A 70,920-nucleotide genomic window follows, 5' to 3' on the forward strand; every position below is an offset into this window, starting at 1 on the left:
GAAAATGTATTACACATGTTTTGAGAGCCTCCCCCGAAGATCAGCTCAAACAGATAATTTTTAGGAGTCACTCAAGATTTGAACACTATTTACAAAATCGTGCAAAATTGAATTTTTTTCGTTTTTTTTCTCAATTTTCCATTGCATTCTATGTGAAAAACGATAAAGATACCACAAGCATCCAGCAGATACTTTGATTTCTAAAAGTCACTTCAAATTTTTTATCTTCCAAATTGAAGTACTCAAGATGTTTTCGAGCGACCTTTAAATCTAAATAATAACGAACTTTCAACTTTTGAGCTTGATATATGAAAGAATAGAAAGATAGATATATATCTATGATGAAAGTGAAGATCAAGCGTTCGAAAATTTCCCAGAATTTTTCAACTGAATCAGGTTCGATATATCTATGGTATTATCATGTGTTATTGAATTTTCCTTTCATGATTCTGCAACTATTGTTCCACACATTTTCCAAAAGGATCCTCAGGTTTTACAGGTGACCTGTATCATAGCCTGCATCTAACGTTAAAAATTCATGGATACCGTGTATAACATGGCTAATTTCGCTCGGTCACATATCTGTCGGTCAAGTTGAACAGTTACGTTGAATTATTATATCGATCGGTATGAAAATAAAATAATTTGCGAAATCGCGTGACTCATATAGTATTAGGTCGTTCTGTGAGTAAAACAGCGTCCTGAAGCGAAATCCTTAAAAATAAGATTTTCGCCGAGCGCGCCGACTACATTCATCTGGCGACACTACAATTTGCCAGCGTCTTGTCCGATCTCGTTCAATATATCTATAATACAACGATACGAAGGACTAATGAAGGCGACATTACTAATACCTATCTCCAATTAGCTCTCCAAAACTCATAATCCTAAGCTTGAATCTAGACTATTATTTTTGATTACTTCCAATATCATTTTTCCATAAGGATACGTGTCCTTCATGACTTTCCGTTTTTTTTTCGTTTGTATCTGTATGCAATTTTAAGAAGTAATTGCATACTGATCGAACAACATTGTTTCAGGCGACATCATCACGCATTTACCCTACTTCGGATTTATCAGCAATCTTGGATGAAACTTCGTTCCTTCGCTAATTGATCGAGCAAAACTGATATCTACAATCAGAATGATGATCTACACCTACACATTTTTGGAATTGTAATACCCAAAAAGTGGAATGGATTTCGATTTACGCAATCGAGTTACTTACGAGCACATTATTACAATCTTTTCACACGTAATTTAAAAAATGATAATATACTAATTGAATGAAAATAACGATTGTTTTATGTATTCTGATTCGATTCCGAATGTGCATAAGATCGTCGGATCTGACCACAGGTGCGTAGACTTGTGACAACCATCCTGCAAAAATTCGTGCCGTTTAAAAAGTCGCGCGCCTCAATATGGTGGCTTCCGCTGTCCCATTTATGGCAACGGATTGGGGAGTTCCTCATTCATTAAACTCTTTACTATACCGGAACGCCTGCGAGCCTATGTTTTGTGTAGCGACCTACGGTGGAAGAAAGAAAGTTGTATTAATTCTAGAGGAACGAGTAGAGACGAAGCCGCGACGCAAGGGCGAGGTTGATGAGTCAGTCGAGAACCGGGAACCGCAGCCGACCACCAGCAGAGCACCAGGGGCGGCGGTCACCAGAAAAAGGGCTGCTGACATCTCACTACCATCTACCGCAGCAGCCAGGCGCGAAGCGACCACCAACTTGAGCTCCGTGCCTACAACGAAGACCCCGACAACGATGCTGGCGACAACTCTATCTTAAACGACATCCACAGCGACAGACAAAATCGTACCACGGCCCAACAACCACAGCAGTACCCGCTACAGTGGCACCCACCATGACCACCTCGGCAGCCGGGTCGGCAAGCAACGCAGAGAGGAATCCTGATCCACCGGTGAGGGGGGAAGCACACCGTTCTCCCCAGGGCACCATCAATGAAGTGCCCATAATAAAAAGCCGACGCGCAAGCAGGGTGCCGGTGGACGTCTGGCCAACCAACTTCCGGACCACCTACATCTTACAATTAGAGACAGCGATGCCAGTACCTGGCTCCACATCAGCAAGGAAGACTTTGGCACCGACGAGGAGAAGAACATTCACCGCCAATACGTCACCCACGATTGCGGTGGGCCACGCAAAAACAGGGAGACTAGTGCCGAGGTCAGAAGAGACGGCGGCCCCACCATCTTACGCCGCCGTCACGATGGGTGCCACGAGGCCGTCAAGGACCGACCGATATGCCGCAGCAGCACGCAGAGTTGGCCGGCATTACGAACGACGTCGCTTCCCCGCCGGGGATGGCGGGAGGACCCTACAGCCCTCTTACGAGGAAAAACCGGGGCCCAGCCGTCCTGTAAACCGTCAGCGAGGAGCTGAGGACCCCGATAAGCGGACTGTTCTACACCTCAACTTTGCCTGTAACTCTCACCACGACGACCGTCATAACGATGACTTGGAAGGAACCCATTTCCAGGGTCCAGGGGGGAGACAATGAGGGGAGCGCCGCATTATATCCGCCATAACCACCAGCGGCGCGAGTTCTCTCCCCTCCGGCGGTCGTCGGAGTAGCGGGGCCATCCAGGGCGGTTCCTCCACAACAACAACAACAGCAACAACAGCAACAACAACAGAACAACAATGACGGCAACAACACTGACAGCAACACGCCGTGGCAGAAGGTTAACGGGCGAGTCCGCAGACGACATCCCAGCGGGCCCGCGACATCAGCTGAAGACTCGGAAGACAAGGGGACGCCGCCGCCACCTCCACAACCACCAGCGAGGCCTCGACTGTCTTTCGGCACCGCCCGGGCGCTCCGAAGAAGCAGTAGTACGAGTAGGGAGTCTCCCACGACGTTGCGGCAAAGCTCAGGGTGATTCGCCGGAAGCCGATTTTTATTTACTGACAACTGCCTGAATGATAATAATATTGATGATAATATAAAATATAGTAGTAGTTTTATTGGTAATAATGAAAGATATAGTATTTTAACTTTAAACGGCACGCTCAACTCAGACAATGTAATTTCAGGTCCACCTGAAGCGTATTTTACGGGAAAACGACGTCGTCAATCAACGACTGGGGGAAACAAGAGTAATTCAAGGGCGGGCTCTTTCAACTTGCGGAAGAAAGGAAACAAAGGAGAAAGAGAAAAACGACATGGCGAAGCTTGAAGAGCTGTGGGAAGGGGGAGTCTTGACACCACCGAGCGGGTGACCCAACCCGTAAGTAGTCACGGATCGTCTTCCGTCCTCCGCTGGAGGTGGAGAGCGTAGGGGTCGTGGAGCTGGACCCAGGTGTGGTTCAAGGAATCGCCCCGATCGCCAGCAGCAACATTCAAAGCAACAACATCAGCCCAAACAAGAGGGACCGGAGAGGACTCTTCTGGATATACGGGATCGCGTGGCGGAAGCCGCAAGATTGCAGAAACTCTACAGAGGGAACCGCCGGCGTGCAGTCCAGGAGGTGCTTCAGGGTCCGTGCCAGCACTGTGAAGTGGCGAAGGGGCGGATCATGGAGCACTTCGTGGCAATGTACCGTCCGGCGGGGAACCCGGGAACCCCACAAAATTGTGACGTTATTAACAAGCATAAAAATATTCACAAAATAATTGAAAAAAGCAATTTCCGAAATCGGGCGGCGCTATGCCGCCCGGTGCGAGTGAGCCTTCGGGAGATTTTCTAACTGCGCTGTTGCCAAATGTCGTTACCGCCACTATTTCAGTCTGTTTCACCGCATGTGAGATCCAAAAATAACATTATGGTTAAGGTTAGTTTTTATTGTTGACATCATAGCTTATATGATTTTTTTAAAATAATGTAATAATAACACTCGTGTTATATAAAAATAATAATAAAAATATGATCGGTAAGTAAATTATAATTATTCTATAATACATCATACTAAAATTAACAGATGTCTGGCTTCCAAATATCAATAATTATTTGAATAGAAAAAAAAAAAAATTCAGATGAACAAATTGAAAAAAAAAAACAATGAATGCCAATCTTTCGGCTGACAATACAATCTAAAAAATGGTCAGATATCTGTTTATTCCAGAATTATGACGATCAATTCCTCTCATAATAATAAAATGTAACTGTACGATAAACAAGATTATTCAGTTTTAATGATATATTTTTTTATTTTAGTAAATATGTTGACACGAAATCGAGCAAAATGGTTAGCTGCAAGTGAACCTGAGAATCGTGAATCACTTGGCGATTCTGATGACAGTAGTTATCCAGACCAAGAACCAGAAATAAGTGTCAATGATGACAATAGTGACAAATATGACGACGAAAATAGTATTGATGATCATAATGACGAGGATGTTGATGAGGAAAGTACTGAAGACAATAACAATAAGGGAAAAAAATGTTCAACAATTTCCTCTACAAAATCTTGTTATTTAGGTAAAAATCAAGAAACCAAATGGATTACTGAACCTCCCTAGGTAGGGAAAAGTAGATCAAAAAATATCATCACTGAAAAATCTGGAGTAAAAGGGGGTGGTAAAGAAGTGAATACACCTTTATCAGCATGGAAACTGTTTTTTGATGACAATATTTCAGAGAAAATAGTTCTATATACAAATCAAAAGTTAAATAAGATTCAAGGAAAGTACCAGCACTCAAGAGATTGGCCTATGACCAATATCGAAGAAATACAGTCACTGTTTGGATTGTTGTACTTGGCTGGAACTTTGAAGTTATCACATGAAAAAACAACTGATTTATGGGCACGTGATGGCACTTCTCCATATTTTAAGGCTGTTATGTCTGAAGCTAGATTTCGTCAACTCTTACGGGCACTAAGATTCGACGATCTTGATACGAGAAAAGAAAGATCACAAAACGATAAACTAGCACCAATAAGAGAGATTGTTGATCATATGAACGAAAAATTTTTAAGTTTGTACTCTGTACATGAAAATGTGACAATTGATGAGATGATGTTTTCATTTAAAGGAAGGTGCAGTTTTCGTCAATATTTCCCGATGAAACATTCATATGGCATAAAAACATTTGCTTTCATTGATTCGTTGAATTATTATACATCTTTCACAGAAATTTATACGGGAAAGCAGCCTCCAGGACCATTTTTTGTCGATAATACATCCAAAGTTGTAGTGCAACGCATTGCAAAATCAATTTTGGGAACTGGTCAAAACATAACTATGGATAACTGGTTCAGCTCAATCCCCCTTATTGATGAACTACAAACATCGCACAAAACTACAGTAGTGGCGACTCGAAAAAAAAATAAAAAAGAGATTCCTCCAGAATTTTTAGCCACCAAAACTCGTCCGATTTTCTCATCACTAATTGGATACAGTGATGGAAAAGTATTAAGTTCATATGTTCCTGAAAAAAATAAATGTGTCCTTGTAATTTCATCCATGCATGAAGAATGTAAAATCGACGAAAGCACAGGTTCAAAACAGAAACCCGAAATTATTATGTATTACAACTAAACGAAAGGAGACGTAGATACTGTAGATCAACTTCGCGGGAATTACAAAGTTGCTCGGTATTCTTGTCGATGGCCACTCACATTTTTTTTTCTCATTAATGGATCTCGTCGGGATTGATTCCCAAATTATTTATTCTGAGAATACAGGCACAGAATTATCTCGAAAGTTGAATTATCTTAAAAGTTTTTTAACTGAGATTGATAAAGACTTAACTAAGCCTTTCATGATCAAACGTGTAACTATACCTCAAATTTAAACACCTTTACGCATGACGCTTAAGCAAATCCTCAACATCTCTGACGAAGAAGTATCTGTTATTGTACAAGATAAATCTAAGCAACTATGTGCATATTGCCCGAGAAAGAAGAATCGTGAGACGACTATCACTTGTTACTCCTGTGAAAATTATATATGCAAAGAACATACTCGTAAAATGTGCGAGAGATGTTATATGTATACTAGCGGACCCGACAGACGTTGTCCTGTACACACGTCTTTAATTTCATACTTTTTTTAATGAGCTGAAACAATCTGGACCGCTTTGATGAAAATTATTATTGAAAAGTTATTACTTTGTTAAATAAATAACAGCATCGTAAATGAAAACTTTAACTCATTTTAATGAAAGGTGAAAAAGCTTGCACTCAAAACATTTTATAACATATATATTTATTTATTTTTAATTTACAAAAACTTAATTTAGCGTAATGCCATTGGATGTACAATATTTTTAGTTAGTCCATGAGGAGTATAAACAAACAAACTCGATGGTTTTCCAACTCTGGAACACGCAACGTACAATTGGCCGTGAGAAAAACACGGATTTTCTAAATCTAAGCCACAAAATGTCATCGTTTGACCTTGTGACTTATTAATAGTCATAGCATATGCCAAACGGATCAGAAATTGTAAGCGTTTAAATGGTATAGGTGAATCTGAAGTAATTTATGAAAAATATACTCACTTCGATTCCGCACTAAATTTACAAAATGTATAAGTTATTTATATACACTTCTGAACTCTTCGAAAACTAATTACATTAAATATTTTAATTAGCAACTTCACTTGAATAACACAATTATAACACAAAATAACGAAATACTTTTTCAAATTGATCGTAGCACTATCTGTCGGGACAAACTAAAATTAAAATAGAATAATATTGAATGCGATGATAGCGCCGTCCGCCGGATCTAATGTAAAACATTCCAAAATCAACAACTCCTTATAAATAATAAATTAATTGAAAAAACATTTTCCAGTAGACCAAACTGTAAATCTAAACCATTCTCGAATCTCCACGAACACACACAAAAAATTTCATCAAAATTGGTCCAGTCGTTTAGGAAGAGTTCAGTCACATACACACGCACACAAGAAATATATATATTAAGATTAAGGAATGAAAAAATTTGAGTACTTACTGGACACTCTAGTAAACAATAATCAGTTGGAAAAAAAATGTAATCATCATTTTTCAATGTACTATGCTTTTGTAAATTTAAAACTCTTTCTCAATACGCAAATAACAAAAAAACTCGGATAATTAGCAAACCGAAAGTTTCAAATTCCTTCCACTTCTTGAAGCTATGGAGAAAAATTAAGAATATTAAAAAAGGAGTGACATTTTTTTTTTAAGAAAACATTTTCTTGTTTAAATCATAATTTCAATTGTTATTTGACATTCTAAGGGAAAAAAATTTTTCAATTATTTTCAAATTGTTTTTCGCATATACAATTTGTTACAAACAAATGGATTTTCGAGCGAGATTTTTTTTTATTACTAAATATGATACAATAACAACTGTGTTCGGGTTTTTGAACAAAAAAAATTCTATTTTTTTTTTTAATTTAAAAAGTTTATGGAACTTGAATTTTTTCGTTCTCTTCGAGTTTCTTGCCTTTGTTACCAAAATTACTACTATCGTATTATTACTTGCCGTATCAACAGTTGATGAGTAATTCTGGTTCTAATTTTTTTCCAACTGATTATTGTTTATTAAAGTGTCCAGCAAGTACCTAAATTTTTGTATCCCTCAATATTCACATATAAACTGTTGAATAAATTTTTTTTTTGCTCATGTCTCCCGAACGAGCATCGCGCGTGGGAGCCGAATATCAGGCGTTATCGGTCATTTTTTCATAGCTCAATTAAAATCATAAATATTCGTGGTGCAGTTCAGGGAGGTTGGACTTTTTTTTTGTGTGTTTTCTGCTCTTTTTGAATCTTTTTCAGATCAAATTTCAGATAGCCGCAATAGTTTTAGAGATATCCGCAAAAAACCGAACCCTTCTTTTTTTTCATTTAATTGTTTATTACTTCAGTAATTTTTTAAACCGGGTTGTCATGCGATTTCTGGAGTTTCTCGAGGTCATTCTGGATCCAAAAATCACCTCAACATTGAATTCGGCGAAGGCCAACTCAAATTTGACCAAAAGGCACTCGTTGGCTAGACCATAGGACTAGAAGGACGAAAAAAGAACGAGGTGCAAAAGTGATAATTTGCTGGGAAGGGAATGTCGTCGCTTTGATGCGCGGCGAGCTAAAGCCTGGTTGCTGGTGCGAGTGAGGTTAGTTTGGACAGAAATCGTTTAGACAAAATTCGTTCCTACGGAGAAAATTTGCCCAGGGTTCGTTTGGATATAAGAAATTTCGACTTAGGTTCGTTTGGATACAAATGCAAACGACCCTAAGTCGGTCGGTAGAAAATAAACTAACCTAACCTAATTCGATTCGTTTGGATAGAATTCGTTTTTGCTGCATTTGTACAGAAGAATCATATTCGATCCAAACGATCCCGCCGGCTCTAGTTCTGTCCAAAGGTACCTAACAATAAGTCGAAATTTCCTCTGTCCAAGCGAACCCTGGGCAAATTTTTTCTGTAGAAACGAATTCTGTCCAAACGATTTCTGTCCAAACGAACCACTCCCGCTGGTGCTTTGCTCACACAAAATTACAGTAAGTGGAAAGATACTTATTTTTGAAGAGGAATCTTTGAATAAGCTAATTATTCATGGCAGAATTGGTGAATTCTTCGTTCCAACTAAAGATCGAGTTTTTGTAAATTATTCGATTCTTATAGCTCTTGAAAAACTGTTTACCTAGAATTGAATTCAATGAGTTCTAAAAAATTTTGATTCAGGAAGAACAAAAAAAAGAGAGAAAATGAAACGAAGAAAATGACAACACGTTAATGATAGAATTAAGTTCCAGTGAGAATAAATTGAACAATCTAATTTCTTTGGAAAACTTGTTACAAGTTTTCTTCTCACTTAGAAATCATTATTTCCCAATTGATTTTTAATTAATTCTTCTTTCCTCGGCATCTTTGGATTTTGATTTTGGTTTTTTTTTTTCTAAATTTTTTCTGTACTCGAAAATCTTTTCAACGTGACATTCTTAGCATTTTCAAAATATTCCGTGCTCCTGATACAATATTACCCACTTTTCCGAAGCGAAACTCATTTTTTTATTATATATTTTCTTCTCCATCAAAAGTCCTCATTTTACTGTAAACTTCTCATCTTGAACTGTATCTCTGGTTCAAATTTTTTTTCAATCAGACCGTCACATAGAAATATCGTTTCCTCAAATATCAAACCTTTGAAAGATACTTCGCACTGGACGATCAATTAAAAATTTGCATAACATTAACAAGTTCACAAAAAGCTAAACAACGAACAAACTTCTACTCGCAAGCCCCAACAAGAATAACAGTTATATTCAGGTATATTTTTTTTTTTTTTTTTTTACCGGTAGTTTGTGTTAGCGAACATGAAATACTACTTTTTTCCAAAGCCGTAACATTGCGAACTATACTGAAATTTTTTTCAACCGAACAAGAATAATTCTCCTTACAGAAAATATTGTATTTCAGATTTTTGTATTCAAATGTGAACAAATTATCATAATATCCATTTGCACCGAAATCATCCTAGTGATGAGAGAAGCTCATCTGCTGCACCGTAATACCGATAGTCCGGACGAGCGTGTTATATTTTTCGCGCGTCACCGTCTATAAGGATGAATTTGAAGATTGGATCTACAGATCGCTGGTGCGGTTGACCGATAATCTCTCAGAGGTCGATGAAGGGTCTGTTTTACCATGAAACGCAGAGGGCGCTCTGGGCTGGCGCTCTCATTTTGCGACTCAATACCCTATGACTCTGACTTTTCGCAACTTGTCCGATCTAGTTCAATATATCTATGGTAGTAGTCACTAGGATGATAAAAAATTCACTCACGATACTAACATGCATCAAGATGAAGAAAGCTGATTTCGTTTAGTGATTCGCGTAAGAATGACGGAGAAGCTAGGTGACTCACGAGCGGCGTGAGTGCGACGAAGTCAGACGGTAGTGCTCAACTGTCACTTTCAGCGACAGCGGGAGTTAGCGAATACTAGAAGTACAGTCGGTAATGTTTGCGTGCGGTACTGGTTACCGACGCCGGTAATTCATCACGGCCGCGTTGCCGCAGCTATTCTGCGTCGTGCCCAATCTACCATGCAGTTACATTGAGCCTTCGATCATATCCGAACAGAAAAAAATACAGCCTCAATCGACGAAAGTCATACTTAAATATGGCTGGCCAAACTCGCAGATAGGAAGAAATCATGAAAACAAGCGTACAGGAATAATATGCGATAACAAATACAAACGATACAATGCGAGATCTCATAAGCGGCAAGATAATATAACATATAAGGCGTACCAAAATAATAATCAGCGAGAGAAGAATAGCAATTAAATCATAAAAATCTAGTAAAGCAGGAGAAACAAATGCCAAACGTATTGGTGACAACCAATAATCTCAAAATGACATTATATCCTGTTCAATAAATCATTCCGGGTTAAATCTCAATTACAATTTCTTAATACACCAAGTAACCTACAAACTGTCTCTACGGGTTTTGTTTTCAACGATAACGGCCGCTCGCAAGGCTCAATTTTCGCGAAAGGTATCAATTATGGTGAAAGGCCAAATTCAAAGTTGTACCGCGTAGTTTTCCAGTCACGAGGTCGCTACTGATTTTATAGAATCACCAAACAAAGCAACTATCTTGAATATAATAAATTCGGTGAGCCCGGCCGTTTGAAAGCCGAATTTCGGCCTTCACACCACCAAAACAAAACTCATAACTAAATATAGAATGCAATACTCGTGGTGACTTCGTGACTTTACAAAGATAGTCAACAACCTTACCTCAATGCGGCGGCTAATCCAGCGGCACTTACACTCAGAAAAACTCCTCACAAGAGAATGAATTAAGATAGAAATCTCCCGAAAAATTCAAGGAAACGCTACACGATACTATAAAAAAGCAGACTTTTCAGCGAAAAAGAAAGTTGCAACGGTAGCAGGTACGAACTGTACACGATGGCACTCAGACGCAGAATAGGAAGAGACCAGGGGTGCGTTCGTTTATTCATCTAGTTCGCAGTAACTGCGTTAAAAGCGTTTTTTTATTCACTTACTGCGCAGACGCTACATTCGATGTTGGGTTCTTTTATTCAGTCCCTGCCGAAGTATCCTGAGTACTGCAGCAGGTACGCGAAGGGTACCTTCCGTGCCCGTTGCATCTGCAGATGTATGATGGCGCCATCCATGATTCGACCATAACCTCCGTTCTGTCAATACTCTCGGTTCAAACCGCAACTTGACTCAACTTCAAATTTGTGGTAAGTAGAAGTAAAACCATTTAAGATACGTAGATAGCTTGGCGTAACTATGTATTAATGTTAAAATAATTGTTTTATTGATAATAATTGTTATACATTACAACATAGTGCTCTATCAAAGCCAACACTTATGAGATGTAACAAATTAAAATCATGATCCGTGTATCTCAGGTACAAATTTCACGAATGAATTGTTATCTTAATTGTTACTTTTTCAGAAAACAGATGGAGGACGGAATCGCAGCTGCTGTGGCGCTTGTCATCGACATGCCTTTGGATCTGGATCTTGATGACTCCGAGGATTCCGACTGTGAAGATGCAATAGTACTTTTAGCGGTAGTGATAACTTTCAGCTTTCCTACAATGTGCTCTTGAACTTATGAGACTACGTTTGACAGACGAGTTACTAATTGTATTATGTCTGATCAATAAAATGATTATAACAACGATCAAAGGCTAAAATATATTTTCCCGGTATTGCATGTCGAGTCGTTAGAAAATGTTGCATATCAACACAAAGGGTCAACTGTCTGTCAGGTAAAAATGTTCGTCGATGATGTAATATTAAAACTGCAGATATTTTCCGCAGCAACTTATTCATCGAAACAAAATCGAAAAGGTCGTTAATTATATTGAAACATGCCGGCGGATGGATCGCGAAACCTTCCGATGTCATTTCCGATTGACTGTCCAAACATTTGAGGTAATTACTTTGTTTCCTTTCTTCCGCTCCTTTTTACATATATGTTTTCTTATCTTGCTTTTAAATTACAGGTCGTTTTGGACAAAGTATCTATTGCACTACGAGCAGGAGCCCGCAATGTAAATAACGGAAGAAGTTCGATACCTCCAGAAAAGAGTCTACTATTAACATTGTGGCTTTTAGCTACTCCAGACTCCTTTCGCTCTGTTGCTGATCGGTTTGGAACCACCAAGAGCGTAGCCCATCGTAACTTCTTACAGATCACAAAGATACTATCTCAACTAGCTGCGGAATATCTAAGATGGCCAACTATACCAGAACTCAGACGTGTGCGGATTCTGTTCGATAATTTGCGCCCTGATAATGGTTTTCCTGATATTATTGGCGCAGTGGATGGTACTCACATTGCCATTCGAGCTCCAATAATAGATCCAAAAAGTTATGTAAATAGGAAGAAATTTCACTCGATAATACTACAAGGTATATGTGACACAGAACTGTGTTTCATTGACGTATTTGTGGGTTGGCCAGGTTCATCACATGACAGTCGGGTATGGCGTAGAAGCCCCATTTGTCAGCAGATTGAAGAGAACGAAATCATTCCAGAAGGCACGCATCTAGTTGGGGATAGCGCATATCCTTTGCATAAATATTTGATGACACCTTACAAAGACAATGGACATCTCACTCGGAGGCAAAAAAACTACAATTATGAACTGTCCTCCAAGAGAGTTGTAATTGAACAAGCATTTGGACGCCTTAAAGGCAGATTTCGGCGGTTGAAATATTTAGATATGGCTTTAATGAATAAGATAAAAACTGTGGTGATCGCCGCCTGCGTTTTGCACAATATGTGCATCAAGTGCAATGATCCATGGGAAGAAGAAATGCCTGTGGAACCTGATAACAATGTGGATGATGGGGCCAATGATGGTGTTAATCACAACGAGGATGCCAGGACAAAACGTGACAATATAGCTAGAATGTTAGAGACACTATGAAGTCATCATCATCTGGTCTTGATGAATTCTTGGATGGTTTTATAAGTATTATATAGGCGCAGTTTTTCAGATACAGGTGAATAAGAGGTACATTTCCATTACTATAAATAAATATATTATATGAGTATTTTGTATCAAACAAAAGGGAACTTTAATTGTTATCAAAAATATTTTGTACTGGTTATAAATATAGCATTTATGAAAATGAAATTATTAGAATATTGGATAGAAATGTAACAAGAAAATAAAATGCATATGATCGATGACTAAAAACTAACTAAAATCACATTTGTTGAATGATCCTATTAATTACAAATTGTACTGAAAAAGGTAAGTATTTAGATAACTAGTTGTATCACAGACTTATTATACTGAGAACATTCCTGTATGGTGGGCAGTCCAGTTGCGCTACCGTGTCGGTACCTTAGGATGCAATCACTAAACACAAAAATTCTACGTGCGTGATCTTTGCTGGTGTAAGCAGTCAGGAGCCAGCGAAGATCACGCACGTAGAATTGTCGTGTGCCAGTAATTGTATCCTAAGTTACCGGCACGCTAGCGCAACCAGACTGGCCACTACAGGAATACTCTCGGTATACGTAATAGTTGTATTGTAACAATAGGAATATCCGACGTTGCTTTGGAATAGCTAGGTACACGTTAGGTAGGTACTAAATCGTAGGTACGTTTGGTAAAGACTTACTACTAATATCTTAGAAATTAGACGAATACGTACGCATGGGCCGATTCAACTTTCATCGTCAGAATCATTGCGTCGTTTCTTTGAACCTCTGATAGCCTCTGCCAGTGCCAGAATAGCATTTGTCCGGTTCTGTTCAATTTCTTTTTTTTCCTCCCACATCGATCGCTGTTGTGCTAGGGCCTTTTCCTTTTTTTCACCCAGCAGGTCTCTAATTTCATAAATAACGTCGCTCTTCCTCTTTCTATTTGTTTTTTTTTTTTTTTGCAAATTCCCTCTTAGAGTTGGTACAAGTTTTATTTTTAATTGTGTAGCCTCTTGTTCTTCATCATCTTTCACTGTAACGAAATATATTATTCATGGTCAAACCCCACTCAAGACTGCAGTAAAAAAATATGCCATACGTATTGCTAAAGACACACTTACCCTCGGAATCTATCGCTGTGTCTTCATCATTTTCCGAATTTTCCTTATCTGTGTTAATTATTGTGTCAGATTGGAATTGATTTTTATTGTTGTTAGATAATGATTTATTCACATTATTTATTTGGAGAGTGGAGCCCAATGTATTAGGTGGTGGCTCAACATTTCTTTTATCTCCAAGAACATCGTGCATTTTTTCAAAAAACTCCCACTCTATGGAACTTTCACCCGTTTTTGCGAGTTTGTCGACGTTTCGGTTATAGGTAACAAGCAAATTTTTCCATTTCGATTTCAACTCTTCACGGGTAACAGAATACCCATGTTGAGCAAAAATGGTTAATATCTTATCCCAATGTTTGTTGAATGATTTCTGTGTTTTCATGAACTCTGCATTTGCTTCCAGCCTCAATTCAATTAGAAGCATAGTTGTAGCATTTGACCATTTGAAATTTTGTGGTGCAGAATTGGATGACCCTTGGTCATTGCATGATGCTCGGCATGATGCCAATTGCAAACTCTCGTGGAACATACGTTGACATTCTGAATCTAAAATTTTGGTATTAAGAATAAATTTGACAAACTCACCTAATCTAGCCCTAGCCTGACTGAGAAAAAACATTCAAATACTGATTAATATTACGTTTTAACCATTCATAAGCTTGCTGTAAGTTGATAAATCGACACAAGTTTCTATTTTTACCCCGTCTACCTCCAGTGCGACTCTGACAAACATAAATTTGAATAGCTTGTCGTTGCTGATATATTAATGAAGCCACTCAACAAGAAATTTTATAGCAACTGCTTTTTTGATATTCTTATCAGTTTGATATGTACTTTCTCACCTTGTTTAGATATATTGGAAGATGCTCTTTCTTCCGTGGTGTTCAAAGTTAGAATTGGGATTGGGTTAGCTATTGAGGTAGGTAGCGAGGAAGGTAGTGAGGTAGGCAATTTCAGACCGAAGAACGCCTGAACTTCTGGTACATCTGGTACCAGCATCATAGTTTGTTCTGAAGGATAGTTTGTGTATTTCATTCGTCAATGGTACGTATGGCAAAGCACATGCAAGTAAAAAGACTATCTATTGATCTGCCTCAATAGGCAGTGAACAGCGTCGAGTATTAATACTCACACACGTCTAATTAAAAATACAACCAATTATGCTTTCAATAATTACTTACTTTCATTATTCCAGATAACCAGTTTATCTTGATCACGATGAGGCTGCCCATCGGTATCAGTACACAAAAAGTGTACGTCTGAATTTAGATTTAATCCGCTCATGATCCGAATCTGAACTGAATATACCGCGCAACGATATCCCGCGTAAATTTGATGGCGTGATGACGCTTTACCCAAGCCCAAACCCCTGCAGGATCCCCCATCTGCTTGCCGGCGCAGTAAACGTGTCCCAGCAGTTACAATAGGTAGCTGCGCAGTATACTGCGCAGCCAGTTGAAGCAGCGGGTTAGGTTGCCACTAAATAAACGAACGCACCCCAGGGTTTTCTTCTTCGATATACCTCTTCTTTCACGGTTCCTTATTGGCGATACTCCCTCCAGAAATGAGGTCATCCTATCGGCGATAGTGTTACATCGGTTCAACGACCTCATAGGTTTGGGGCGTTCACGTGATAATTGATCGCGGATCCAACTCGCAGGTGTCCGCCCCTCTGACGTCACGATGCTGCTGCTCCTTGTCTCGCTATTCTCTCCTCTCATCCATTACTCGCCCAGCCGGTCGCCTGCTTTCGGGCGCCTTCCAGTGAAGGAACTCAAGACCTCATCGGAAGAACGCCGGTACCTCAATAACCCAAATTCGTTGTTCTCTATGAAATACTAAACCCGAAGGTCCATGTAGGCCTACGCAAGTGCTGTGCGCCCTCGGTAGGAACGTCTACCGGGAGTTCTAGATTACTTCCGGGACGGTAACAACTTTTGGAACGGCAGATGTCCGGTTATGGTCCAGCTCCAGTTTGGCCGGTCACGGGGCGGGAGGTAATGACGCTACTCAGTTCACGCCGCCCTATACGCCTGCTCCCGTGACCCCCATGTAGTGGTCGGGAGTCTTCTTCTCCTTGTCGGACTGGCAGGAGGATCCGATATACGAAAGAAAGACCGTATCCTCGTTCCTATACATCGCTCAGGGGGCTGCTGATATCTCTGGTCGGTAGTTCGTGGCAGTATTAGCCCTCGTTAGATCTCGAAGCTACGTTAGGATGCACTTCATTAATCATAGGGTAGTTGTGAACGTCAGGGTTTGACCCGTTGAGCAGACCGCAATCGTGATGTGGCGATCGGTAGTAGCGGAGGTCTTTGATCCGTCTCGTCCGTCCGGAATGCATGCGGGAGTGATCAACAAAAGGTGATTGGCGTATCTTAAAATCTATCCTTAGGCCGCTGTCCCATGGACTCCGTATTCGTTGCGGAGTTATTCCGGTCAACCGATCCGCAATCTAGGGTTTTTCCAAGAGCCAATCAGCAGCGCTCCGGCATTCTCGACTCCGGGCTTTCTTAAATGCCGTTCTCCCATGGTCCGAAATTTTTACGGACGTAACAATGTTCTGCCAATTGCAGTGTCTCCTTCTGGCGCACAATTCGAAATGCACGATTTTGATTTGATGATGAGGTTCCGAGAGCGTACAGTCCGCAATCATGTGCCAGACGAACTTGAAAACACCGGACCATATCCGTAAAAGCAAAAAGACAACACAAATATTGACAGCACATATCAACAGAAGAATAATAACAAACGAGAAGAGCGAGCATTAAAGTGACGTGAACACGAACAGCATTACCTCAACCGTTAACTGAATCATCAGTCAACGCCTCAACTCTATTACAGAGTATTATCAATTCATTACCTGCGTGATAATAATGGATGCAGAAACTTTATTGATATCCATCTCTGTTTTGTGGATAAAGTGGCGTAAAATTCGGCAGCCTTCGCAGCAGCGAATTATGCGCAGAAAGTTGTTGAAGTTATTGACGATGCACGAATTTATGGAGGCTGAAGAACACCAACGACCTCGCAGATTTTGGGTGCGACCGATATTCGAATTGGAAAGTCGACTTCGCCAGGGTGCAAGCAATAACTTAGTTCGAGAGATGCTGTTACATGATCATGAGAAGTAAATTACCTATTTTCGAATGACGCCTGAATGTTTTGAAAAGTTGCTGGCTCTCACAGGACCCAACTTGACAAAAAAGACGGTAGTGCGTACTCCAATCTCAGCTCGTACTCGACTCGAAATCGTACTGCGTTATCTGGCATCCGGGGACAGTATGGTATCAATTTCATTTGCCTTTAGAATCGGAAACAATACTGCATCTAAAATTATTGCTGAAGGTTGTGAAGAAATTTGGCGATGTTTAAAAGACACAGTATTCTTGGTTGACAACGCAGAGAATTGGACATCTGTAGCAGAAGATTTTGAAGCAAAATGGAATTTTCCGAATTGTATTGGGGCTATTGATGGGAAACACGTCACGCTGCAAGTGAGTATATGCGAGGTACCCGTTTAACTAGTTGTGATGATGTGATAAACATATTGATGCCGGTATTTTTTAATAGGCTCCAGCAAATAGTGGTTCCACATTTTATAACTATAAGGGCAGTCACAGCATAGTACTGCTGGCGTGTAGTGATGCGCACTATCGCTTCACATTAGTGGATATTGGAGCAGAAGGTCGTCAGAGCGATGGCGGGGTCTTCAGAAATAGTGAGATGGGTGGTACGTTTAAGGGAGATCGGTTTCAACTACCTTCATCTCGAGCTGTTAGCAGTGATGGACCAATCTTGCCATATGTTCTTGTGGCTGATGAAGCTTTTCCGCTCACAGAATACATGATGAGACCTTATCCTCGAAGCCGTGCATTAGATCGGAGAAAAAAAGTCTTTAATTACCGGCTCAGTAGGGCTCGCAGAGTGGTTGAAAGCGCATTTGGTATTCTTGCAGCAAAATGGAGGATCTTTCGTAAGCCAATTGAGGCATCTGTACCCACTGCTAAGAAAATTGTGCAAGCAGCGTGTTGCCTCCATAATTATATATTATCGTACGAGGCAGAAACGCCTTTGCGGCCAAGATTTTATTCAACTTTAAGCACTGATGAACGGTGTGCAACCTCCCTTGGGCTTTCTGACATCCAATATCTTGGACCACACACACGCAGTCGACATGCAACACAGATAAGGGAAGACTATGCTACCTTTTTCGAAGGCGCAGGTGCAGTTCCCTGGCAATGGGAGAGAGCAATGCAGAACGATTTTTAAAACATTGTTAAATGATTCGGCTTGTGCAAAAACTTGGTTTGTCTACCGCTTGCTTACCCAATAGCTCTAAATCTATAAATATGTATCAATAAATTGTTTTCCCGATTATAATTTCTCCACCGTTTTGAAATACTTCAGAGTTAAGATTTAAGTTTCCCATTTAGGTGAAGAGTTATCAAAAGCTAGGATGGGGTGTGAAGAAGCTCATACTTCAAGAAATAGTCAGCAAAAGAAGTACAACTCTATTTCAAAACATGTCCAAAAATAAGTTCTGAAGCATAGAATTTCAGTCTGGTAAATTTAATTGATCTTCAACCTCCATCAGCTGGGTTAGGAAACTAATTTCTAGTCGGCATCTCTCACGATACGGAATCCTCCGCAAGCCTTCGCCCAGCCTAGCCAGGAACCCGTCCACTGCATCTGTTTGTGGTACTTTTTCTTGCAATGCAGATACTAGTGCAGATCGCAATTCGACGTTATTGTCAGCTGTGGTCTTTCGCCCTAAAATTCAAATCAGTTAACAAGTCATCGGTGTATCGGATGCAGGGACTTTGAAATTTGATTCTTTGCAATATACCTAGTAATTTTGACCCGGGATTTTATAAAATTAGTAGAAATATAGAAAAAAAACAGGTGATCCAAAGTTTTTATGTTAGATGTACTTACTTTTTGCTCCTGGTGTTGGAGTCCTTGAGGGTGGTGGTGGTGACCTCATTGAATTATTCACTACATCGAATGGGTCAATAGACGAAGATGTCGATCCCCCTGACGAAGTAGCAGGAGAAACATACGAAATGTTGCAGTTAGGCGGAACACTAGAACATCCACTATTATCTGAGGTGGCGGCTGCGGTTGAAGATGGCTCAATATTACTCACAGTTCTAGGAAATAAAACATCAATTTGATCATACAGTACAGACACGATTTTGTTGGCAATTCTGATCATTAATGAAATCAAAATGTACGTACGGAATGCTTGGTAGCGAGTCGCATAAAAAACTCATTTGCTCATAGAACCGGAAACATTGTTTTCCTTTGTTCAAAATGTCAGCAGCAGACCCACTTGGCTTGTACTTCATAAGTTTATTTCTCGATTTGGTGAAACAATCCCTCAAATATTGCCATCGCTTCTTGATCGCCTCAGTTGTCATTGTTCCTGTGATAACATTCAATACAGTCATTGATGTAAATTTCGTCTCTCTCCTGTTCTGACTCAATGGATGTTTTATAAAAGAGTCGAGACTCCTCTGTCAGAGATAGTTCTGTGACCAGAGCCTACAGCCCCTACTTATAATTATGCAGCTACGAAAAACTGATGTTTTGTCACATTGATAATAATTTCTAAAAAAAAAACCTCCAAGCGCTTGGCCAACTTCTAGCCACAGTGCATCCTTTTTAAGTTTTGTTCGCTTCTTGATGGGCAGCTTGATATTATAAAGTGCAGGTCTCATGAATACGGCTTGTATCAAAATTTCATCTCTTCCTTCAATTTGGGAGGTCTCGTCGGTAGTTATTTGCGTATTTGTTGAGATAGTATCCACCCTCGGGACTGCAAAAATGTGCAAATACCAATAGATGTTCATAGAAATGACGATGTTGCATGACGATACTTAAGTAAACCAACTTACTATAAGTTACAACAAAATTGTCATCAACGTGGAGCAGGTCATTTTCTTCAGTGAAGTGCATGAAGCACTTGTGCTGAATAATATTGTTACAACCCCCTATCAGCCATCCGCAATATCCACACTTGACGGGCTGTCAATCACAACAGTAGCATAAATTCCTGATTGAAGGTCAGTAGAATTGACAAACAAGACATAATGTTTCGGTGCCCAATATACTTATTATATTGGTTAAGCTATTCTGATAAGTTATAATATTATATTACCGTAGTTTTTGTATGATAACTTACGGGATCGATGGACTGGTTCATTGTGTACTTCTTGCATGCGATGCCGTATTTTTTATTATTACAAATTTATTTTATTCTTGAGTTCGCTTTGTTGTTTAAGGTTAGTTTACTTGTTTTATTCTGAGCAATCGACTCGTTGCGTAAAATTTTACGAATGCCCGCAATGTACACGGAACAAAATGACCGGAACGTCGCTGATTGGCCCTTGGAAAAACCCTAGATTGCGGATCGGTTGACCGGAATAACTCCGCAACGAATACGGAGTCCATGGGACAGCGGCCTTACTGAGGCTGGCGTCCCATGATCCGCAATTTTTTCCGGACCCGGAGATCCGGAATCTAGTTATTTTTCACAGCGCCAATCAGAGGCGTTCCGGTCAAACTATTTGCGGGACGTTTATATCCCCGTGTCACATGAAGCGCATTTTACGTGGACGGAACGTTCACGGAAGCGTCGCCGGCGAATCAATATGTTTCCTTTCGGCGCTGAGTTCAAAAAGTAGTACTGTGATTGGATACCAGCAATTCCGGCGGAGTGAATTCCGTGCCGTGGGACAAGGGTAGTTAAAAATAACGGAAATTATGTTACCCATACATACAAGCATACTATATATGTGATCACGCTTCGTCAGGGCGATTTTGTATACATTTCATCCAAGAAACATATGTAAATGCAAAACATACAGTGAAAATACAGCAAAAATGGATTCTGAAACTGTGTTGTTATATATTGGAACTATTTGGGTTAAGTGGAAAGCAGTTAAGAACATCTGGCAGAGAGAAGTTATGCGCCGTAAATTGTTAAGTTTAATTCATATTTATGAGACTTTGAACCCAGAGAGAGGTGATTGCCAACGAAATTTCTGGGTCCGCCCAATATTCACAACAGAATGCCGATTACGACAGGGTGCAAGTGACAATTTGGTCAAAGAAATGGAATCAGCTGACAAAGAGAAATACATCAATTACTTTAGAATGACACCGGAACTCTTTAATAAGTTATTTACTGTGCTGGAACCTGGCCTAACAAAACAAACTGTGGTTCGTGACCCGATTCCTGCCAGAACCCGATTGGAAATTACCCTTCGTTATTTAGCATCGGGCGACAGCATGATGTCAATCTCTTATGCTTTTCGGGTTGGACACAACACCGTTTCCAAAATTGTAAAAGAAGGTTGTGACAAAATATGGAACACTTTGAAGGATTCAGTATTTTTGACGCCGAATGTAAATAATTGGAAAGCAATAGCTGAGAGCTTTAATGAAAAGTGGAACTTCCCTAATTGTATAGGAGCTATTGATGGCAAACATGTAGTACTGCAAGTAAGTAAACGTATCATTGGGTACAATTATATGCATGAGTATTTGTCATCAATTTAGGTAGTCAGTCTCGAGGCACCTGCTTGCACCTTGTGAACGACATAGCTATATGTGGGTCATTGGAATTTTGTTGCACTCAAAAAGTTTGTTTTTCATTTTTTCATTTCAGGCACCACCGAACAGTGGTTCAATGTACTACAACTACAAGGGGACTCACAGTTTGGTCTTGCTAGCATGCAGCGATGCACACTATCGGTTCACTCTGATCGACATCGGTGCTGAAGGACGCCGAAGCGATGGGGGTATATTCCGGACTAGCAATATTGGCAAACGATTCGAAGAGGATTCACTTCAACTTCCTCCGCCACAATCTGTTTATGGCAGCAGTGGACCAATTTTGCCTTTTGTATTGCTCGGCGATGAAGCTTTCCCACTGTCTAAATATATGATGAGACCATATCCCCGGAGTTCTGCACTAAATAGAACGAAAAAGGTTTTTAATTATAGGCTGAGCAGGGCACGAAGAGTGGTAGAAAGTGCATTTGGAATTATGTCAGCGAAGTGGAGAATTTATCGTCGGCCAATTATTGCATCCATGTCCACCGCAACAAAAATTGTTCAAGCAACATGCTGCTTACACAATTACATAATTTCACATGAAGCTGAAATGCCCACTGCACAGAGATTTTACTCCATCCTAAGCACCGAAGAACGTAGCGCCGGTTCTTATGCCCTCCGTGACATAGAAAATGCTGGTTTGGCATCACACAGCGTTCATGCAACACGAGTCAGGGAGCAATACGCGAATTTTTTCGAAGGTGAGGGTGCAGTGCCCTGGCAATGGGAGAGAGTCATGAGGAACGACTTCTAATATAGTATTTTTTGTAATATAGTAATTTAACATTATGTATCTCTAACCTGAGTAAAGACTGATCGACTCGCATATAGGTATACTGTCTTTAATTTAATAGCATTAATTATGAACCTCAAAACCTGTATTTAATGTGTTTTCATCTAAGCGTAAAAGACAGAAGCACACTGAACACGTATACAAAAATAGGAAGGGGACCTGGAATGAACGGAAAAAAGATTTCAATCACTCAATTTGTATTGTCTCAGAAATTGATAACAGTAATAACGAGAATATAAAACTAGTTGATAGTAGTAGTAGACCTAACCTAGCATACGTAATTGACCTGAAGTAAGAAAATCCTTAAAAATACTTTGTTGTGGAAGGCATCAATCCATCCGTTTGTCAAGGGACTTCTGGTAAATTCAGTCTACCTTCAGCTTCCATTAGTAGCGTCAAAAACTTTATTTCTAACGCTGCTCTTTCGCGATATGGCAGTCTCCGCAGACCTTCACCTAGTCGCATCAGTATGCCATCAACCGCATCTGGCTGTGGCACAGGCTGCTGCAAAGCAGTTAGTAATGCAGAACGCACACTTGCATTACTATCGTCTGTTTTGCGCTCTATAAGAAATAAAAAATATATTCAGGTAAAAGAAAAAGGCATGAAAAAATAAGCAATGATCTACGTGGACTATATACTCACTTTTGCTGCCTGGCGTCGGAGTTCTAGGAGGTGGCGTAGGTGACATTGTTGTGTGACGTTCAGGGCGTATTGACGTGTAAGAGGTTGTGGATGACGTTGATGATGGACCGGGAAGAACAGTGCGCAACTCGACGTTCCCTTGGGGTGACAAGCTGAAGCGGCCGCTATCTTGAGGTGATTGTGGCTCAGCTAAATTACTAACAGATCTGTCAAGTGATAAATAACATCCGATGAGAACATCTTCTTTTTTCTGATTCCGGAATTTTTATAATATTGATAATGAGCATTCTATACATACTCTGTATTTGGTAATTGGTCGCTTATAAATCTCATTCGTTCGTAAAAGCGAAATGAAGTTTTTTTTGAAGGATCAGCTGCAGACCCACTAGGTACGTATTTCAGCTGCTTGTTTTTGTCCTTAATATAGCAATCACGCAAATATTGCCATCTCTTCTTTGCATCTTCCGGGGTTGTGCCTATAATATTTGATGAATTATGTTCTTGGTTGACTACTCACAATCAGAGAGAGTGATTATTGGCAGAAATAATAGGTTATACACACTAGCCAGCTCCAATTGTTCAATTATTAATACTAGTACAAACCTCCTAAGACATTGCTGACTTCCAACCACAGTGATTGCATTTTTAATTTTGTTCTGTCTTTCACAGGAAGTCTGATGTTGTAGAGTGCAGGTCTTTCGGAAACAGCATCGATGAGGCGCTCATCAAAATTCGGGTCATTGTCAACCCCTTCCGTTGCTGTTTGTCGATAACTGACAATCTCTGTGGTAGCTGGATCTTGTGTGCTGACAGCATTTTGTGTGGCATCTGGCCTTGGTACTGCAAAATTATATGATATGATTGATGATGACACGATGGTCTATACTCTATCGAGTTGAAAATAGATAACATGAATGAACTTACTCAATGTTACAACGAAATTGTCATCAACTTTCAGATAGTGGATGTACTCATTATAGTGCTCTAAGCACTTGTGCATTATGATGTTGTTACATCCTTGTATTAGCCAACCGCAGTATCCACACTTAACAGGCTGTAGAAAATGATTTGTGAAACAAATGTCCATTAATTGAAGGTTATGAATGAGATTATTTGTAATGTCTGGAGAAAAATGAGATTTTATTGATTGTTTTTTGGGTTTTTTCTCATGAACAATTGCCTACTTACAGGACCTACAGATGAATTCATTTTCGTGAAGAAAAAAGCTTGATCTTTGTGGCGATTGTTATGGTGCACACATGCACACAGCACGAGAATTCCGTTGACATTTCACAACTGCAAGTGGCGGGCACGGAACGGTATAACCGGAACGCCTCTGATTGGCGCTGTGAAAAATAACTAGATTCCGGATCTCCGGGTCCGGAAAAAATTGCGGATCATGGGACGCCAGCCTGAGCCCTCGGAGCCGGTTAGTTTTTGCGATTGACTTGGCTTTCTGGTTCTTTTCCTAAACTACGTGCCTTGTAACGGGGAATTCTGAGATACCACGTTACAGATCATACTAATGTCATATTGAATCTAGAATGAGCATCTTTTTGAGAAATGGAAAATCGTTGTGTATACACAAACCAGGAAAATTTTGGAACGCAATTCATGTATATGTGAGGCGCATTTTTCAAAGTCCGAAGTGATTATTCATGATGATACATACGTGAAATATATGTTTATTCAACGCATGCCCGATTATCGCGCTTTCTCATGTCTGCGAAGCAAACCCCTAAGTGGCTGTTTATCGACCGGCGTTCAGTAACAGTAAAAAATCAAAACAGATTTCCTCGTTTTCCACCGGCGTCCTTTAATAGCGCTATTATAGGAGCAGTAGGAACAGCTATAAATTCAAAGGCGCCTAATAATAGAGACTCGTAGGTTATCTGCGCTCTACAATTATCATACAAGCAAGTTAAGTCCCTAATATTCTTAGCCGAAATATTTGTTGAATGGATAGTACAATAAATACTTGGATTTACATTAAGTACTGTGTCATATCACGTGGTGTTGTTTATTATTGAAATAATCAGTTATTTAATTAATTGAAGTGCTGTATTTATATAAAAAATTTATTCAAAAATCTATACTTGATATCATTTGAAACAACCTTACTTTCCTTATTTTTAAAATAATCTCCATGTTTGCGCCGTGTCGCTAAACAGCCACAGGACTTTGTTCGCAGACTATAAAAAATCGCGATTATCGAGCATTTATTGAATAAAATAATGTTCAAAGTAGTGCACTGAGGTAGTCATTATGTGGCTGGGACAATGTTTTTAGCATGAGTCGTAGGGGCACATGTACGAAGGCCCGTGCCCCTACGACTCATGCTAAAAACATTGTCCCAGCCACATAATGACTACCTTAGTGCACTAACTATGAAAACTACTAATATCTTGAAATTTTATGTTTACCGCTCCGGCCGTAGAAAACATATTAATATGTTGCCAATTGCTGGGTTTGCCAGAAACGTACTTTTGGTTATGTACGAATGAACGATGGGAGCCATGAGGGGCTCCCATTTCGCGCTAAGGTTTTCTCACAACCAGAAGCACTACTTTTTTGGCGTATACTCGAGCAGAGTGATTCGAGTGGTGAGGAGCAGCTCAAAATGCCCCGGTGAAGGCCGCCGTTAATGGCTCCCAGCACGTGGGGGAGGCCTTTCTTATCGAGTACTTACCGAAATTATGGACTGTCAAAAGCCTGAAGCCTCGGAGGCGGCTACTGGTCAGGAGCATTCCCTGAGGCCGGTGGTCGTGGCGGAGTGTTCTCGTCAAAGTGCAAGAGAAATGATGAGGAGAGTGGCTACCATAAGCACCACGCACCTCGGTTAGCCGGTGCGAACTTGTCGGCAGGTTCAGCGTCAACTCGTTGCTGCCGACATTAGACATGAGATAAACCCCCGATTCAGACACAAGCCTCGAACCAAATTTGGGCGAGGCTGACAATCACGATTATGACATATGCACTCCAACGTCGAACCCACGTGAAAATGCCCTGAATGTAACAAATCAGTTAGTAGTGTCCACGCTTGGAGTTGTCATGTCCCAAAATGTCCTGACCAACGGCCAAATGAGGTGCTTTCGCACGTCTGTGATCACTGCATAGACTCTTTCCTTACACAAAGAGCTTCACCGCAACACGAGCGTCATATGCACCCGGTCATGAGAAACGAGGAACGTGCGCGCTTAGCGAATCATCCTGTGGGGCTAGCGGGCCGTAGGCCTCTGTTGTGGACGGACGATCAGTTTCAACTTATATCACGCTTAAACAGCGTTACGCAGCAGACCGTTTCGTGAACGTGGAGATCGCTGAACACTTTCCAGGGCGCGCTAACAAGCAAATTGGTGATGCCCGAAGGCGTATTCGTGAGGCCACACTCAGAGCAGAACTTGACGTTGCAAAGCCTGTTGATCAGATTCAGGGCAATAATTCGAATGATGCCCCGTCTGATCTGATCTCTTCCGACGAGGAGGTAGATCAGCTTGCCAGCCTTCAGCAGAGGGTTGGCGTGCAGGGCTGTCACGGTGGACTAGAACAACGGCCACACTCTGTCGAACACATAGCGCCTTCTGATAACGTCGGCTGGAAACGGCTGATTGTTAGGGAGGTATGTAGTGATCATGTAGTGATCCTGGAACGACTGGCTGGGCCGTCTGCAAGGTATCATCAACTCGAATCTATGGGGGCTGTGGATGCCATGTATGACGAGCTCGTTGCCAAAATACTCTATCGAACCCCAATCGAACGCACTGAGTCCGGCACATCGAACAACCGTGCTGAAGAGGCGATCTCTGGGCCCCGCCGTTCTAGACGTACGGCGGTCGAGTAGGTAGGCCGCCGAAGATTTGTCTTCGCCAGATGCCAAATGTTATGGGACAAGTGCCCAAAGAAACTGACCGAAATGGTGGTAGCCAACGATCTTACACTTCTTTGGCGCCGTCAGTGTGACCAGATGTGGCGAAACTCGAACAGCTCTATGAGGAGTTGTAAGGACAGGTTGGGCCAGAATTGGGAACCCGTAAATTTTGCGGGGAGTTCATTTCTATCGAACGTGTGCTCACACCTGTATCCCCATTCGTAATTGGCAGAAGATTGTTCAAGATCCCAAATGGCTCGGATGTGGGTCTGGATGGGATTGTGAAGGCAAATCTAATGGGGCAAGATATCTGTATTGCCCTTTCAGCATTTTTGAATGTGCTCTTCCTGGGTCAGCTGTATCAAAGCGCCTGGAGAGTCAATCGAACTACTCTCATCCCCAAGGCCGGCAAGGTCACACAGGATCCAAGAAATTGGAGACCGATTACCGACAGTTCGATGATCAGTAGGATATTCTCGTCCATAATTGATCGGAGGCTACGGTCGTATGTCGTGCAGTTTTGCAGACAGAAAGGGTTTACGCGAGAGAATAGGTGCTACTAAATGTACAACCGTTGTGTGCAGCCCTGAAGCGAGTGAAGTGTGCAGGCGGTGTCATATCGGTTCTCGATGTTTTGAAGGCTTTTGATACTTTTCCGCACTCCGCTATCAAAGAATGCCTGATTGGGAAAGATGTCCCGCAACTGGTCCCCGAATACATCTCGGGCATGAACCAAGGCTGTAGTACGGTCATTAAGGTGCAGGATGGCGAGGATATATATGTAAGTTTGAATCCATTGGGTCGTCTCAGACTTCCCTCTCTCTGCGACCACAAGAGTCTCGGCGTATTTAAACACCACGCACTATCGACACCAGGAGAGACACTTGACGCAAACGGAGTGTTCAACTTCAATATATTATAGTATTGTCGGTGGGGATTAAGTAATCACTTTAATCCTGGTCGTATGAGTGATTCAGGTATTATAGCGTGGTGCATCCGTAATTATAATAATGATTGTCAATCTTATCTGTATAATATATTACAGTATACTCTGCAACACTTAACCAGCCTGCATTTTCTCCTAACCGTAAGCCTGCCGACTTACATATATATTACCTTGAAAAGAGGAGTTAAGTAGGGAGACTTGCTCTCACCACTGCTCTTCAACCTCGTTATCGAGCCCTTATTCGACAGCTACAAAGCATGGCCGTTGGCGTGGATGTTGAGGGGGAGAATCTCTCAGTCCTTGCCTCTGCTGATGACATAACGGTCGTCGGTAAGGACGTGTCCACAGCCGATAGGCAGCTCCGGTTGGTGGGAGACTACCTGACTAGACTTGGCATAAGCCTTTCAATGGGCAAGTGCCTGTCATTCGAGTACGTCCCTGAAGGGAAGACTTGGTTCCTTCGAAATCCGGGGATAAGGGTAAACGGTGAAGCCGTAGTACCGTACACGAGTTCCGATGAGGTGTTTACATACCTTGGTGCGAAGTTCTCTCCCTGGCAGGGTCTGCTCGATGGCTTCGAATTGACACAGCTTAGGCTGATTATCAAGCGCGTTAGAGCGTTGCCACTTAAGTCCATGCATAAGATTGACGTACTTGGGAAGTATATCTTTCCAAGGTACACATATGGTTTAATCATGCAGCCTTCATCCGTTGTAATGCTGGAAAAGATTGACGTGGTCATGCGAACAGAGACTCGCAGTATCCTACATCTGCCCGATACAGTGAGCAATAGTTTCTTTTACACACCCAGACTTTCAGGGGGATAAGGTTTATTTGAGTTTGAGAAGATGGTGCTGATAGCCGCTCTTCGGAATGTTTCAGCGCACGTGATTCTTCTGACCACGTTCATAGGGCAGTTGCAAGTTCGGAGCGACTGTGAGGTCTCGCCATTGCATAGCTTGGTCTCGTCAGGGCTGGCAGGGCAAGTGAGTTTGGGATTTCGATGACCAAATTTGCAGTAACTGGCTTGTTCGAGGCGATCTTCTCAAACCGTCACGAGTAACAGATGCCATTCTGTTAAGGACGAACACCTATCCTACTAATGCGGTGGCGAAGATTGTCGATCATCGCGTGAACTGGGCCTGCCGAACATGTGGTCGCAGTAGCGAAACCCTTGGGCATATTCTTGGATGTGCATCCATACCAAGGATTGGCAAATTAAGCGCCACAATGAAATCAAAGAGCTTCTCCGCGCTTGTCTAGCCAATCAACATCCTGTGATAGACGAGCCGGAGGTAGTGGTTGGTTTTGAGAAGTTTCGACCCAATCTCGTCACTGACTTGAATAAGAAAGGGATTGTTGTGCTCGACGTCACAGTCCGGTACGAGAATGGAGACTCCTCAGCCACGGCCAAATCGAGAAAGTCGACAGATATACAAATATTTTCGATACGCTCAAAAGAGATCTCAATTCGGAAATCGCTCGTGTTGTACCCATAGTGGTCGGCTCGAGAGGGAGCATCCTGAAGTTCACTAGGGTCGCCCTCACAGATCCCGGTTTTGGAAATAAAGACCTGCTAACTATCTCCATGACAGCTCTTAGGAGCTCGATTGAAATGGTAAATGAGTTCATGAATGACAATCCTGCTTGGAACAATTGACCTAATGTAGTATCCGTCTCCTGTCTCTTAGCCTCTTGTTCTCGTATTTTTTGAACTGGTAGCGGTGAATAACTCGCTATTTGCCAGCGCTACCAGTAGATACCTCTTCTGTGCGATACTTTGAGGACTGTCAGACCTGTATCGAACTTTCAGGCAGTCCTCCTAGCTCGTTCAGAAATTACTTAGAGTTCGTGGGTCAAGCTTATTGCTTGTGCTGCGTGGAAGTAGCGGAAGTGAATCTTGTCACCAACATCGGACACGGCTCTCGTTATGTGGTTTCTGTCGAAGCGAGTCGCATGACCTACGTCGCGGCGGCAGAGCCAGTCACTTCACTACTGACTAGGGCAGGCGCCTTCAAGTGGTTTCCCTGAAAACATTACTTTCGAGGTAATAGCTGAAGCCAGCTTTTCCCGAAACATCTGTCAGGAAACTCGGTGGAAAAATATTTTTCCTTGTTCCGACAGGCCACCTAGGCAGTGGACACAGACTTGAAAATTGATTATGTCTTCCGAATCAAATTCGACCTTATTTATTTATCAATATATTTAGTTCTCTTGATCATGGCCAATGGCTAGATACTGTTATATCTCATGACAATATTTCCTTTCATATTCCTGATGGCAGTCTTCTTTTTGAGAGCTGCTTCTTTCCTATTTATATAATCCTTCTAACCCTTGACATAGCATTTTCCTATTCCTGTCTTTTCATACAGAAGCTCTCTCGTTCCGAACATAACGTAATTCGGGAGCATCCCGTTCAGGATCTTTGATCCTAGTTGTTGTCTGTACTGGCGCACCACATTTACCCCAGGAAATACGTCCACCCTCCGGGGTGTTGAGACTCGGGTTTGGTAAATGACCTTCACCAATGATATCTATCATCTGATGATAAGGCCATCTGAACTCCTGTTCAACTTACAATACTAGAGGCAGTAATAATAAGGGTAGTTTCAGGAAGGGAGCTGCAATCGGACATTCGGTTTGTAATTGCTGAGGTCTTGAAGAATAACCTAATGTACCAGAGGTTGGTTGTCCTAATCATTGCCGTACTATGACTGTGAGGTATAAGGACGAAAATATGCTAATTTTAAATAGTCGCGCCGTCAAAATAGAAGAGTCATAGATCTCATCATTTGAATTTATTGACTCTAGTGGTTAAGTAAACCTTGACCAAATCCGGTCAAGGAGTAATTAGACACTCTAGGGAAAATAAGCGTCGAGACAGGACGTAATTGTGCTTGTTCTCGATTTTATTAAAATATCACATAACACGAGGCAGTAAATCTGGTGCAATCCATTATTATAGCTGAAAGAAAAGAAACCAATATCAAAATAATCATCAGTGACTTTCAGCTTTAATTAATAAGACAATATATTACAAAGTGAACAAAGACTTACAAATAATTTTAAAACAAAACTTACCACATCGCCTGTTCTGAATACGAGCATCAATACCACTGAAGCATCCATTTTAAATTATCGACGTACCTGCAAAGGACCAATTTACAAATTGAAGATATGGAAATAAAAGGACACAATGATCGTAATTGAAACGTAATCACCTCCATCGACGTCCAACTTGATCAGCACCTGCAAATAAGAAATGTGACAAAGATAAGTGAACAATTGGAACTAAAGCATATAAAGAAAAAGTTAATCTTATCATTTTACTTACGTTCACATCCCCAGAGACCAATTTTTATCACCACTTTTTTATTTATACACGTTTTACATTGATTCTTCATTTTATATATGTACTGCGTTTTTATACTTACCTGTAGCGATTGATGTTATTTATTACATGCATGAATGTGGTGTAAATGTTTTTTGATCGATTTAATATATTCGAATTTGAATTTATCGTAATAAATGGGCATCCTCTTGTCATAAAATTACTAGTACTATTATTATTCCTATTTATTAGAACGATGCCTATTCAAATTGTTACGTCCGGACCATGTTGCAAACGTCTCGCCCAACCATTCTTACCAATTCCCAATCCATACCAATTATTACCACCAATTCTACCGGACGCAACCCGATATCCTTTTTCCTGCCTGACTATTTCAATTGCCATCGGTCATTGCTCGAGCTTGCATCAGCATGACATGCAAGTGCAATGACTTCCCGATTTGCACCCTGTCAGCTACACGTGCACTCCAACTCCACCTACCCCCTCTTTCAATAAACCGAACTTACCTTATTCCTAATCTTTACATCAAAATCACTTCTGAACTTAGAACCAAACAGTGCGGTTTTCCAGGACATAGTTCCTTAGTCACACACCGAAATCCTGGATCGGTCACTCTACAAATATTCATTGAACACACCTGTAAGCCTCACCGAGCCTGGTCAATAATAATCATTACTTTTCAAGACTGAAACACGTCTGATTACGCCTGTAAGCCTCCCCGAGCTGGGCAAATAAATATACTTCGCATCATAATCATCTACAAACTGTCAATCACCTTCATCACTTCGAATCCTTTCCTGCAGTTGCATTTAGTTGCATAAAACGAGAACGAACCCAAATAATAACGCCGGTGAACCTTTTACCCACGTAACAAATTGGTGGCAGCGGTTACCGACGTAACAGAATATATAAAATATAAAATAAAATATAATAAAATATAAAAAAAAAAACGTTACAACTGGCGCCCGAACTAAGGACATGAATGATTGTTTGATATGAATAATTTATGTTCAATTAAGTTTATTGTTTTATTTTATTATTAAATAAATAACCACTGATAGAACGCCTCTCACAACTAGGTCAAAGTCTAACGTCCAGTCGGTAAAATCATTGAAGGCTAGAGGAAGGTCAGAACTGGAAGAAACGAGAAACGTAACAACAAAAATGGAGGAGGAATTACAGAGCTCAAAAGATGAAATGAGGAACATGAGGAAAATGAAAAAGCAAATGGAGAAAATGCAGGTCTTATTACGACAAGAACAAGATTTAAAGGAAGAGGTACATACATAGATTAAGAATCATAACTGATCGGCAAAATGAGCATATCAATCGTTTAGAACGGAATGATCGTATGAATAATAATAATGCGGATAGTAACAATATTTTGATTAATGGGTTAGTGAATCATTTGCAGCAAAGGCAAATAGAAATCAGACCACCAGAATTCAGTGACGAAGAATTTTTAAATCCAAAAGAGTTTATAGAGGAATTAAATAGATATTTCAATTTAAAAAATATAACTGATCAAAATAAATTAGCAGTTGCTAGAATTGCTTTGAAGGCCAAAGCTAAAATATCGATTGATACGTGCATTGGACAGTTACAAACTTACGATGATTTTGAACAATTATTTTCAAAAGAGTTCAATTCGGTACCCAAACAAGTCAGAGCAAAAGCTAGATGGAGTGCTCGAAAATATAAGGGACATGATGGAACTATGCATATGTATTATTTAAAACAGTTCAAGGAAGCGAATTATTTTAAACCTAAATTTGAAATTTACGAAATAAATTATACGATAGTTCAGCAGCTGCCTTATAGAGCTAGAGATGCTTTGGTATTGTTATAATCCCACCTATTCTATTTGCTTATTATTTCTTTATCTTATGTCGCCACAGAGTGATATTGAATATGGCTGATTGCGGCAGGATGTTTAGTCTTCAGGTTTGATTCGCCGAAGTATTTACCGGCCAAAATTCACAGTAAATTCAGTTGCCATATTGGTTTTATCACCTCGGAACAGCCACTTTCAACTCACTCTCAATTTTCTCTTCGAACCAGCAACTTCACTTTAATTTCATCGGTTCACAAATGAAGTATAACCATTCTTAGATCTTGAATTCAAATCCTTTACCAGTCAACGGATCCCAACCCAACGGAAGGTAGTGCTCCCTCAAAAGGAGATCACAACAGTATCCATATATTTTTCCGATACTCGAAGAATTGAGCATACGTTATCGCATCTAGATATACATAGTTTACGACGAAAGAGAAAAAGAAAGAAGAAGATATCAAAACAACAGCGAACACCAAATAAATAGTATTAGAGCCGGTTACCAAAATAATAAGAGACCTTATTAAGGTCAGCCTAACTATCGAAACAATTATTTAAGACATAATCGAAACGGTCACACGTTTGTTTTGCCTGATATGAGAATGCCACCACCGAATGTCCGATATCAAAATAACGAAGAAAATAATAGTAATATATCTCAGTCTTTAAACTAACGGCTGATGCGCGTGAAATAGGTCAAGCGTCGCATTGTAATTGATATTATTGATGACCTAAGAAATGATATTATGGTGGAGCCTGTAGATGAAGTAGATCCGGAGAATGGTGATTTTGATAAAAGTCCGCACTTGACGATTAATTTGTGTGGGAAAGAGATCATTGGATTGATAGATACGGGCAGTCAAGTAACTTACATTGCGGAAGATTTGTATAAAAGTTTGTTTGGTATGCATCCTATTGGAGAATTACCTGTTAGCAATTTGCGAGTTTTGGGGCTATTGGAAAAAAGACTACGCTTGTACGTCGACAGATTCTCGTTGACATTGATTCGGATGATCGCGTAATACCAACTGCTTTTCTTGTAATTCCTAATTTGTCCAGTAGCGTAATATTTGGAAATGATTGGCTTTTATATAATAAAGTAATAATGGATTATAGCGCTATGACACTCACTATTAATAGCGTTGCTGATTCACGACCTATAGCATTGTACGAGGGAACTTCGGTGGAGAAATTACGTTTCATCTCCAAGAAAAATATCTTGTATCTTCAAATAATTAAATTCAATGAAACAAATGTAATATGTTGTAATGATAATTTTGAAAAAGATTCTCAGGGATCTTGTGAAGAAAATGATTTTACAATTGAAAATAATAATTCCCCAGTCACTGATAATATAAATAATTTGTGTACTGCTGTAATGACTACTAAACATATGAATGTTGAAGATTATGTAAATGTAAATGATAATGAAAGTCTCAATATAGAAAGTTTTCTTAGTATTGATATGAATAATCGTGATGACAATTATGTGTCCACACATAGAATCGAAGACGAATCATTTGTAAATCATGAAAGCAATGATGTTATCTTAAACCAAATGAATATTGATGACAGCAATTCAGCTGATATTTACCATATCCCGACAAGGAGTTCAATTTCTATACTAAGACAGGGGGAAGATTATAATTTCTTCAAAGAGGTTCAATCGATTGCGGCTAGCCTTACGGTGCTTAATGTTGGGCAGAAGAGGGCTTTAGTAGATTTGTTGAATAGACATAAACAATTATTTTCCAATCATGCTGGCTGTACAAATATTTACGAACACGAGATGAAATTGATACAAGATAGGGCGTTTATTAGGGGATCATATCCAATACCGGGTAAACTTCCAGAAGCTGTGGATATGGAGATTCAGGAGATGTTACAGAATGGCATTATTGAGAGATCTGTTAGTCAGTATTGCAACCCCTTAAGAATTGTGCAAGAGAAGGATGGAAGAGTTCGAATTTGTTTAGACGCACGACATTTGAACCAGGTTATAGAATCAGACAATGAATCACCACCGCCTATAAACGAATTATTGCAAAAATATGATGGAATCAGATATATGACGACTACTGATTTAACGCAGGGTTATTGGCAAATACCTTTAAAAGAATCTTCTAGGCAATATACCGCATTTTTGCATGGACAGACCTTATATCATTTCTGTAGGGTACTGTTTGGTCTAAAAACAGCAGGCAGTGGGTTTATTCGAGCGTTAGGCATGGCGTTGGGAAACGAATTTAACTCCTTTTCAACATGTTATGTGGATGATCTGTTAATTGAATCCCACACATTTGAAGCACACATGAAACATCTTGATTTAACATTTGAATGTTTGGAAAGGTTTAATTTTAAATTACGTTTAGACAAATCACGATAGGCAATTTATTGTAGGCAAGAATTACCATTTTCGGGATTCATTTTGTCTACCAATGGAGTTAAGCCAAATCCAGATAAATTGCAAGTAATAAACGAATTCCCTGAGCCTAATAATAAAAAGCAATCACCAAGTTTTTTAGGATTACTACCGAGCCTTTAGTGCCAAACATTCAAATTATATAGAACCATTTAGAGAACTATTGAGGACTCATTCGATGTGGGTGTGGGAGAACAAACACCGTGTCGCGTTTCAACAATTAAAAAACAATTTGATAAATAGTATTAGTTTAAATCACATATTACCTGGTGCAATATGTGATGACTATAGCTGCGATGCCAACATAAAATGGGTAACACGATTGCAATTTCTGATTACTGAGTAGAACAAAGTATGAGTTCATTATTGATAAGCATGACTGAAACTGCAGCTACTGTGACAAACGTACTAATCAACTGGATTTACTAATGCGCATAGATGCATCCGAAGGTGTAGTGCCAATAATGCGATATTGTTGATTTGAACTACTGGATGCCGATCATATTTGGAGAAAATAAAGTTAAGTAGCTAGTCTGAAGTACTATTTTCAGCCCGCGATTGGTGTATGATAAAGACCATCATTGACCAGAGCTGACAATGATTACACATTTGATAAATGTGCGGTGATAACAATGCCAGTCCATTCTACATTTTGGTGAGTTGTTGAATGACAATGACAAATATCTACGTGAAGTCTGCTCATTAGCACATATTTGCTTAGAGCTTCGTCTTATGCCTAATTGCATAATTGGCAAGAGGAAATGATGAATGATATTGTATAGCAATTGATTCGTTCTTATTTGTTTGATCAATTTACATTACCCTTTTTACATTCGATCAGCAGATGATCAATTGATGGATTATTGGTAGATAGATCAATCGGTGTTTCATAGATTTTCAATAATCTCATAGTTATAATTCATTATTCATTAGCGGTGCAGAGTTATCATATAGTTAATCAGATAATTTTTAATCATTCATATCTTATTTGATGATGATTATCCAAATAATTGATATCTCATCATTTCTTCTATCATAATGATATCGTTTTTCCAAGCTAGCATTTATAAACGCTCTCTAAAAACCAAAAAACCACAGGCTTGAATAGTATGTAACATTTTTTCAACAAATATCGCTATGACGCTGCTGAGGCTAACAAGACTCTTGAATTTTGGGTGTATCGATTGTCTTGTATCGTTCTCGACGTTCTTATTCGTTGTTCGACGTTGTTTTGTATCGCAGTTCGAATTTTTCTTCTGCAATAATATGTCAATGAAAAATATGTTCTTCACGTGTCATATCACTATATTGTTAGACGGTTGCACGTATAACAAGAAGTGAAATCCGCCACAAAAACATTACGAATGTGCAAAAAAACCGCCAAGTACAAAATCGTTTTCTCTGACAAAAATCAGACGTTCATGAAGTAAATATCAACGGTGTTTCATTAGACTGTGAACAAGACAAATTCAAACTGATTCTGCAAAAAAGTAGATCAACTATCTAAAGACAAAACAGAAAACACAGCGCTAATCTCCGTTGTGGAATCAAAAATTAGCGCCAAACACTAGAACACATTTGAACGTATGAGATGGTAACTCGGTTCCAGAATTTTTTACAGTAAAATGAAAGAAGGCAGCGCTCATCTTTGTTGTGGAATCAAAAATGAGTGACAGGTACTAGAACTCATCGAATTGTATGGGATGTTTAGTCAGATTCAGAATCTTCTGAAGTAACAGGAAAGAGCCAGCGCGAATCTTTTTAGTGAAATCAATTTAACGCCAAGTATCAGAACTCATTCAGCCATATCAATTGCATAGTCGTTTTCCGATTCCGATTTACTCATAATTCATGTCACAGGTCATTGGACACTAGTTGTTTTACCGTCGAAGTGCAGCACAAAAAATGCTCCAACCTGCTCTGGTTGAAATTCCTTATGCTTGGCAGACACATTCCCTTCTCCCACTCCAACCGTTCAATTATTGGCTTCGCGTAGAAAACTGCAATGATTGCCATTCAACTAGTATTCTGCGGAAATCTGAACGTCGCAATATTACGTATATAGGTTCGAGCTCCTAGAACGCCCGCCAGGGTGTAAATGATGTAAATGCTCACATAGGTTAACCGTATGTATCAAGTTTTCATTTTCTTCTACCCAATAAAATCTCGTTACGAACAGGTAATTCCGAATATCCGTGGTTTTCGATTATCCGTGAAGTCTTCGGTCCCTTCAACCCCGGATAATCGAGGTTCTACTGTAGTTCAGAAAATGAAAAAAAATTCTCACTTTTTCATCAACAATTTACGAAGTCAAAAAGTTAAAAACTCAAATTGACCATATTAATTGAGTTTTTTTCCCAAATATTTTCATTGATACATTTTTTTATCATCGAAAGCTACATGAGAATGATTGTTTCTGATTGTGATCTCGCGTTGTTTGAAAAATTGTCATAAACAAATGCGTTGTTGACGAGATGAATGAAAATTGTGTTTTGAAAACCGAATCTGTGATGTAAACGATGATTTGTAGAAGAAAAATCTTTTTTCTAAAAAATCTATTTACAATTCCAAAACGGATCTGATGATTAACAATTCCTTGCTATGAATAAAATTGAAGAACGATTTTTTTTTGAGTCATAATTTACCTTGTTCTTCGATATTTGTCGAAAAAAAAGTTTGTATCATCGAATTTTTTATTATTTATTGACCGAATAATTTTTTATGAATAAATAAATTTCGGATTTATACTTTCTTCATCGTTTTACTGAACAAAAAAAAAAAAAACCGTATTTTTTTTATATTTTTTATACTTGGGTACTCTACCAACCCTATCATTTTGGCCGAAGTTATCGATAACGCCCTGTATACTAATTTTCATACATGTGCTATGATAATAGTAATGACGTAAAAAATAATCATTTTTTTCCGGATAATTGATAATTCTAGGGAAAAAATGGTTGAAGACAATCATTTTGGCTTAGAGGGCTGTATTTATTTTCCGTAGTCGCTCAAAAAATGTTTTTTTTCTCGATTTGTCATAATCAAACAAAAGGGTAGACCCCAGTTTGGAGAAATTAGCGGAACGAGTATTATTTTTGGTAGGAAATTAGTCTTCAATAGCAAAAACAATACTTTCGTGATAAAATTTATTCAGGTATCTTTCCATATTGCATAAGACGTAAAAAAGAGGCTACGCAACATGTCAGCCTGAAACACCGACGACTGTGCTCGCTCCATCTCTTATCGGACGGCTTCCTGACACCGAAGCGAGACCAGATGACTAGGCGAGCAATTCCCATCGACTATCGTGACGCAGAGATCTATCGCAAAATAGAGAGTTTCAATAATAGTCGAGTTTTGAGGACTCACGGTATCACCCCACAGATACCTCTAGCTGACCTGGTGCCGGATAATTATTATCCATATGGGTCTTCCCGAGCTGCAAGTCCGACGGCTTCGAGCGCTCATTCTAACGAAGATGAAACTGAGCGCCTACGATCCGAAGATGAGAGGTTGCGCAGCATCATTCGAAAAATGGAAGGACGAATGAGTCAACTTGCCACCAGCACTTCAAACCCCCACCAATCGCAACTAAAAGTTTCGGGTGATCCGGTGGATTCGAACGAGCCAAGGCCCTCCACTTCCATCGACATCAGCGGGGTGAAGTCTGAAGTCAGTCGCACGATGATTGACATGCAGTTGCGCACCGAAAACACCAACAAGGCCCTCCCTGAGAATCAGCGAGATTTCGCCATGAAGATGCACTATTATTCCGCATCGGGGTACGAGAAGTTGCGTCAAATGGGACTGAAGTTGCCAGCGGAGAGGACGGTTCGCAGATGGATTGCAGAAACCGAAGTCAACGTGGGGTTCTGTGAGCACGTATTCACAGCGTTGAAGCAGGCCATGCTAGACATCCCTCCTGAACAGAGGTGTTGTGCGCTAAAGTAGGATGAAATGTCCCTGATGGAACGGGAGGAGTATGACGTGAAGACCGACGTTATCGAAAGCTTTGGAGACCTTGGACCTCTAGGTAGAACTGAGCGACGCGCTAATAACGCCCTCGTGCTTTGCTTGAACGGACTGCATGCGGGCAACCAATGGCGAACGATGTTGGCGTAGTTTTCTGCCATGCAACAACGTGTCGGGCTCAGACATTGTTCGTTTGCTGAGGCAATGCATCGGCAAAATCAATGACGCCGGAGCTGACCTCAAGATGACAGTCTGTGACCAGAGAACGAGCAACGGCAGAGCTTATTCCGAATTGGGAGTAAGCGAAGACCGGCCTTACTTTTTCCACGAAGGGGAAAAAATCATCGCGCTTTCCGACTTTCCGCACGCGGTAAAAAACGTTCTAGGATTGTTCCGTAAGTGAAGTAAGATCACTGCAGCAGATAAGGTTGCTGTTTATTCGGATTTCACTAAAACATTTCGTAGCGATCTTGAATGCGCAACGTCTTATCTTTGAGGTCATATTACGGAAGCTCACATGTGGCCTAACGCTTCCGAACGTATAGAGGTCTTCCGAGCTTTTCAGGTTTTCAGCAAGCGGTTCGCTTCTGCGATGGAATCGGCGCATCATTCAGAAGCTGTGAGATTAAAAACAATTTCTGATTCCGCAAGATTTTGCCAAAGTATGGACGAAATCATAGATGCTTGCAACAGTCCGAGCATCTTCAATGAGACCCCGCGAAGAGACCTTCGAGCGAGGCAAACCCACAGGTGTAGGATATACTCGTAGATTTTCTATCTTGGGCGCTGTACATGAAAGTGTGCATTGAGGGCAGATGAAAGCGACCTGTATCATTCGTAGAAATAGTGCAAACAGTTCGCGGTATTCTCATGCTCCATCGCCAGCTGCAAGAGCAGTTCCCAGGATACAAGTTACGTACAGCATCATGTAACCAAGATTCGGTGGAACAACTCTTCTCCAGATTCCGAGAACGTGGTGGCTTCAATCCAAACCCAACGTGCAGAATGTTCCGACTCACCGCACGTCACTTGATATCGGTCCGCAACATTATTTTCTCGAAGGGGGGTAATGTCATCTGCGCTGACCTGTCATACTTGGCTGTTGTAATTCCGACCGAAGAACCGCAGCTCGCCGGTGATCTTACGGATCGGCAATACGAAGCCGGTGTAAGTGCCGTCGAATTCTTCGAAGATGGGGAATTTGCACCAGTTGTTGACGACGAAAACGACGAACCTCTCGATGCACGGAGCGAAAGCGACAGTGACAGCGACGTTGAGGACGATGACGACCTCGACTTGGCGACGCAGTTACGCATGTTCCAACCCACCGCAGCTCCAGTAAGACCAGGATCGTACAAAGCTAACGCTATAGCCTTCTCCGCCGGCTATACGGTAAACAAGTTGTCCAAGGTGCACCCTCGTGACCGCTGTCGAGATATGATGGCCAAAAAGGTATCCGATACGGTCAATCACAATGAAAGGTATACGGTATGCCGAGAATACGTAAGTGACGACACGTATCTAGTTACGTCATTAAAAAGACCAACTAACAGGTACCATATGATTGTCGAAGCTCAATTACAGTCTCCTCTTTCAGTATTCATCCAGCATACATACAAGGATGGCATACTGAAGGAGCTCGTTGCTTACGCAATTGATGCAACGATCAAAATTGACCCGCAGTGGTTCGACGAATCTGATCCGTGCAACGGCCATAGGATCTCCGCTGTACGGTTCATGTTGAGGGTGAAACTTCAACGTCATTGCCAGCTTGACATCAGGGCTGCCAAGTCAAAGAGCCAAGAGAAGCGTCCTGCAACTGCGACGAAACGAAATGCTCTTAAGCCAGCCAGGAAGATGCGAAATATCCTCCATACCTAAGGTTGACACGAACTCTTAGCACTTTTGTCGAGTACACGTAGCCGATGGCAGAACGTACAGGTGATACAGATACTTGTTACGTAATCCAAATAACTCTGTTGATTACAGCTTGTTCCGACGGACATGTCTCGCCGTGATCAGCATTGACATTTTTTATGTTAACGTTGCAAATGATGAATTATTGACGGGCGGAGTAAATATTCCCTTACAATGTTACCATAGCATTACTTGGAAAACCATAATGAATGAAAAGTGCCTATGGGTTTTCTAGGTGTAGTGAGATAAACGTGTTCCGAAGAAGTACCGTGGTGTCGCCATTTTTTCGCAATTGATTACGTGATATCGGTATATTATTAATCTGCACGTATCCTAATATTATTATTATCACATAATTTCATATCAATACGAAGATATTAATAACTTACTACTTTTACATAATTATATGTATGTGAAATGGGAACGTTGAATTCATAGCCTTTCCGATGCTACCGAGAGTTCAGGGTAAGCTGCTCGTGCAGTTATATTGCAGGGAATTTTTGGGTATTTTTGTCATACCCATGTGTAAAACAGAGCTGTGAATTCGGCAAAAGTTCTCGAGCGACTCCGCGGTATAAAAAAGTCGGTCGATTCACACTTTCTCAATAAGAAAGCATTTAGTGTGATAACGATCCATTTGGAGTAATACAAATGTTGAACTCTCTGTAGTATGGCTATTCTGTTAGGAATAGTTCTTCTTGTTTTCTCAGGTGGGATTGGGACATTGTTGACCGACGCACGTTCATCTCATGTTATGTGATCGGTTTATTATACCGTTCACTGTAACAATGGTCTTCGGTATTTTGTTGGTCTGCCGTTATCTTGCAACTCGAAAAATTTCCGCACATCGAAAGCGAAAAAACGGGGGAAGACCGGGAAAAGTGGACTCCATTTCAGTCTGGTCTTCTGCATGAAATTCGTGATAGAATTGTTCATGTTTTTTTCCTTCGAACTAGTATACAGATTGTGCGTGCAATCGATTCGTATTTGCCTTCGATCTGGCAATACTTATGAATTGTCAGACAATCGTAAATGTGTATCGAGTGTAGCGTACCGCTTACTATCCAATTTAAGATTCAATGGGTTACAGAGTGCTTCGATGGATGCAAATCCCAGTCTGACGGCAGAACTTCGTTCCCCAATATCGATACAATGATTATGAAACATGCGATTATTACTAATTCAAAGATTCGACTTTCAGATTCGGCAAACTGGCGTTCATCGTCCTTGCCGGACGAAATCGATGGACCCTATTGTATTACACCTACAAGTGGAATCTTTTATTAATCGGAATATCACTCATTGTCTGTATCTATATCTTAGGATTCGTGGCTTCAATAAAAAAAATTTGGATTTTAAAAGTGATTTGTGGCCTTTTTGTATCCAACTCCGACTTAATTTTTATCATCAATTGTACCCTGAATTCTACTTTGACCTTTAATCGCTTCCGAACCTTTAGACTTCTCAAAAAATGATGGATACCCTATACGACGGCCATCTAGGGCATTCAATTCCTTACAAAAATATGTCTGGGATCCTATGTTCTGAGCCATTTTTAGCAATATCACATATTTATGCTTATAGGATCACTTTCATGTCTGTCCGTCCACCACAGTTGATTTTCAATGATTTATTGGATGAAACATTTTTTTTGTGCACATGTATATAGAGTTAGATGACCCAATTACAAACGTATAGCCTTAATAAGCAAATTCCGATTTCGGAGAATTAAGTTTGAGGGGTCAGTTAGAAAATAAAAAATTTTTGTATTCCAGATGCATTATGTGACACGACAAATAAGCGGGCTCGTTGAAAGATAACACAGAAATATATTTGATCATAATCATGAAGAATATATGGTTTAGAGGAAATCAAAAAAACTATGATTTCATGATTCTACGGAAAACGGAATGGATGCGGAATCCGTCTCACGCGAGTTCGGCTCGCATTTTTTTTAATACACCGAACAAATGTATCAATCCACAGCTTTTTTTTTTTTTAGATTCTGGCGGTCAAATTTCTACTCAAAACGAAAATAGCGCGAACACTACCTAAATTCATGCAACGCTAGGAAATATAGAAATATGATGGAAATACCATAGAAATCCCATAGATGAGATACCATGAAGTAGGTTTTTCCCAAAGTCCGTCAGCTGGCCAATTACATTAAGGGTCTTGGATACCTCGGAGGCATGTTTACATGTTTACTCGATCGGTCCCGCCCTCTTATCGGAAAATGTAGAAGACATAGTCGATAAAACAGGAAGAAGAGTGTTTGGCAGGATACGAATTCAATTATCAATTGGACTACTGGACGCGCAGCTGCGTTCTCGTTATGGATTGATGATTTCTAAAATAGGAGAAAGAGGTGAAATTCAACAATACGCTAACCCCAATGATATCCTTATATTATGGTGATCGGGAAATGGCAATACACATAGTTTAGTGATGAATTCCTCATTCCCAATGACCGATACGGACGTTGTGAATTGTATGTACGTAGCAAAGTTCCTAACAATGAAACTCGAATCATATAGTTTGAAATCGTAAATATCTCTTTGTTGTAATTATTTCTTCTTACCATAAGCGTGTTAGCTAAGATCCGCTGTATTTCGCAGTCTCTCATGTGAATACGTCAAAGATGGTCTAAAATTCGCAAGAAATTTGGTGTTGTAAATGAAAACACTCCACGTATATAGTATAAAATGAATTTATTGTAAAAATGTTGAATATTCGTCACTCTCAGTGGTATCGCAAAATGATGTTACATATCTAGTCTGATAGTACTCCATAATCCAGTCTCTTAGAAGGTCTTTAGACTGCGCCGGTTCCTTCGCAGAACCTATTGATTTGGAATCGTGGCCTTTAGACTGCGCCTTTTCCGTCGTAGAGCCGAAGTACTTCATCTGGTCTTTAGACTGCGCAGTTTCCGTCACAGAACCGATCGACTTGGATTTGAAGATTTCAGACTACGCCGTTACTCTGGCAGGAACGTACCATTCGGACCGCCAAATTTTCTTTTTTCTGGTCCAAGGTCTTTCGCGATCGAGCATCCAGAACAAATGGGGGTTACCTGATAGGCATGTTCCGCTCGCGACGAGAGTCGATCATTTCTGAGAGCAAACAATCATGATAAAAATTCACAAGCTGCGATTTCATGCGTTCTTGCCAGAATTCATCGTCTCGGTCGACTTCGACCGTCTTTATCCCGCGTGAGGTCTACACCGCGAAGATGCAGTACCTCCTTCGAGTTACGTGAAGCTGTCCTTGCACTTAGTAGTATTCATGCCCACTATTCATGTTTGCCTCCTTAGAATCGAATGTACTTTTCAGTTGTGATACATTTTTCTTTATCGCTTCTTCCGGTGACAAATCCCTAGCCGCGTAAGGACACTTGACTTCGACGATGCCGTCTTCATCGATCAAGCCGTCTGGCGAGGCTCCAAGGAAAGATATTTCCGGGTCTATAAAGAGTCCACAACGTTTGATTTGTACATTAGGGGGGCTCTTCAACTGCGCAACAGCTTCGAATTCTTCCAGATGTCCGTACGTGATCGCCTTGTTCTTGTCCAGGCATGATGGATATGAAATCGAAGTAACGAGACTCGAGCAGAGTGTCGCTTACCGCCTCTTGCACACTTTGCCAAAGTTTGAAGCCGCTGGCACTCGCTTTCGAAGCTGCAGCCACAAATTGGATTCCGACTGCTGCACGGTGAGACGTTCGATTTCATCTCTTTGTTGCTGCGCTTCTTTGAGATTCTTGTGTATCTCACATTGAGCATCGAACTCTTCCCTTGACAGATTGAGCTTCTGTGAGTGAGCACCATAGTCCTCGCTCGTACGCGTTGCCGTCGCTGATGGCCCGTGGAACCGTTTCTTTTTGTCTCCATGACCTCGTATGGCTGGCAGCCTGGTTCTCACGTTTTCGGGTTGTCTCCAGACGTTCAGTAGACTCACCCGGAGTCAGCCCCATGGCATTGTTCAGTACGGTCATTGGCTTCTTCGTATTGAAGTTCACAACCGCACCCTGTACCCTTGCTTGGTGGGAACCTCTCAATCCATGGTGCACGCGTTTGCCGCCAATGAATTTGCTGACGACAGCGTTGTAAGACTCCACACTGTTGCTATATAATTGACGCAGTAAACTTTTACAGTTGAAGCTTAAGTATTTTACCGCGTCACATACGGGCTGGTACAATCCGTACTCTACATCGGCACAACGTTTATGCTTTCCAAATATGTGACTCGGCATGTTCAGGATGTCTTCGCGGAGCTTGTTTATTTTTTTTGTCTCGCTTCCGGGTTCCTTCGACTGATGTTTTACGGCCTTCTGTACTGCCCCGCGGAACTGTACCGTGCTTTCTTCCACAGTTTTCCGTATCTTCTTAGCGACACGTGCGGGTTCATGCATCTTTGATGCCTCCTTGATTTTGGTACAAAGATTGCGGAGCAGATGGTTTGTACATTCTATTTTGTCGACGATAACAGACTTATAAGGGTTAGCATCGCGTATACGTTTAATGACGCTGCTGTCCCCGTCGGCGATCTACGTTTGATGAATCAAACCGTGATCCTCTACGCTGCGTTTAAAACCCTCCACACGCTTTCCATGCTCCCGAAACTCTGATTGCTGCCCCAATTTTCGAAAAAGACGTGTTCACGGGGCTCCACTTCCATCGGCCACAACGGTAATGGAGGGTATTCCATCAACGACGTCACCCCTTTCCACGGCCAACCGTTTTTCCTCTTCGGCCGCAAGTTTCGTTTCGCTGGCAGCTGCTTCTGCGAATCCCAGCGATATTTGTGTCTTAATATGTCCTGATATCTCGAAAACGAGAAATAACACACTTCTGGAACTTGACTCTATCGCTTTGGAAAGTCATAGGAAAACTATGGTATTTTTTTCATATTTTTTAACGGTGTCGATCATCGCGGAAATGACTCCTGAATGCCGCCGCGGGGCCTCCACCAAGTAGCGACTATGGAGAGTGGACAGGGTATTCTCTGACGCTCGACGCGCGTCATTACGCGCATAGGCGTCGACAAACTTGAATTTACGCGCGCCGCCAATTTTGATGATTTTTTACTCGAAAACGAAGCCGAACGCATCTCTGAAATTAATTCACAGGCTGTAGTATAGTTCAAAGTATATGTCAGCATTGTTTTCAAATTTTTCGGTGCTATCCGTCAGTGTTTTGAAAATCATTTAAAAATTCATTGTCACATAAACAAATGATAAATGAACTTTTCCGGCACCATTTATTTTTTTTTCAAATCTATGGCCTTATCCGCGTGAATTCTGAAAATAAAAAGTCGAATCCATCATCATTTCTGACGGAGTTATGATTTTTTGAAGAAACCTCCTTTCAAGTTTTTGATTGTTGTAAGAGTTGGTGTATTGGGCTTCTATTCACCGTAAAACTCAAAATCTAGATACTTATCGCTAATGCTTATTTCTAGAGAAAGAGGAGATTGTAATTTATTTTTTGTCGGGTGAGCTCCGGTGTGTCGAAGTCTGATGTGCGCTGGTGGACCAGGTGTGCCGTGGAGTATATATGAATGTCGACGTCGATGACGATGTGGTGTGCTTGATTTCTACAAATGTGTGTCTGTGTGATGGTGTCGATGCGGCGTGTTGGTTCGTTATTCTTCATGTACTTTCGTGTTCGTGGTGGTGTCTGCGTGTTGAACGATTATCGTGTATCTGGTTTGCGTCGAATTCGGTTTGTGTGCACGTGTATTGGTTGCGTAAAATATTTTTTGTAATAATGTTTTGTACGAATTTTATGTAAAAACCTTGCAGCACTCAATGCCCAGTATACGATCGCGGTATAATTCAGAGCCACACTTATCACACCTTCTCCGGCCACCACTGGGTGCTGACTCCTAGCTCGTCCTTTTCTTCCCCACTCGTGTCCATGATTTTTGTTTTCTTTTTTTCCTCTCTCTCTCTTTCTTTTTCTTTTCTTTTCCTTCTCTCTCTTTCTGTCCTAGTCTCAATCCTTCTATTTGTCTACATCCTGCGTTGTTCATGATAAATCGAAATTTGCACTAATTTAGAAAATCTTTTGGCACAAAAATCTAACTCCCCATGGACAATCGACATGCCAAATTAGAAAAATATCTGAGAGGTGACTGATCCGGTTCACGTGGAATGGCCCATATATGTTTTAGTTGATAAGACATATTTCGACAAATATTTGACCAAATTTCCTGTACTGTAAATATTTTTTTAAATTGCAACAGTACTGTTGTTCAAGAAATAGTGTTGTGATAAAATTTAAAAAGAAATCGAAATTCGGAAATTTTGATATTACTGAATTGGGTCGTGAATTACAATTTTGTTGATGTACTTCAACATAAAAAATACGTTGAAACTTGTAAAAATTTAGAGCACGAAAATTTGTATCCAAAACATGAAAAATACGATTATTTGGTGTTGAAATTTCGCAGTAACTGTTTGAAATTCTTATTTTTTAATATCTCAGTAATTTTCGCATCAAATCCGCAGTAGACGTGAATAAATTCAAATCAAAAATTGAATATGGTCGTTTTCCGTGTTTTGTTTGCTAAAAATAGGGTGAACCCCACGTTTCAATGACTACCTACATTTGATACCTGCAATGAAAAAACAAGTTGTTTCGATCTACATTTATCTATTCTACAATTACTTTTACGTAATAGAAATCCTCTTAGCGATTCAGAGGGGATTTTTGTTTTCACAAACATTTTTAGTAATTTCGGACGACATTCGACGCTATTGTATGAACACATTTTAACAGACATTTTCTCCGACATTTCAGTGAAAAAATACTCAAAATGACCGGTTTCTGTTTTTTATATGACGGTTTTTTGATACGAATTTCGCAAAATTCTATTTCTACGTGAATCTCGGCTCGGTCGCTGTTCATCGAATGAAATATATCTTTCGTACGAGAAGTTTGTCGCAGGCAAAAATTGAAAGCCAAGATGTTGCACTTAAATACAAAACCACAAATAAAATTTGCCCGTTCGACTAGCAGTGACTATTCTAATAATTACCAAACTGAATTCAAGTTATTTTCAGAATTCGTTTCTCATGAAACTTTTGCTAATTTTTTATGATCAAGTCGTTCGCGTGGTGGTGTAGTGAGTCGAAAAAGCCCGAACCCCCGGATCAACATGCTGGACCGTTAGTAAAGAAAAGTTGCAATCCAATTCCAGAATATCAGAGTTACCATACATTTAGTATTCCGAGCAACCAAAATTGAGCGATAATTTTTTTCACTTTTATGGATTTTGAAATGTCTCTAACTTTCGGTCAGAAATTTTCAAATTTCTTGGAAAACTTGAGGATACTTTCCGGAGGAATACCCAAATGTCGAGGTTATCAATTCTCGCCGGAATCCTTATTTTTATGAATTATGCTACTTAATATCTGAAAGGGTTCTACTCGCGTGAGACTAAATGGAAACTAATCACCATTGATCACGGACCACAGATTGGCTCCTAGCCAAGGTATCCGCCTAAATTTTTGACCACAAAAGTTTCACTACGAAAAAGCACAAATGCACCAGTTATGGATGAACAAAAAATATATCTTACCTTTGTGCCCAATATTTATTGCGGCTCCAACGCGGTACCGAATACCAGCGTGAATTAATTCGCTTACCAGGCATTATTAGACAATCAACAATTCGTCACTTTATTTCGATGTAACAAGTGGTTGTGATCACCGTTATCAGTTCAGCATTACGCCCACAGTGCGCGGCGCTGAACTCCGGCATAAACAAACGATCTCATTCGTTCGCGGTTCGAACGATAACGGCTGTGATTAGGCAGCGCATTCGCGATACCGTTTCGATGCATGGCATTGGCTTTCGCAATGCACGGCAGCGACGCCGTGGTGCGAGGTACCTGATTGCATCATTCGAAAGCACTCCGGAAGCCATTCTGGCACAAAACCTTGTGGGTGCAACTGGTACGAGTTTACGGCGATTAAAGGACGTATTAGTTACATATTTATCGTACTATGATGTGATCCGTTGAGTACGTTTTGTTATCGGAATACGTAGAATAAAGAAAATAAATGAATATTAATTTTGGGGCGAGGCGTTTGGATCCAGGCGAAACTTGAGTTACAATGTTGTATGAGACGTATGTACAATACATGTTACGCGTTCTCGAACAGTTTCTGGTTATTGCACGTGTTTTTCTTTCGCTAATTTGTAACATGATTATTTTTGGATATGACGTGTCCTGTTTCAATCAGGAACACGTTTTATGATAATCGAGATCGATTTAATATTTCCTCAACCTATGATCGATTTTTTTTGGACGTTGACGACAGGAGAACAAATTTTTCACCTATTGACTGCATCATAGATAGATCGGACAAGTTGCGAGAAGTCGAAGTCATACGGTAGTATGTTACAAATTAAGAGCTCCAGCCTAGGGCGCCATCTGCATTTTATGGTAAAACAGGGTCTTGATCGATGACGTGAAGATTAGCGGCACACCGCATGACCGATATGTAGGTATGATCAACAAATTCATTCGCCGACTGAAAATATCACGTGGCATAAACGCGGTGACGCAATATAAAATATATTCCATTCGGACGATCCAAAATCGAGCGCAGCAATCCGACGAGATGCTCGTACCACTCGAATGACTTGAGCACCAATTAATCATATCAATATCATAGATATATTGAACATGACATCAGATATCATCACAGATATGACTGCATGCGTGATTATATGTTGGCAATATATTTAATGTAATTGGCCAGCTGACGGTCTTTGGGATAATAGTAGTTTATGGTATCTCATCTATGATATTTCTAGGGTATTCCCATCATATTTCTATGATATTTGATCGCGTTGCATAAATATAGGTAGTGTTCGCGTTGTTTTCGTTTCTAATAAGAATTCCACCGCCAGAATCTAAAGAAGAAATAGCTGTGGATTGATAGATTTGTTCGGCGTATAAGAAAAATTCGAGCCGATCTCGCGTGGGACGGATTCCGCATCCGCATAGATCCCAGACATATTTTTGGAGGGAATTAAATATGACCCTAGCAAAAGGTATCCATCATTCTTCGAGAAGTCCAAAGGTTTGAAAGCAATTGCAGGTCAAAGTAGAATTCAGGGTACAATTGATGATAAAAATTAAGTCGGAGTTGGATACAAAAAGGCCACAAATCACTTTTAAAATCCAAATTTTTTTTATTGAAGCCACGAATCCTAAGATATAGATACAGACAATGAGTGATATTCCGATTAATAAAAGATTCCACTTGTAGGTGTAATACAATAGGGTCCATCGATTTCGTCCGGCAAGGACGATGAACGCCAGTTTGCCGAATCTGAAAGTCGAATCTTTGAATTAGTAATAATCGCATGTTTCATAATCATTGTATCGATATTGGGGAACGAAGTTCTGCCGTCAGACTGGGATTTGCATCCATCGAAGCACTCTGTAACCCATTGAATCTTAAATTGGATAGTAAGCGGTACGCTACACTCGATACACATTTACGATTGTCTGACAATTCATAAGTATTGCCAGATCGAAGGCAAATACGAATCGATTGCACGCACAATCTGTATACTAGTTCGAAGGAAAAAAACATGAACAATTCTATCACGAATTTCATGCAGAAGACCAGACTGAAATGGAGTCCACTTTTCCCGGTCTTCCCCCGTTTTTTCGCTTTCGATGTGCGGAAATTTTTCGAGTTGCAAGATAACGGCAGACCAACAAAATACCGAAGACCATTGTTACAGTGAACGGTATAATAAACCGATCACATAAAATGAGATGAACGTGCGTCGGTCAACAATGTCCCAATCCCACCTGAGAAAACACGAAGAACTATTCCTAACAGAATAGCCATACTACAGGGAGTTCAACATTTGTATTTGTTGAAATATAGATACGTTATTGTATGGAACTTGACTTGCTCTCATGTATAGAGTGTGCGTGTGTGAGTGAGTGAACATGCGTACACTATATTGTCTATAAGACTGTCCGCGTATAGCTGCCGATGAAAACGGTACGTTTTGAGGTGCTCCGCGTTGATCTCAAATTTCTCTATTATATTATATTCTTAGTTTACCTCACTTACAATAAATAGTATTGAACCAAAGTGGTTCATTATTCCTCAACCACGTTTCTTCAACATGGTAGCAGAGCGTGGTTGATATTTAGGAGGAACAAATAAGTAAGTAAAGTGGGAACACGTGCTCAAACAAATATAAGCTTTGGCGAACAGTTGGTTGAGAATGAAAAAAAAAAAAAAAAAAAATTCGATGCGAGTGGATTAAAACTCTGAACACGAAGGAACGTTCAAGAGCAAAGAAAGCAAGATGGAGAAAGAATCCTATATACCAGTGTTCGTTGGTGAAGAATATAGCACGTGGAAAAAGAGGTTAGAAATATATTTGAAGTGGAAAAAGATAAATGAATTGATTGAAAGAGAAAAAAGCGCTGAAGATAAAAATGATTGGGATGAAAAAGATTTGAGAACAATGAACGTGATTTACAGTGTAATGTCAAATAAAGAACTTGAGTATGTGAAAGAAGAAACTACAGCTTTTGGCATAATAAAGAAATTAGATGAAATATACTTGAAACAATCTACAGCACTTCAAATTGTGTGTAGAAATAAGTTAGAAAAAATGAGGTTAGAAAAATATAGTGATACTATAACATTTTTCAGTGAATTTGAGAAAAATGTTAATGAATTGAAGAGCGCGGGAGCAAAAATAAGTGAAAAAGAGAAGTTAAATTATATGTTAAACACGCTACCAAATCAGTACAGTTACATTGGTGATTCAATAGACACTTTGAAAGAAACAGATCAAACAGCTGCTTATGTGAAGAATAAAATTCAGCTGAACGAAATGAAAAACAATGAGCATCATGATCCGGGATCGAACGCTTTTGCAGCAAGGAAAAACTCAAAAGGAGGATGCTACAAGTGCGGGAAAATTGGTCATTACGCACGAGACTGCCATGCAGGACAAGATGGCGCCGCTAAGCACGGGAATCAACGCTACACGCCACGTGGTCGTGGCCGCGGCAGCAACGGAAGCAGAGGTAGCAGCGGAGATACAGAGGCGGCAGAGGAAACTACAGAGGGCGCGGCAGATATCAGCACCAAGCAGAAAACGACAACCAGCAGCGAAGCAACGCGAAAGAATCAGCGAGCTCGTGGGTCGCAACTGCGCACGCAGCGCATGGACATGGTAATACAGGTAAAGAGTATAATGAAATAAACTGGCTATTAGACAGCGGTTGTAGTGATCATATTGTAAAAAATGAGAATTACTTTGAAAAATGTATAACGTTAAATGAACCAATAGATGTATATTTAGGCGATGGTAGGCCTATAAAAGCAACAAAGATAGGAAATGTTGTTAGTTATTTTGAAACTTTTGGAAAGTTAAATGAAGTTAATATTAAAAATGTATATTACGCGAGAGATATGAGTACAAAAATAAGTTACGGGAAATTGATGGATAGTAATACTTTGGTTTCAAAGGGAAATATAACAAAAGTTATTGATAGAGAAAACAAACTAATTGCAGTGGCTAATAAAGAAAACAGAATTCTGAAAATGAAAAGTATATTGAAAAATGATAAAATTGATTGCAAAGTAAATTATAATATTAGTCAAAAGGAAAAATGGCATAAAATGCTAGGGCATGTTAACTTTAACTATTTAAATGTGTTAAGTAAACAAAATTTGCTTGAAGGAATGCCAACTGAATTGGAGTCAGAATTTATGAAATGTAAAACCTGTATTGAAAACAAAATGCATAATATTCCGTTTAAAAATGAAAGAACTAGAGCGAAAGAATGTTTAGAGATTATACACACTGATGTTTGTGGAAGTTTTAAAACTACAGGTTTAAATGGAGAAAAATATTTTGTAAGTTTCATTGATGATTATAGTAAAATAGCTAGAGTTTATTGTATTAAATCCAAAGATGAAGTTTATGATTGTTTAGTTAAATTTGCTAATGAAGTAGAAAATACAACAGGAAAAAAAATTAAAATTTTGAGATGCGATAACGGAAAGGAATTTTTAAATAAAAGAATCTATGAATTTGCTAAACAGAAAGGCATTATAATAAACAATTGTCCAACATATGTACATGAATTAAATGGTACTGCAGAGAGATTTAATAGGTCAATAATGAATATGGCTCGATGCCTATTAGTAGAAGCAAACGTACATAAGAGATTTTGGCCTGAAATAATATGGGCGGCTACGTATCTGAAGAATAGAACGTTAGCTAATACGATTGAAAAGAAAACTCCCTATGGGATATTTTTTAGAAAGAAACCTAATGTTAAAAATTTAAGATTGTATGGTAGTAAAGTTTTTGTAAGAACGCCTGAACCATGTACAAGTTCAAAATTTGACAAAAAGGCAGAAATGGGAATTTTGTTAGGATATTGTGATGTAGGATATAGAGTACTATTGAATAACAAAATTGTAGTTGCCAGACACGTTGATATTGTTGAAGAAGATGTAAAATGTATTGGTTTAAATGATTATGAAAATGATAATGATTATGATTTAAATGAAAATAATGAAAGTATATATGAAGATTTAGATCAGCGGTGCCCAACCTACGGCCCGCGGGCCGGATCCGGCCCGCGAAGAAGCTCAATCCGGCCCGCGAGCTCCTAGTCGTATATTCGTAAATTATTGCCCAAATACCGCGTATTTTTTAAATTTATTAAAGTATTTTCTGTGAATTTTATTAATTACAATATTTCTGATATTGTTATATGTATTTTGATTGAATAATTTGTATTTGTACATGACATCGGCATGACACATCATGCCGATGTCGACTAGTGCTGCCGCGAGTGGCCGATAGTTATAAATTCAATTTTGTAAAAATTTTGTAATATTGAATATTTTTACCCCAAATAATGTCGACGAAAAAGCGTAAAGTGGATAGTGAGTGCCGCGTTTTTCAAAAGAAATGGACAAACATGTACTTTTTTGTGGCGCAAGGGGAAAAATGCTTATGCCTTATTTGCAAGGAAAGTTTATCTGTATTTAAAGAACATAACATCAAACGACATTACGATTCCAAACATAAGCAGACATATGACAAATACGTCGGTGTGTGCCGCGAAAATGAAATTACAAATTTACAAAGTGAAATTGGCGGATTAACCAAACTATTTAACAACGCAAAAAATATTAATGAGTCGATTGTGCGAGCTAGCTATCGAGTAGGTCAAATAATAGGCAAAGAAGTTCATCCATTTTCAGATGGGGAATTTGTTAAAAGGTGCTTAATGGCGGTAGTGGAAGAAGTGTGCCCGGAAAAAAAAAGTGCATTCGAATCTGTAAGTTTATCACGTATGACAATGACACGAAGAATAGAAGATTTAGGAAGTGATCTTATGGTACAATTAAAATCAAAAGCAAGTCAGTTCAAAATGTTTTCCATTGCTACAGATGAATCTACGGACGTAACTGATATTGCGCAATTGCTTGTATTCATTCGTGGAATAAACAATAGTTTTGAAGTTACGGAGGAACTTGCTGCAATGAAAAGCATTAAAACAACTACTACGGGTGAAGATTTATTTAAGGAAGTATCCGAAATTTTTGATGATCTTAACCTTGACTGGAATAAATTAACGGCCATAACTACAGATGGCGCTCCATCTATGGTTGGTCGGCACAATGGGCTAGTAGCCAGATTAAGGAAAAAAGTGCTGGAATCAAATGGATCACCGCCGTTGGATATACATTGTATCATTCACCAACAAAATCTTTGTGGAAAAATTTTAAATTTAGATCATGTTATGAAGGTAGTTACTAAATGCGTAAATTTAATAAGATCATATTCTACGAATCACAGAATATTCAAAGAATTTCTTTTACAAATTGAAGCCGAATATGGTGATGTGGTTTATCATAGCGAAATCCGCTGGCTGAGCCGCGGTAGGGTACTACAGAGATTTTTTGATTTGAGACATGAAATTAATATATTCTTTATTGAAAAATCAACTCAGCTCCACGAACTAAGTAACCCTGTGTGGCTGTGGGATTTAGCTATACTCTGTGATTTAACTGCGTATGTAAATGAACTTAATCTCAAATTGCAATGCAAAGACAAACTTATTTCCCATGTATATGCTGATTTATGTGCGTTTCAAACAAAATTAAAGCTTTTCATACAGCAAACGGAAAAAGGACAGTTGACGCACTTTCCGACTTGCACTGCTTTACGTAAAGAAAGGAAAAATGATCATTTTCCAAGTGAAAAAATTACCAAGATGCTGCAATTACTCAGCAAAAGTTTCGAAGATAGATTTGCAGATTTTCACCGGATTAAAAATGAAATACACTTGTTTGAAAATCCTTTTACAGTGGATGTTTCTACAGCGCCAGGTGATTTGCAATTAGAATTAATTGAATTGCAATGCCGAACACCATTACAGGATCTTTTTCGCGAGAAGTCCTTAATAGATTTTTATGCAGCGTTAGATTCTTATCCGAATTTGAGAAACCTTGGAATGAAAATGACAACGGCGTTTGCAAGCACGTACATTTGTGAACAAACATTTTCAACTTTAAAAAGAGCCAAACCAGCGTCTCGCGCTCGACTTTCAGATGATCACCTTCATTCCATATTAAGGATGAACGTCACTCAACTTGAACCAAATATTAAAAAATTAGTTTCTGAAAAACAACATCAGACTTCACATTAATAAATCGTGAGTACAGATTTTGTTCTTTTGAAATTTTAACCTTTTATGATTTACATTAAATTCTAAAAATAAATTAAAAAACGCAAAATTTTCATAAAATTTATAAATATTTAAAAAAAAATGATTCACCACAAACATATTCGTGAATTCATTTAAAATGTTGAATTTTTTTCAAAGATGTTACTAAGATATGTAATTATAAAGAATCCGGCCCGCGAAATCGTATGTCATGATGAATCCGGCCCACGGACAAAAAAAGATTGGGCAACCCTGATTTAGATGATGAGGTTTTTCTTGATGAAAATGAAAAGAATAATTTGTCCTATACACCGACTCTCAAGTCACATAGAGATAAGAAATCAAGTAATGAAGAGTTAAAAGTACCACGTAGATCAACTAGAGAAAAGAAAAATCCCATAAGATATCCTGATAATGATAATGTTACTAATTCATTGTTAACTGGACCTTCGGGGAGAGTTAAGAATGCAAATTTCATAAGCGCATGTATTTGTAAAGTAGATACACCTCAAAGTTTTGAGGAGGCGATATATTGTAATGAAAAGGGTTATTGGATAAAAGCTATGGATAAAGAAATAAATAGTTTGAATGAAAATGAAACATGGGAACTAGTTGGGAGAAAAGAAAATGTAAAAATTATTGATGTAAAGTGGGTTTATACAAAGAAATCTGAAAATGTTTATGAAGCCAGACTAGTTGTGTTAGGGTACCAACAAAAGGATGTGATTGATGATATATACGCTCCTGTTGCGAAAAATCAAACTTTAAAAATTTTATTCTCATTCTGTATACAATATGGTTTGATTATTGAACAGATGGATGTAATAACTGCTTTTCTAAATGGTGAAATAAGCACAGAGGTATATGTTCATCAACCTAAAGGATATGATGATCGAACAGGTAGAGTTTGTAAATTGAAAAAAGCATTATATGGACTAAGAGAAAGTCCCAGAGCATGGTATGATTGTTTGAATAATTTTTTAGTAAAACTTGGTTTTGTAAGAAGTAAAATTGATTACTGCTTATATACTGATGGTGAAGGAGAAAATGTAATGTATATTTCAGTATATGTCGATGATCTTCTAATATGTTGCAAAAATAAAGAGAAAATTCAAAGAGTAAAGGAAGTTCTATCAGAGAGATTCAAGATGAAAGATTTAAATGAGATTAAAGAATACTTAAATATTGGAATTGATTATGATTATCTAAAAGGAAAAATGTCTTCATGTCAAACTAAGTATATAGAATCACTTGCAATGAAGTATCAAATTGAAAATAGCAAATTATTTAGTACACCAATGGAAATAAATTTAAAGATAGAAAAAGGTGAAGGTTGTGAAACTAATTATAAATATAGAAATCTTATTGGTGCATTACTATATATTAGTTTGTGCACACGACCTGATATTAGTTACAGTGTAAACTATTTAAGTAGATTTCAGAGTAACTATAATGAAATGCATTGGAAATATGCTTTGAGAATTTTGCAATATTTATATTTAACGAAAGACTTAAAATTGTACTACGGTAGGAATGAAAACTGTGAAATACTGGATTGTTTTGTTGATTCAGATTGGGCAGGCGATGTTAATGATAGAAAATCAACGTCAGGATATGTGATAAGATTATTTGATAACGCTATTGACTGGAAAAGTAGGAAACAAAGATGTGTGACAAAAGCTTCAACTTTCGCTGAATATATAGCACTTTCTGAAGTTACAAGTGAAGTTAAGTTTGTAAGAGAATTGTTGAAATTTTTTAAGATAAGTTTGAATCAGGCTATTAATATATTTGAAGATAATTCAGGTGCTATAGATATTGCTAAAAATGGTAACTTCACCAAGAATTCAAAACATATTGAGATTCACTATCACTTTGTTAATGAAAATGTAATTGAAGGATTAATTAATGTATGTAAAATTAATTCCGAAGAGAATCTCGCAGACATATTTACAAAAGCATTGTCACATGAAAAGTTTAAAAAGTTTAGAACATTGTTAAATATGAAATAAGTATACAATAACGATCTAAGGAGGCGTGTTGAAATATAGATACGTTATTGTATGGAACTTGACTTGCTCTCATGTATAGAGTGTGCGTGTATGAGTGAGTGAACATGCGTACACTATATTGTCTATAAGACTGTCCGCGTATAGCTGCCGATGAGAACGGTACGTTTTGAGGTGCTCCGCGTTGATCTCAAATTTCTCTATTATATTATATTCTTAGTTTACCTCACTTACAATAAATAGTATTAAACCAAAGTGGTTCATTATTCCTCAACCACGTTTCTTCAACAGTATGACTCCAAATGGATCGTTATCACACTAAATGCTTTCTTATTGAGAAAGTGTGAATCGACCGACTTTTTTATACCGCGGAGTCGCTCGAGAACTTTTGCCGAATTCACAGCTCTGTTTTACACATGGGTATGACAAAAATACTCAAAAATTCCCTGCAATATAACTGCACGAGCAGCTCACCCTGAACTCTCGGTAGCATCGGAAAGGCTATGAATTCAACGTTCCCATTTCACATACATATAATTATGTAAAAGTAGTAAGTTATTAATATCTTCGTATTGATATGAAATTATGTGATAATAATAATATTAGGATACGTGCAGATTAATAATATACCGATATCACGTAATCAATTGCGAAAAAATGGCGACACCACGGTACTTCTTCGGAACACGTTTATCTCACTACACCTAGAAAACCCATAGGCACTTTTCATTCATTATGGTTTTCCAAGTAATGCTATGGTAACATTGTAAGGGAATATTTACTCCGCCCGTCAATAATTCATCATTTGCAACGTGAACATAAAAAATGTCAATGCTGATCACGGCGAGACATGTCCGTCGGAACAAGCTGTAATCAACAGAGTTATTTGGATTACGTAACAAGTATCTGTATCACCTGTACGTTCTGCCGGCGGCTACGTGTACTCGACAAAAGTGCTAAGAGTTCGTGTCAACCTTAGGTATGGAGGATATTTCGCATCTTCCTGGCTGGCTTAAGAGCATTTCGTTTCGTCGCAGTTGCAGGACGCTTCTCTTGGCTCTTTGACTTGGCAGCCCTGATGTCAAGCTGGCAATGACGTTGAAGTTTCACCCTCAACATGAACCGTACAGCGGAGATCCTATGGCCGTTGCACGGATCAGATTCGTCGAACCACTGCGGGTCAATTTTGATCGTTGCATCAATTGCGTAAGCAACGAGCTCCTTCAGTATGCCATCCTTGTATGTATGCTGGATGAATACTGAAAGAGGAGACTGTAATTGAGCTTCGACAATCATATGGTACCTGTTAGTTGGTCTTTTTAATGACGTAACTAGATACGTGTCGTCACTTACGTATTCTCGGCATACCGTATACCTTTCATTGTGATTGACCGTATCGGATACCTTTTTGGCCATCATATCTCGACAGCGGTCACGAGGGTGCACCTTGGACAACTTGTTTACCGTATAGCCGGCGAAGAAGGCTATAGCGATAGCTTTGTACGATCCTGGTCTTACTGGAGCTGCGGTGGGTTGGAACATGCGTAACTGCGTCGCCAAGTCGAGGTCGTCATCGTCCTCAACGTCGCTGTCACTGTCGCTTTCGCTCCGTGCATCGAGAGGTTCGTCGTTTTCGTCGTCAACAACTGGTGCAAATTCCCCATCTTCGAAGAATTCGACGGCACTTACACCGGCTTCGTATTGCCGATCCGTAAGATCACCGGCGAGCTGCGGTTCTTCGGTCGGAATTACAACAGCCAAGTATGACAGGTCAGCGCAGATGACATTACCCCCCTTCGAGAAAATAATGTTGCGGACCGATATCAAGTGACGTGCGGTGAGTCGGAACATTCTGCACGTTGGGTTTGGATTGAAGCCACCACGTTCTCGGAATCTGAAGAAGAGTTGTTCCACCGAATCTTGGTTACATGATGCTGTACGTAACTTGTATCCTGGGAACTGCTCTTGCAGCTGGCGATGAAGCATGAGAATACCGCGAACTGTTTGCACTATTTCTACGAATGATACAGGTCGCTTTCATCTGCCCTCAATGCACACTTTCATGTACAGCGCCCAAGATAGAAAATCTACGAGTATATCCTACACCTGTGGGTTTGCCTCGCTCGAAGGTCTCTTTGCGGGGTCTCATCAAAGATGCTCGGACACGAATACTGATCCACGGAAGTGTGTAGGCCAGTATACGTAAAGCGCGCTTGCACTTGTTTTGCGATCGCCGGGAGTACGTCAGAAGGCCCCGAGCAAATAGTTGAAACAAGCTAAGTTGAATATGTGACTCCTAGAGGGAGATGAACGAAGAGGGGCTCTCGTAAAAACGAAAGGATGAAGGGGATTTATAATCCGCCGAATTCCTCACTCAAACAGACTTCCATATCCCTTGTACCTGATCATCCAGACAAAGTTGCTGGCATCGCGGAGTGACTTCGGTCTCTCTGCCTGTCCAGATCCTCAAAAAATCTTTGAAAAAACTTCTTTTGCCCGGTAAAGTTACTGGCATCGCGGAGGGGCTTCGGTTTCTCTGCCTGTCCAGATCTCTGATTTTTCCCCTATTTTTTGATTCGCATGCCGGCATCGCGGAGACGCTTAGGTTTCTCTGCCCGTCCGGAGTTATAACCACCTCAAAACACAATGTCCGAAAAACTGCCCAGCAGAAGCAATACTCTTTTCCCCCTAAATTCAATTGAATTCACGAAATACTAAAAGTCAACGCATTGAGGTTGCATTAAATTCCCTCCTTGTGTCTAGAATCCGGGATATGGTTGTTCCCTACTAGTATAAGAGACCCTAGTCTAGCAAACAGTAAAACCTTTGAGTCAGTATAAACGTGGGAAAACAGAAAGAGTTGTAGAGATAGATAGGATAGTCCCTAAAAAGGATATCTGTTAATTGAAGATTTGTGAAAAAAGAAAAGAAATCCTCTTGGCCTTAAGAAAAAATCTCTGTAAATTCCTTTCACTTCCATGTCATTGTGTGTGTCCTGAATAAAATCCTACGTGCCACTGTCAATCCTTCCTTCCTACGACGCAATCATAAAAAAACCTCATATTCCAATCCTGTTTATTTTTTGTTTCCGGCCCAAGGAAGTATATCCAATCGAACGAAAAGGAGAGTCTCAAAATTAGTTAAATTTCAACTTGGCGCCCAACATTCACATAAAATCAGCCGATTGTAAGCGAACCGGTACAATACATATATCGCACAAGTATACTTCAGGCGTATTCCGAAATATACCGCAAGTACTGCGAGTTTCCCTTGGTCCCTTCTCACACCCGTTCATTTGCTTATCTATCTATCTCTTATTGACACGAACTTGCCGTACTTCAAGTATATTTCGGAATGCACCCTTCGTACACCTTTCAGCATACTATGTAACGTGGCGTTTTCAGCCCCGTTACTACGGCACCCAAATCCCCCCGAATTTTCTCCCGTTTTCCGTAATTAATATAAAAAACTACAGCACACCGAAAAGAATCACCAAGGCTGAATTAAAATGAGAGATATTCCGTACGTTGAGCTAATTTTCGTCGTTGTTCCGAATATTCTCTTATGTGACCTGGAAAAATACCGACGAGTTGAGCCAAGGACGACCTACGACGACCTCCCGGGCCCTTTTCTCCAAGGACACCACTCTGACGTCATCCGTGCCAATCAAAATATCGATGTGCACTCTCCCGCGGTGGACCGGACCATCAGCTGATGACAGAATCGCCAACATCTCCCGCCTCCCGATCTCCCGCTAGACGATGGGTGCGTAAGACGTTCTGCTACCGACGAATGGATGCTACGGAGACGGCGTATAGGGTGGCAGGGATCGAGTAGTGTCACCTCCCGTCCCGTAACTCACTGGCTAGGAGCCAGACCAAACTAACATCTACCGTTCCGGAACTGATCTCGTCACCCGGGTAAGACTTGGTAACCTCCCGAGTTGACGTTCTGCCTAGGATGACATGTAGGAGCCGAGGCACAGGTGAGGCCAGGCCTACATTCCAACTCCCGAGACGACATAGGATAGAGATGTAGCTCTTGAAGATGAGGACTCCAAGTGCCTGAGTCGATGCAGCCTTGGATGGCCTTCTAAACGCAGACAGCCAGCCGGTCAGTACTCAAAAGCGAGCGCGGCCAACGAGGAAGCATGGATGATGACGTCAGAAAAGAGGAGAGGCGCCGAATAGGCAAATTCAATTGTCACCCGAAGAATTGCGCCCTACACCAATGTGGCCTAATTAGGAGAGGGAATCGCCAATCCGGACGAGTTCCAAGGAAGAAGATCCTGGACATCGGCGCTCAACTCGTCCTACTCTACGACACACCATTAAACCGACAGGACGTTTTTAGTTAGATCCTTCCGCACCGGTTAAGATCTTCCTTTTTCCGATTTCCTTTATCTACCGTATCTCTACCGATTTTCACCTCTGTTCTATCGCTACCGTTGAATTTAGATTCATTCCTATCCGCCTTTTGGCTTCAAAAGTCTATTTGAATCTAAAGTCATTAGTTGAACATTAGTAAGTTAGAATCAGTCAACTCAGTGGGTGCCGAACTCCTTCAATAAAGTAAGGTTTCCCACCTTTTGAGAGAGGCACGACGTAGCCACGTGAGATTGAGAATTGCTTTAAAGTATGACGTATTTTTGTTTTATTGTTTCGTAAGTCAGTGGGTACTTGCCCCACCGCAGTTCATTTTGTGTAAGTCGGTGGGTACGAGCCCCACTGCAATTTGGTACGGTCCGGTCCGTTTACGTATTTCGGTTTTGGGCAATTCTGCAATTCCTCTCGGCGCACCTCGTGGCCGAATTAAGTTACCGTACGTTTTGGAATTATCGATATCTGAGTATTTAGTTTCGTCTTTTACCGTTTCTCCTGTGCATTTGCTGCACGTGGCATAATTGAGTACGTTCAGTAATCGAGTAAAATTTAAGTCATACGTTGAGTAAGCCTTGGTGATATTTGGTGATGCTGTATGGTATTTTGCTATGATTTATGTAATATGTTCTCTCGTATGAATTTGTGATTTCTTTGGGTAACTTGTTACCCCTACGTTAAATATTTTGTTTCGTTACGTTCCCGCTCAGTTTGTAAAATCTATTCGCCTTTTACCGTAGGGTAGCCACGCGAAAGCGCTTCGTGTAAAACCGCGCCTTTTCTCCCGTTCGTAATTATCGCACATTCGGACAATTCGTAAAAAGTATCGGTAATCCTCTGTTAGGCTTTTCAAATATTGAGATTATAATTCAGTACTACCGTAAATGATTTCCCGCTAACGTTGAACGAATTATATTTTGTTACTCTCGACCTATTGTTTATCTATCGATTCTGTGTTTCCTGCCGAATTTGTTAAAATACAGTATCTCGTAATTACGAATTTGGTTTTGCGTTATCGTTATTTTATTTGTGCCCGAATTGTTGTTGTAAATCCACGCCACTCCACCATTTATTACGCTGTTGAACAGCCTGTGCCTAGCCAACCACTCCACCGGATCTGCATTCGTTTATTCTGTAAGTTTTTTCAATTCATTAAGTAACGCGACAACAAGTCTGGCGCCCAACAATCTTTTTGTTCCGTTTTCCGTTTCGTACAGATCGCGCCGAAGGCACGTGGGTGTTTTCCGGAGTCCAACCCGCCTGGGGTAAAGTCAATACCCACCGTCGCAACTGATAGTTGTCGGCATAATACTAGATCCCGAATTATTCATCGGTATCATTTTACATATATTCCAATACAATGTATCATTGAAATTTTTTCGCAGATGGGAACGATTTTCTGAAGAAGAGTAACTACAGATGAGGTTCCGGCAGAGGCGGCGACTCCGACCGCAGCGGAGTCGGCAGCTTCGACTGCAGCGGGGTCGTCGGGCGGAGCGGCGACTGCGGGGCTCCAGGTGGATGAGGTGGCAGCTCCATTCTCTGGTTCGAATAATCAATTCCACGTGGATTTTTTTAGTATACGAAGGCATAAGAAGCAAGTCTTTAGCTTGTGAATAGCATTTTTGGTACATTGCCGTGCCTTCCGTCAATCCGAAATGCGTGCCAATTTTATCTTCGCCATACTTTTATTATCGGTCTATGGAAACACCAGTTATTCTTTCGAAGAGTTCGGATATTCACGCAATTTCAATAACAAAAATATCGTGACTCTTCAAAACCAAATCATCGACGGAAAATCATGTAGCACTCAGCTTCCTAATTCAATCAATCTTGGTTCAGTAAAATAAAACTTCATAATTTTTGGTGTGGACTAACGTTTTGGATGAATAATACGAAAACCCACAATTTTATGTTTTCTAACAACGCTTCCTAGTTCGCACTTTTCGATAACATGATCTAATATTTCTATCTTCTATGAGCTTCCCGTGTTGCAGCCGATAGCACCCCCCTGATTCTAACGCAGAAGGCCGTCACCGCGGGAAGCGTGCTGGCCGGCAGCTTCCGGAACGGGACGAAACTTATGGCTGTGGCGAAAGATCGAGAGAGGGCGAGGGGGACGCCAGAGGCGAGCCGGCGGCGAAGCGTGGACGGGGCCGGGGGGGGGGGGCAGGGGCAGGGGCAGGGGCCGGGGTGGGGAGGGGGGAAAGCAGAACAGGGGCCGGAGGGGATCGCGTAGCGATCGGGGAGGACAGGGGGGACAGGAGGGACGGAGCAGGGGTGGGGCGGGCCATGCCAGGAGCATGTCCCTATCAGGGCACAGCTCCTATTGCGATAACAGAGTAATTTACTTGTAAGTATTACAAGTAAATTATTCTGTTATCCTAATGGATCGACTTGGCGGATTTGTAAACCAAGACCACAAATTTACGGTAGGTCAAGTTCTCGGCAGCTGACTTATTCATATTGGGATTACCATCCACAAGATGAAGGATTGTTTATTTCCGGATGAATAGTTCTGATTTTTGTGAATGAAAATACCGATATGGACAAGTGAACCACCGAGAATTCAACCTACTGTGCATTTCTGGTTGTGATTTACATTGTACCGAGCTCGTTGGTTCGGCAGTTAGCACTTTCAGGTGGGTGGGTTGTTTAGAAATGGATAGGGAATGGGGTTGGGGGTATGGGGTAGGATACATACATGCATTTCATATAGTTGCCGTATTTCCTAATTCGGGTCTTTGCCCACGCCATTGCCACCGACTCAGCTGTGAAGTAAACAAATGTAGTATACGATAGCTGCTCGAGAGCGATCTTGCTCTTCGACAACCCACCTAAGCCTTGAGATAGTCTGTAATATATTTGAAGGATATTACTAATCCAGAATTGTGATTCTCACTGAAGTAAGTATAACAGTGAGAAGCTTAGAACTTCGACATGTAAGATTTGCAAAGCATTGGAATCTGGTAGTTGCCCTCGCCAAGGACTCAGCTGTAATGTAAGCGAATGGAGTGTACGATAGCTGCTCAAGAGCGGTCTTTTTATTCGAAAAATAGCCAAGGCTGTGAAAGAAATTGTGATCTATTTTGAAGGATATAATATGTTGTACTATGCATGTCAATGTTATTACTTTTGAAACTTGTCTGGCAGGACGTTTCATGTTTTTCGTAATGTATGTGCTGTGGGTACGGCATGAATATCAGGAATACAAAGGGTCTGTTCATTTCAGTTAGTTTGTTGTATCTTGTTTTACGAATATTCATATGCTATAGTAAAATATTTTAACCGAATTATAACTTGTTATCATTCAAATCTAGATTTAGGATGTGTATGAATGCACCATCAATTTTATGCCTTGAATTACTAATATGAAGTCGAAATTCTGAAATAAATATCACCTACATGATTATTGTTTGCAAATTTTGCAATCAGACTCAAGCCATTTGCAAAATCAGAACTGGTCTAACATTCAGGCATGCGAATGATTGAAATTACAACAGATATCAATTCCGCGTATACGTATTCAAAATGGATTCATAATCACGGTTGGAGCGCGCTGCGCAGCGGAAAATTCTGACACTAGTGTACCGTATGTGGGCCTGTCTGAAGATAATATGGCGGTCCGAAAAGCGTAGAGTTGTTGGATATTTGCTAGTCTCAAGTATTCAAACGTATTTTAGACTTTTCCAAAAAAGTGAGAGGTGCATTCTCTTTTATTAATTGCTAGGATGGTGCGCTGGGTAGTCAAAGTGGTGAGCAAGTGACTCAACTAGTGTATAATTGCTGCGAATGGAGATGACGGGTCCTTACGCTAGGAAATCATCACGACGCACCTCGCATTTCATAAAATTCAATTTCATAGTTGTTGGACTCTCAAACCTGGTTTTTTCGACCAGCGCACTTTCCTAGCAATTAATCAAAGAGAATGCACCTCTCACTTTTCCGAATAAGTTGCAAATACGCCTCAATAGTTGAAACTACAACATCTCGCATAAAAAATGATACATATATGTTGGTATCCAAACCCTTAAATATTTTGCCAACATATAATCATGCATGCAGTGATATCTGTGATGATATTTAATATCATGTTCGATATATCTATGATATTGATATGATCAATTTGTGCCTCAATCATTCGAGTGGTACGAGCAGCTCGTCGGATGGCTGCAATGCATTTCGGATCGTCCGAATGGATTATATTTTATATTGCGTCACCGCGTATATGCGTAATTTAGCCACGTGATGATTTCAGTCGGTGAATGAATTTGATGATCATACCTCCACATCGGTTGTGCGGTTGGCCGCCAATTTTCACTTTATCGATCAAGACCCTGCTTTACCATAAAATGCAGATGGCGCCCCACGCTGGCGCTCTTATTTTGTAACATACTACCGTATGACTCTGACTTTTTGCAACTTGGCGATCTACTTCAATATATCTATGGAATTACTATTATTACTAGAACAAATTTTATTATAACAATCATTATTCAAAAGACTCCGTAATCGTTCTCTGCATGAAAAATTGCATACGGGCTTCCTGTCAAAATTGATGATGATGAGAAGGTTTTAAAAATTCGAATTCCGCAGACACTTTTCCAGGGTGTTGGATCGGAAGAGAAAGTACAGTACAATGGCCAGCGAGATCGCCTGATCTAACTTTTTTAGATTTTTTTCCATGACGGTATATCAAATCCAAAGTTTATGAAACTCAACCGGTGACCGAGGAGGATTCTAAAGAAAAGATCACTGCAACATGCAAGATCTATCTCACCCGATACATTACGAGCTGTTCGAGAAAATCTCCGACGGCGGCTTGATATTTGTATCGATAAAGAGGGAAGACAATCCGAGGCGTATCTGTGAGCGTCAGAGTGAATTAATACTTGACAAGCACATTAAATCGTTGTTGACATTTTTTTCCTACACCAAGAAATTGTATCTCCCATTCTCGTGAGATTTTGGGTCTACGAAAATCTTATGCTTGTTGATTGGCTAAAGGGGCATGGCTTCGTGTCGACTAAGTCCCCTTCATTCTGAATACATGAGGTGATACACCCTGTATACTTGTTATACACATTCATATCATAGTATATTTATTTACATATTTATCATATATTCTAATAGTTTGTACAAAATAATTGGTCGTATTTACCCTTCTTTAATCAAAGATTAAATGACTGCTTGTATGTAGTGAATTGCAAGTTATAACGTCATTTGTGCGGAAGTATAACAGAGAGGACGAGGTGGAATTGCGCACCCAATTTTTGTGCGCAAGCGCGAATCAAAATGACAGTCGAATTTATCAGCTGCGAGCGTGTTGTACCAATTGCCTCAGATTTCAGCTTTGGCTGTGGATTGTCGATCGCCAATACAGCTGAGATCGCGGTATTTGAATATGACTGGGGTATATTGTGTCGGGGTGAATAATACGGCACGAAACCGGATCAATAGGGTATGCAGTAGAAACTCAGATAAGTAGGGTGGCATAGCATGAAATAAAATTGATCAATTGAATGAGGGATTCGAATGTAGACAGAAACTTTACAACATGATGAAGATTGCGTTATGATCGGTTGAAAAATAAACTCAAATGATTTTAAAATGATTAAGTCTGAAATTCATTTATCCAACTGAATAATTATCATCTATCATCATCAATCCTTATTAAAATTAAAAAGATAGGAATCACAACATGAATCGAGAACCTAAAACTGTTCGAGGAAATTCGACTTATTGAAGAAATCGCAACATTGACAGAGAACTGTGTTACGTGTGTCGTAAGAGTTCCCAAAACGAATGAGACTCGTGACAGTTATTTCGACACCGACAGAAACCTATCATCTGAGACAAGGGATGTGGTACCTCTGAAAGAAATACACTCGTCGAAAAGGTTTCAACTGTAACGGGTAACTTTGTTGCTTGTATCGGAAAAGTCGATTCCTTTGTAGTAGACAGGCTTGTCAAACGAGTTGCAGTTCTGATGTAGAATTTCGTCATCTGTGTTGAAGGATTTTTTTCCTCTACAGTAAATAAATTTGTTAGAGGGATACATCAACATGGTTTAGTTATCTATCAGATCTGTAACACTCATTTGTTCAATCTAGAGTGGCATTCAAACTATCGATCGTTATTGATTTGTATCGAGTTTACATCAGAGCTATACCATTGGCTACTGTCTGCGACCACGACAGGAAACGGTAATGATACCCAATCACAGCAAGGATTTCGGGCAGGAAATTCGGAAATGTTTCTCCGCGGGTGTATGAATAGGGAAGAGTTGTTCGGTTGCTATGTATACAAACCGTGATCGTAATTGGCGCATGTAAACACGACACGATTTGATTTAGGTTCGCGCAAAATATCCCTGTTCGGATTCACAGCAGCGCCACAGCAGAGGTGGGGGGATCGCATCGACCGGCCACGATCTGTTATGATCCACGACGTGTTTACCGAAAATATTATAATCATCTGTCGATAATATCGTACAAAACACGACTGATGTTATTTTGGTCAGAGAAATGATATGGTGAATTAAATAGGATAGGACGATCTTCGTCGATCACAGAGTAAACACTTGCCATTGATGCATTCGAAATGAGTGTTGTAAGAAAAGGACAATAAACGAGACGCATTAAGGATAATTGCATGCTAACTTCCAACTGCTAACTGCTTCAGACCGCTAGCGCGTCTCGTTCATCATTGAATCATCGTTGAATGGCTTTGTCAGTTTTCTGAGGTTAACGCGCCGTGGATCATGACACACCGTGGCCGGTCGATGCGTTGAGTGTAGATATGGGTATAGAAGTGAAGCAAGGGCGAGGGGCTTGACCAACCTGAGACGGCAGGGGAAGGACGCTTTCGTATCCAGCCACCAAGGCGCGTTACTAGGTATTTTGGAGGCTTCCATACGCGGATCCCACACGTACGAGTAGCTTCGGCATTATGGGTGAGCCCGACCTGTGTGGGACTGTAGATGTAATGTGGATGGCCGAACAATGAGATCCTTGCACGCGCTGCTGTGTCTAGTTTGCAAACCAATCACGTGAAAATTCTTGCCACTGCAGATTAAAATACATGCAAGAGCTCATTGGATTTTTAATGACATTCAGAAAAACGTGCAAAAATGTAAGACACGCATAAACAATTGCGTAAGTTATAAACAATTAAAATTTTCAGAAAACAGAGGTAACGTTGAAGAAATTTTGTGGGAAAAATTCTCAAATAGAAGGAAATTCACAACAAAAAAACGTTGACTCCGGGACCTTTATCTATATTAACTTTTTTTATTCAATGTGGAAATTGAGGTCGCGCCCGGTGAGCGCTGTGCCTTATCACGCTGCTTCAAAAGCAGTTGTTGAACATAATTGTTGATTAAGTAAATGTTTTCAGAATCTTCTTTTACATTCCAAGTCGGATGATCGACATACGAAAGCTCCTCAAAATTCAGCTCCTTGGAGACCTCTTGATACTTTACTTAGTCTTCGGCAATGCAACCCTTCTTATATAGGATCGAGTAAAGAGGAAAAGAGTAATCATAAAGTTTAATAATTGTGTTTATTACATAAATGTAATTCTAAATACCGATAAATCGTATACATAATTGCATGAAGAATTCATTTACCCTAATCTGTTCATACACAAAACAAACATAACATAGGTCGTACATGCATAACTTTCAAATACTGCCGAAAGGAAATGATAATACCCCGCACACATGTTGTGCAGCGGAAGTATCGTCGTTATAAAAATTTGTGTCCATGATCGACTGTGTGTGACTGATATCAAATGCAATGTGCAACCTCGCCGATATACTCGGGTACTATCTGCAATCTGTTTTTTACAAATATCCCAACGTAACCGACAATTATCATAGGATATTTCTATCGTTGCAATCGTTATTCGACGTTGAAGTAAAGTTCCCTGCGGCTATTGCGTTTCAATGATCTTGAATTTGGCGGTTGCAACATATACCCTAGTATATTTTACATTCATCCTACATAAGTCACTATAAAAAGAGAATAATAAGAACAATTATACTAATGGTGGAAACAATAACGACAGCAACAATGACAAAAACAACAATAATAATAACAACAACGACCATAATAATAACAATAATAAATACAGTGGGAATAGCACTCACTTGTGAATGCAATGCTATTGTCAGGCTAGTTCTCATATGTATACTTACCACCTGCGTTGTTCGGTTCATGAGCTGTCGTATTGCCATATTTCGCTCGAAATAAAAACAACTGATACCTGAAAATGAATGCAATCGTAATTAATTCACTATACTATAACTCAACATCAATTAATTCACGAAATTCGTACCTCCCTAACACTTCAAAGGATAGCAGCACTCAGGAAACGCGCT

General features: G+C 40.0%; 7 protein-coding genes across 11 annotated transcripts; 4 read left to right on the top strand and 3 right to left on the bottom strand.

Moving 5' to 3' along the window:
• Positions 1 to 320: 320 nt before the first annotated feature.
• On the top strand, positions 321 to 6,985 carry LOC125501676 (piggyBac transposable element-derived protein 4-like). 2 transcript variants are annotated; one of them, XR_007279286.1, is made up of 3 exons: positions 321 to 2,910; positions 3,069 to 3,806; positions 4,190 to 6,985. XR_007279286.1 is itself a non-coding variant. In XM_048658028.1 (2 exons), exon 2 carries the CDS (start codon positions 4,687 to 4,689, stop codon positions 5,512 to 5,514), a length of 828 nt encoding a protein of 275 aa, XP_048513985.1. In that variant the 5' UTR covers positions 321 to 2,910; positions 3,069 to 4,686; the 3' UTR covers positions 5,515 to 6,985. The 2 variants fall into 2 exon arrangements, 1 of the variants encoding a protein (XP_048513985.1); XM_048658028.1 differs by having other exon boundaries at positions 3,069 to 6,985.
• A 3,950-nt stretch (positions 6,986 to 10,935) lies between these two features.
• LOC125501675 (putative nuclease HARBI1) lies at positions 10,936 to 12,976 on the top strand. 2 transcript variants are annotated; one of them, XM_048658027.1, is made up of 4 exons: positions 10,937 to 11,196; positions 11,415 to 11,899; positions 11,971 to 12,337; positions 12,431 to 12,976. In XM_048658027.1, the coding sequence occupies exons 2-4, from the start codon at positions 11,846 to 11,848 to the stop codon at positions 12,898 to 12,900; spliced, it is 891 nt and encodes a 296-aa protein (XP_048513984.1). In that variant the 5' UTR covers positions 10,937 to 11,196; positions 11,415 to 11,845; the 3' UTR covers positions 12,901 to 12,976. The 2 variants fall into 2 exon arrangements, with proteins under 2 accessions (XP_048513983.1, XP_048513984.1); XM_048658026.1 differs by having other exon boundaries at positions 10,936 to 11,196; positions 11,971 to 12,976.
• Positions 12,840 to 15,622, bottom strand: LOC125501674. Of its 2 annotated transcripts, none has more exons than XM_048658024.1 (3): positions 14,866 to 15,622; positions 14,027 to 14,569; positions 12,840 to 13,938 (listed from the first exon to the last, which is right to left on the bottom strand). In XM_048658024.1, the coding sequence occupies exons 1-3, from the start codon at positions 15,056 to 15,058 to the stop codon at positions 13,649 to 13,651; spliced, it is 1,026 nt and encodes a 341-aa protein (XP_048513981.1). In that variant the 5' UTR covers positions 15,059 to 15,622; the 3' UTR covers positions 12,840 to 13,648. The 2 variants fall into 2 exon arrangements, with proteins under 2 accessions (XP_048513981.1, XP_048513982.1); XM_048658025.1 differs by having other exon boundaries at positions 15,205 to 15,621.
• A 1,539-nt stretch (positions 15,623 to 17,161) lies between these two features.
• On the top strand, positions 17,162 to 18,406 carry LOC125501669 (protein ALP1-like). Its single transcript, XM_048657997.1, has 2 exons — positions 17,162 to 17,520; positions 17,597 to 18,406. The coding sequence occupies exons 1-2, from the start codon at positions 17,173 to 17,175 to the stop codon at positions 18,293 to 18,295; spliced, it is 1,047 nt and encodes a 348-aa protein (XP_048513954.1). The 5' UTR covers positions 17,162 to 17,172; the 3' UTR covers positions 18,296 to 18,406.
• A 108-nt stretch (positions 18,407 to 18,514) lies between these two features.
• Positions 18,515 to 20,484, bottom strand: LOC125501670. Of its 2 annotated transcripts, none has more exons than XM_048657999.1 (6): positions 20,211 to 20,484; positions 19,924 to 20,081; positions 19,650 to 19,844; positions 19,265 to 19,451; positions 18,962 to 19,176; positions 18,515 to 18,796 (listed from the first exon to the last, which is right to left on the bottom strand). In XM_048657999.1, the coding sequence occupies exons 2-6, from the start codon at positions 19,982 to 19,984 to the stop codon at positions 18,582 to 18,584; spliced, it is 873 nt and encodes a 290-aa protein (XP_048513956.1). In that variant the 5' UTR covers positions 19,985 to 20,081; positions 20,211 to 20,484; the 3' UTR covers positions 18,515 to 18,581. The 2 variants fall into 2 exon arrangements, with proteins under 2 accessions (XP_048513956.1, XP_048513955.1); XM_048657998.1 differs by having other exon boundaries at positions 19,924 to 20,053; positions 20,211 to 20,483.
• A 16-nt stretch (positions 20,485 to 20,500) lies between these two features.
• Positions 20,501 to 22,476, top strand: LOC105688795 (protein ANTAGONIST OF LIKE HETEROCHROMATIN PROTEIN 1-like). Its single transcript, XM_012405346.3, has 2 exons — positions 20,501 to 21,532; positions 21,699 to 22,476. Exons 1-2 carry the CDS (start codon positions 20,912 to 20,914, stop codon positions 22,398 to 22,400), a joined length of 1,323 nt encoding a protein of 440 aa, XP_012260769.2. The 5' UTR covers positions 20,501 to 20,911; the 3' UTR covers positions 22,401 to 22,476.
• Positions 22,477 to 22,619: 143 nt separating this feature from the next.
• LOC105688816 lies at positions 22,620 to 24,499 on the bottom strand. The gene is made up of 6 exons (XM_012405367.4): positions 24,273 to 24,499; positions 24,009 to 24,138; positions 23,688 to 23,924; positions 23,383 to 23,560; positions 23,085 to 23,290; positions 22,620 to 23,002 (listed from the first exon to the last, which is right to left on the bottom strand). Exons 1-6 carry the CDS (start codon positions 24,291 to 24,293, stop codon positions 22,785 to 22,787), a joined length of 990 nt encoding a protein of 329 aa, XP_012260790.1. The 5' UTR covers positions 24,294 to 24,499; the 3' UTR covers positions 22,620 to 22,784.
• Between the last annotated feature and the right edge of the window lie 46,421 nt (positions 24,500 to 70,920).

The sequence above is a fragment of the Athalia rosae genome, chromosome 7 (assembly GCF_917208135.1).
Source record: "Athalia rosae chromosome 7, iyAthRosa1.1, whole genome shotgun sequence".
Classification (NCBI taxonomy): Eukaryota; Metazoa; Arthropoda; class Insecta; order Hymenoptera; family Athaliidae; genus Athalia; species Athalia rosae.

What these genes read in the sequence shown, in the direction of transcription:
- LOC125501676 (XM_048658028.1), top strand. Translation starts at nt 4,687, where the DNA reads ATGACCAATATCGAAGAAATACAGTCACTGTTTGGATTGTTGTACTTG.
- LOC125501675 (XM_048658026.1), top strand. Translation starts at nt 11,846, where the DNA reads ATGGATCGCGAAACCTTCCGATGTCATTTCCGATTGACTGTCCAAACA. An exon ending in TGACTGTCCAAACATTTGAG is followed by an intron (nt 11,900 to 11,970) that starts GTAATTACTTTG and finishes TTTAAATTACAG; the next exon opens with GTCGTTTTGGACAAAGTATC.
- LOC125501674 (XM_048658024.1), bottom strand. Translation starts at nt 15,058, where the DNA reads ATGAAATACACAAACTATCCTTCAGAACAAACTATGATGCTGGTACCA. An exon ending in TTCCAATATATCTAAACAAG is followed by an intron (nt 14,570 to 14,865) that starts GTGAGAAAGTAC and finishes CCAAAATTTTAG; the next exon opens with ATTCAGAATGTCAACGTATG. An exon ending in CACAGCGATAGATTCCGAGG is followed by an intron (nt 13,939 to 14,026) that starts GTAAGTGTGTCT and finishes ATTTCGTTACAG; the next exon opens with TGAAAGATGATGAAGAACAA.
- LOC125501669 (XM_048657997.1), top strand. Translation starts at nt 17,173, where the DNA reads ATGACGCCTGAATGTTTTGAAAAGTTGCTGGCTCTCACAGGACCCAAC. An exon ending in GGAAACACGTCACGCTGCAA is followed by an intron (nt 17,521 to 17,596) that starts GTGAGTATATGC and finishes ATTTTTTAATAG; the next exon opens with GCTCCAGCAAATAGTGGTTC.
- LOC125501670 (XM_048657998.1), bottom strand. Translation starts at nt 20,231, where the DNA reads ATGAACCAGTCCATCGATCCC. An exon ending in TGAACCAGTCCATCGATCCC is followed by an intron (nt 20,054 to 20,210) that starts GTAAGTTATCAT and finishes TGTGATTGACAG; the next exon opens with CCCGTCAAGTGTGGATATTG. An exon ending in CAATTTTGTTGTAACTTATA is followed by an intron (nt 19,845 to 19,923) that starts GTAAGTTGGTTT and finishes ACATTTTTGCAG; the next exon opens with TCCCGAGGGTGGATACTATC.
- LOC105688795 (XM_012405346.3), top strand. Translation starts at nt 20,912, where the DNA reads ATGGATTCTGAAACTGTGTTGTTATATATTGGAACTATTTGGGTTAAG. An exon ending in GCAAACATGTAGTACTGCAA is followed by an intron (nt 21,533 to 21,698) that starts GTAAGTAAACGT and finishes TTTTCATTTCAG; the next exon opens with GCACCACCGAACAGTGGTTC.
- LOC105688816 (XM_012405367.4), bottom strand. Translation starts at nt 24,293, where the DNA reads ATGAATTCATCTGTAGGTCCT. An exon ending in TGAATTCATCTGTAGGTCCT is followed by an intron (nt 24,139 to 24,272) that starts GTAAGTAGGCAA and finishes CATTTTCTACAG; the next exon opens with CCTGTTAAGTGTGGATACTG. An exon ending in GACCAATTACCAAATACAGA is followed by an intron (nt 23,291 to 23,382) that starts GTATGTATAGAA and finishes ATCACTTGACAG; the next exon opens with ATCTGTTAGTAATTTAGCTG.